General features: G+C 37.5%; 2 pseudogenes; both read right to left on the bottom strand.

Annotated features, from left to right (window-relative positions):
- Positions 1 to 33,461: 33,461 nt before the first annotated feature.
- On the bottom strand, positions 33,462 to 49,974 carry LOC117033699 (suppressor of cytokine signaling 5-like; annotated as a pseudogene).
- A 1,804-nt stretch (positions 49,975 to 51,778) lies between these two features.
- LOC117033700 (60S ribosomal protein L13-like) lies at positions 51,779 to 53,395 on the bottom strand (annotated as a pseudogene).
- Between the last annotated feature and the right edge of the window lie 18,694 nt (positions 53,396 to 72,089).

A 72,089-nucleotide genomic window follows, 5' to 3' on the forward strand; every position in this document is an offset into this window, starting at 1 on the left:
GATTCTAGCCTCCCTCCATCTCACTCAGCCACAGTCTACTTTTTCCACAGCCAGAAGTTATGGGGACTTCTTGCTCCACCTCTGGAACCATGGGCTGGGGAGCCCTGTGTGTTCCACCACTCACTCCTTGGGGAGTGGACCTCCGTTCTGAAGTAGAGATATCCATCCATATTTTTAAGTCATACACAAATGTAGACAAGCCCATTCTGCATCTCTGCACCTCCCACCAGTCTTGAGGTGGCCCCCTTTATATGTCCCCAGCTGTAGGACTGTTCAACTAAACCTCAGACAATCCTCATTGATGGCTCTTCCATAGCTTAGTTGTCATCCTGATGTGGCCATGAGAGGAGGCAAGCAAAACATCTACCCACTCCACTGTCTTGACTGGAAATGATCCAGGATTTTTAAATGCAGAATCTTAGTCTACCAGCCCCACATATACCAAAAACCTAGGGGTTTTGGGGGACAACTCTTTCCAACCTCTTCCTAATGCTGTTGAGTCAAAAGTACTAGAATGGGAAATAGCCATCTATCAAACCTAAGCACTGAGGAATAGATAAACAGATGTCAGAGATGGTGGGACATATGGTAATTAAAGGAGAATTTATTCAAGAAATCTTAAAAAGACAAAAAAATCTTGAAAAATACTGTTCAGTTAAATAAGTATACAATGAAAGGAAATGCTGTGATGACCAAGCAAAGTATTACAAAAATGAGAACAGGAAAAAAAGGGAAGAGGAATAAAGTAGAGTATAACGTGTAAAAGATGTTATGGTTCTGAAATGCATTCTGGAGGATTTTTTGGGCAACGATGATGGGTTGTACACATCTACTTTTAATTCCATTCAAAGCCCCACAGAAATAATAAAGAGAATTTTAAAAAGTTCACAAGTTAGGATATAGGATGAATGAGAGGTAAATGATGTAATAGGCACCCCCACAATCTAAATTTTAATCCAATAGGTGAAAATTTGAGAACTAATCTAATTTATAGGGCAAAATCCCCCAAAGCCTCAGAAATTTGGAGTACTTGGGCATTTTAGAGGTGGAGAGAGAAGGAAGGCCACTAAAATAAGGAGACTTGATTGCGAGTCCATATAAATGGAGTTAGATGTGCAGTATTCATTTCCTCCTTCCCTTTGTGCAGTCCGGAGACTCACCCATCACTGAGGCAGAGGACACAGGTTTATGTTTTTGGAGTTGGTAATAAAAGAGCATCTATCTACTGAAGGGCCAAAATCACATCTGAGTCTATATACACTGAAATCAAGTGAATATTTGCATTCTGGAGACCTAGCCTCCTATTGCCACTGTCTTCCCTCACTAAGCCTTATAATACTTGCATCCAAAACTTTAACATTCAGAAAAATATTAGAAACATTTTCCATGGGGCTTGGACCAGCCGGAGAAGAAAGATCCTGAAGATTCTGACAATGGAAGACAAGCTGCCTGTGCAGCTCACAGTCAAAAATCTCCACTCTTATACTGAGAACTCCAGTCAGCCCTCTAATCCCTCATTCTTAAATATCCACAGCTAACCAAGGAGGACCAGATTGAGGAGGAAGGCCTCTAAACAAAACTAGCAAATGGAGCACGCAACTTGGGAGAAAATAAAAATAAAAAGAGGAAGGCTTAAAAAATAGACGATTATTAATATTTCCAAAGAGATACAATCATGAAACAAGACATTTGGAGAACAAAATAAATCTTGGAAATAAAAACAAAATAATAGCAAAGTAAACTCTCACATGAGGGGAAGTGAGACAGGGGAAGCTGGAGTGAAATATTATGGTCTTAATCAATTGTTCTTAAACTATCTTATTTTTTTCAGATTTTACAAAAAACATTTAACCATGGGAGCACATCATCAGGACTTTTCCCAGGGTTTTGGAGCAACCTTTATAAGTAAGGAGCCTTGAAGCTTAAGCTTCAAAGCTTTTAGTAAATCCACCTCTGATAGTAACTCATGATCACAACTAACACTAATTTGTGCGATGTACTCCTCTAAGCATTTTATCTCTATGAACTTGTAACCCTCACAACTCTGTGTGGTAGCTACTGTTTTTGACCAAATTTTACATACAAATTTGTATGTAAACAGAGCACAAATTCGTGGGAATTATGGTAATATTACCTTGAAGGATGGGAGTGGGATTGTGCGTGTGCTGGGTGTAAGAGGAGAAAGGAGAACTAAATCTTAAACACAAAATGGAGTTTCCTAAAATCAATTCAAGGATATTATTTGAAAATATGGAAGTAAAAGAAAAAACAGTTAACTAGAGGTTGGAAAAGTGGTAGCATCTAAGGAAGGAAAAGAGTGGATACAAACCATTTAAAACATATGAAACACTTTCTGACTTTCTAGATTATGTATATATGTAATTTTGATATAAAGATAATTTAAAAATTTTGAACAAAATAAACTCAAATAGGTGAAACAAGATATTAATCAAGTTGATTAACAAATAAACATAACTAATTTAACGGAAATGGAGTATGATGGTAAGAAAACAAATTGAAGATCTAAAAATACCACTAAACAACTGATAAATCAATTAGAATAATCAGGAAGCAGAATCGCAATTTATTTGAAAACCAAATCAGTGACAGAGGAGGTATTTGAAACAACTCCTTTGAATGCAAAGGAAAAAGGGAGATGGAAACAATTAGCCAAATAAAATAAAAATGGAGAGCAGGCAATGCTGATGTAAAATGGGAAAAATGCTGTCCAAAAAATCAAGTAGAAGAAAACATTTCTGCAACAGAGAGGACTAATATAAACGTAAAATAAAATTATGCTGGCATCACACTTCATAGCATGATTCAAGGAAAAGCAAATGAAGGAAGTTTTAAGGAAAAATAGAACTCAAGAATTTAAATACCTAGCCAAGTTGTTGTTCACATAATACATATAACAAGTAAACATTTTTAAAGTTTCACGAAATAGGGAAATGAGTTCCTTTGAGCTGTTCATGAAGAAACTATTTAATGATAAAGGTCAGCCATTCAAGCTGGTGTGAAGGGACTAGAGGTGAGTTTCCCATCCCTTTAAAGACAGAACGAAGATGAACCCGCTGTGAAAGTGTGTTTACAGAATGAAATAAAAATGCTTTAAACTTGGGTCAACATAATATTGTTAATAAAAATGGAGAGTTTAGAGGAGAAAACATGGGAGGAAAGATAAGGGAGAGATTTCTTCATTGTTCATGATAAGGTAATAATAAATCCTGTCCAAAACTGAATCCTCAAATTAGATATTTTTGTTAGAGAGGGCTTCCAGTTTTGTGGAGAATACTGTCACTCCAGGCACACTCACACTCAAGGATAGGTCTCGCTAATAGCTAGGCAGTGTCTGATATTACCACTGAACTCTTAAAATGGTTTTCTGTGATTGAATCTCAACATGTCAGTCTCTTCCTTCCCTTAGGATGGTTTCTTTTCATGGACCACACAGTCTCTCTAATTGTAATTTTTTTGCCCTGTTTGTACTGTGGAACAGTCACATTCATCAAATAGTTCTACTATGCCTGTGCCACGTCCGATTCATCTCATAAGATTCTGAGCTCTTCCATAGATGTTTCCATGGCTCCATTGATCCCTCACTTCCTGACTGGAATGTTATCTTTATTATCCTGTGAAACTGAAAAGCTCCATCCCCACTTTCACCAGCTCTCCCCACTCACTACTGTCTTCTTTCCCTGCTTTCCAAAGCATTTATCATTCTTTAATGTGATATATATGTTTTCTCCTCCTCTTTGTTTATTTGCTCAATAAGTTTGTGTCTCCTCTGATGGTTGCTTCTGGCCCAGCCCTTAGAACATACTTGGCACATACCAGCTGTTTACTGAATCACTGTTGAATGAAAGTATAGGGAGATAGTTGTGGTGGTTCTCACACATCAGAAGAAATCAGTCCTACTCTGCCCCAGCCAGAACACTCTGTGACATCCATAATTAGAAACGCTCTGATGGAATTTTCAAATGAAAGACTTTCCCAGTGACACACTTTATGGAGTTTCTGGCCCCCTTGCCATATGTTTCAGGAAATGTTCTCTCCATACTCATCCACTCTTGCTTCATGAATCACTGCCTCTGATGTATTTTCTGGAGTGTCTATTCCCTTCAGTTGATCAGTATGTGAATTTTCCAAAGCCAATGGTTTATACTAAGCACATAGCATTGGTTTTGGGAAAACATAACATTGTCGTTACGTTTAATATGTGCTCTCTAGGCACTTTTTTAAGGGTGTTTTTTTTCCCCCTAGTTGGAGTGGGTAGAAAACATGCGGGTAAGGCATACAGTGAAGAGTACTGACAGTATAGCAAGTGCTGGTTGCCCTCAGTGTTCCTTTTGTGCACAAGAATAAAATTATTAAATGTAAAATCAGTTTTCTGACTTCCCATCCTCCACCATTTGGAGGAGGTGGGCCTTAGAGGATTATCTTTTTGTCTTGCAGAGCTGGACGGGCATAGGAATTCAACTTTTAAAAATCTGAGTAATGAAGAAATAAAAGGAAAAAGAAGGTTGAAGAGGAAACCAGGACTCTGAAAGGTTTCTGTCACAGCTCTAGGCAGCACTGGCCATGTTTTCCAAAAACAACAGAGAAGGGTACATTATTCTTAACATTTGCCAGTCCTGAGTCGATTAAATCAATTTTAATAAATGTCTGAGTTGCATGGAGAGCTGGCCTTGGGAGTGAACAAAAAGTAGAGTTTCAGAGCCCTAGAGAGGGCCTATTTCCTGCTCAGAACTTTGCTCACTCAAAGTCTATTTCACATCAGATTTGTGTCTGTCATATTAAGGCCATTAATTCCACATTAGTATTTCCTTTCTATTAAGGCCATATCTTATCTCTTCTTAAACTCTGAGAGGGCATCTCTCTTGCTAACCTACTGCCATATGCTCTACTTTTCTAGCAGAGTGAACCCCTCATTCCCAACAGCACCTTTCACTCATCCTCACCCCCACCATTACCCTCATTACCATCTGTACCACTATCACCACCCACTTCACCACCTCCACTGCCACCCACTTCACCACCTATTACCATCACAACTACCCACTCACCACCTTTACCACCATCACCACCTACCTACTTTACCTCCTCCACCACTACTACTACCCATTTCACTTCCTTCACCACCACCCACTTTACCACCTTCATCACTGCCACCACCCACTTTGCCACCATGTTACCACCATCATTACCACCACAACTATCCTTACCACTGTATACACTTCACCACCTCCACCACTACCTCCACAACCACCACACTACAACTCCATAGGCATTGGCAGCTATTCATTGCAACTATTCCTTGCTATGTACTGTGCTAAGTTCTTCACATACATGTTCCTCAATCCTAACATAAGCCCTCTGAGATATTCTTAAAAATTAGGTGTTCTTAATTCAATTGCACCCTCAACAACAACCACAGAGCTTGGCTCATATAAGATCCTCAATAAATATATGTTTGGTGAATTTTAATTTTGCAGTTGAGGCAATCAAGGCTCAGAGAGGCTAATTAATTTTGAATTCAAACATCCAGTGTTTGGTGGATCCGGAATTCAAAACAATATGTAATCTCTTGCCTTCCTACTGCTACCTAAACCCTTCAAATTCCATACATTTGCCTCTACCTTCCCTCCATTGGAGTGCTCTTCCTTCTCTTCTCTGCCAATCAAAATTCTTCCCAATCTTTTCCATTCTTCAAGCTATAATTCACATTCTACATCTTCCCCAGGGTTTTTCAAAACCATTTGGAACTAACTCTTTTCCTCCATAGTTTCATGGCTATTTTATTGCACTTCTGTTAGATCACTAGAAATGTCTGTACTTTGCTTACTAGTATCTGTGTTTGTATCACTCACTGGCATGTCAGCAATATAGACAATGGTTGTTTTACAGCTCTTTCAAACTCTCACCTCTTGTGTAGCACAGTGATTTGCATTCTAGGTGTTAAAGAAACATTTGTGAAATCAGGAGCATGAGAGAAGGCTTGGAGAGAGGGTTTTGGCCAGAAGAAGGGTCCTGACACCTGCTGGGAGAGAAAGGAAGCAGTATGGGCCAGCTGGCCATGGAGGGCACCAAAGACAAACTTTGCATAGTTGACAATAGGCTAAAGGCTGGTCCTGGGTACACACAACATCTTTTATAAATAAAACTGTTTTATTCATGGGGAATCAGAGAGAGGAAGAAACAACAGGTGCTAAAGATGAATAGATTGTTGTTAGCCCATTTATTGATTGGAAACCAATCCTAGATTTAGCTTTTTCCTGTTCTATCAAGTGGCTGCTGCCCGAGTGTAATTTTTACTTTTCAGTACCGTCTGCACCTGTGGCCTTTGGACCTAATGTTTATGACAGATGGGCCAGGCTGTGCTTGCACCATTTAGTGGGTAACTTTCCTTCTGTAAGCAGTCTATGACACTGTTGTCTGTGGCTTGGGCCCAGTGTGCATGTGTGTTGGGAAAGACCCATGTCTGCATCCATTGTTCAGCTGCTGTCCTTGGAGTCTAGCATTCCCAAGTTGGGTTCACTTATTGCCCATCATTTCTTTTTCTTGCCAAGTCATTGTCCCTCAAAATGTAGTGCTCAATGGCAAACAAATCAATGGGGATTAGGATATTTACTTCTAATGTCAGAATCAGATGTGTTTCTACTACTTTTTTCAATTTCTCTCTTTATATCTTTTATTTTAAGACATTTCCTGATTATTTTTTGTTCTTCCCTTTAATGATGGTCTAAATGTACCTGGTACACTGACATATGGGAGGGGAGCTTTCTTTCTTGTCTTGAAAGAGAGAGTGATGTACGTGTAAATAGTGCACTTTGGACTTTCTTAGGGAGACTCACCTGCTGGCTTCTTTGCTTTTCCTCCTAACAGATTGATAAGTCAGATTTTGGACCAGCACAAAGTAAATATTTGCCTAATGGACAAAGAGAGAGCAATGAATGGAGGCATCTCACCTTGAAGGTGTGTCAGCCTGGAGAAATAGATTTGATGTCTGAGTCTAAATAACACTTACCTTCTTAATCCTATTTTTTCTGCAAAGCATCATGCTTGTAGGAGGAAATGAGCTCATTTTTATAACCATCAATTGTTTTTTCCTAGAACGGCACAGTTGCCAATCAGTAGCTGTCTCTAGCCAACCATAAGAGAACATTGTAGTTGGACAAGAGAGGAAAGTGGTAAAATATGTCTATCTATATATTACCACCATAGGAGGGCAGGTGCAGAGCCAGCTTCAACAGCTCTTCTGCATGGCCTCCTCACCCTGTATGTGCATATGTACTTCAGGGGCAGAAGGTCGGGCTCTTTGAGGCCCCACTCTGTCTCTTTGTAGATGCACGACTTAAAGTAACTTCCCCTCTCCATGCCTAAGATGGAAGGAGCTAGTGTATGTAATGCATATAGTGTTACATCCTTAGTGTTTAAATCCTTTAGGGAGGACCCCGATGGCAATGGGTTTTGCAAGGATGTGTGTTAATGCCACCAAAGATGATAGGGTAGGTCATTCCTGCATCTTGATTTCTCCTTTTCTAGCGTCATACTGTTACCAAATTCAAGCGGTTCTCTGCCTGGGGTGCTCTATTCAAGAGCTTGATATGGTTGTTCTTAGGTAGTTTTATTTACTTGCTGCAAGTAAAAGAGACAGGGCATTCACATCCATAGATCTGTCTCCCTGAATGGAGGCTTAGCCATTGCTTATATACATTATTTGGTTAATTATACGTTGACTCCTTCTTTACATTCCTTCTTATCTGGTTGGGTTCCTGTGAAGCTCATCCTGTTTATAGCCGTGTCTGCAAAATATTGTGCTACATTTTATCATTTAGCAAGAATAGCATTTAGTAAGAACCACTCAGATCTTGAGACCCTTGTCCTATCTAACAGTAATATTCCATCATTCAGAAGATTTTATCTAGTCAATTTCTATCCAAAAAAAAAAAATCAACTTTCCCAGAAAAAAAATCAACTTTCTTACAAATGTGCCATGAAAGATTCTTCATTGGGCTCCCTGATCCCATTTTATTTTCCCTTCCATGTATTCTCTACGTGCCTCCAGAGTGTTCCCAACAGGAGAGTATTCTTTTCATTGTTCCTTTGTTTGGAGCCCTGGAGTGCTTCACATTCCTCCTTAGTCCATGCCAGCCCACTTTGCTGAGGTCTTTGGAGTCTGTACCACCAGGCATAGGCCTATATTTCCATCTTGACTGCTGCCCTCCTCGCTTCCTCTGTATTGTCTAGCTCTGAGGTCTTCATCCTTCTTCCAGCTTTCACACTTTCTTAGGGTTTTGGACTCTGCCCTTTCCTCTGCCTTCTCACAGACACCCAGGACACAGCACTGATGACTCCTTCGTATCCTCTAGGTTTTTGTTGAGAGTCACCTTTTGAGAAAGGCCTTCCCTGGCGTGCCTGTCTAAGTAGAGCTCCCTGTTCTTTTCTTTCTTACCTCCTGACATCTTTCCTCCAAAACAGTAATTACTATAGTTAGTTATGCCATAGTACGCTATGCAAAATCACCCATTAAACATGACAGGCCTCATGAAAGCAGGGGGTCAGGGCACAATACTCAAAAATTTTTCAGTGACACATTAAATAAAAAGAGAAACTGAATAAAAAGTGCTAACACACTTTTACATGTGTTAAATGGTTAAATTATATGAATAAATATTACAATAATGATGGCATTTTTACAAAAAAAAAGGTCTGGTGTTTGTGTGAGGAAGTGGAGTTGGAGGGCTGTGGTTTGTGTGTTACTGTCAAGTGTTGGAAGGAGAGTTGTAACGTTAAATGTGGTTGGGTGGCTCATAACACAAGTGGGCAGCTGAAGGAGCTGGTAGATATTCAAGGTGTATAAGTGTGCATTTGTGTTTTCCTAGTTTGCCTTTTTCTGTGTTCACCAGTGCGGTTTTTCTGTGTTCACCAGCGTTTCTTGCAGATAATATCACACATAAACAAAACAAAATTTGCCTTATGCTCCTTATGCTCAAGTTGCTCCCTAATAAATCAATCATGTTGGAACAAAATTATTGCCAAACAAGTGTTGTAGCAAAAACAGACTGTACCTATAATGATTTTATTTATTTGAATTGTTTCATTTCTCTCCCTCACAAGAATATTCCCTCCTTGATGGCACACCCTGTCATAGCTTTGTCACTGTTAAATACTCTAGAATAATGCCTGGCATAGGGGAGATGTCACCGACTGTATGTCAAGCAAATACGTAAATAAGTGCTCTTTCGGTATTGATTAAGCTAATTAAAAACAGTAAGTTATTTTTAGTCACTGATAATGCCACTTTTACTTAAAACTTTAGAAGGCACCTGTGTTCACAAACCTGTGTTTTTCTTTTTCTTTTTTTTTTTTAGGATTATGTAAAATATCTTAAGTTGCCAAAGTATCTACCTAAACATTTCTGGCAGACAAGTTAGTGTAATTATTTCTGTGCTTGTGTCAAAAAAAAAAAGGAACATACATTTTTTTTTTTATTCCTATTGCAACACTAGCTCTGAGAAAAATCAGCATTTTGTACAGCCTTAAAAAGTGGTAGAATCAGGAGGGTAATGAAATTTTCATTCTGTGGAGAAGCCATCTCTTCCACAAAATGGGCATGAACTGTAAAAACAGCACAGTCTTTTAGGGAAAGAAATCCAAAATAAAGCAGAGAAAAACAAACAACTAAAGTTTGACATCACATTGCCCATAGCATTAAGGATAATAGTTTCACATTAAGAATTTAGTTTAACCCCAAATCAAGGGGAATGCTCTAATAGAACAAACATGCGGGTACTATTGACAAGCTAGTATTAAGATCCTTTTACCCAAAGATTCCATTAAAAATGTCACTTGAACTCTCAAAAATGCAGGAGAAAAGAAGAAAGATGCTGAAGATAATTTGGCTGAGAAATCTAGATTATAATTTTCCATTATATCTGCCATCATTTGAGATTTCAAAATTTCTCTACTATCTCAGTTTAGAGATAGAAAGCAAAAAAAAAGGGAGGGAAGGGAGGAAGGATAGAGGAAAGAAAGAAAGAAAGAAAGAAAGAAAGAAAGAAAGAAAGAAAGAAAGAAAGAAAGAAAGAAAGAAAAACGAAAAAAGAAAAAGAGAAAGAAAATAAGTTATCTGTAAATTTAATCATGTAACTTCTTGTGGAATGATGGTGGCAGACTTTCATTGAACTCTTTTTTTTTTTTTTTAAATTGGATGTATTTTCCAAAGTGCTTCAGAAATTTTTTTTTAATTATACTAGTTGGATGACTTACATATTTATCTTTTATGGTTTTTTGTGGATTTGAGGAACAGAAAAGATATATAATGGTGAGAGTTTATATTGTCATCTGCAAGACTGTGATTGTTTTCTGGTCTTTAAATTGTTCAATATAGTTAGGCAGTTGAACATACATTAACTTAACTGTGTTTCTTGCTTTTTAATTTTTTTCAACTAACATAGTATAATAAAAATTCTACAGAAAAAAATTCTGCCATGGCATTGAGCATGCTTTGTAAAAAATATTTTCAATGACTGTATGATATTTTATTTTATTCTCTTTAACCACTCCTCTACTATTGGATGGACATTTTGCATTATCTATAGGTTCTCTATAAAGAAGGCTATTAGTGTCTGTGCATCTTTATTTATATTTTGGATTATTTCTCCATGATCAAGTCCCAGGTGTGGAATTACTGGGTCAGAGGGTGTAATGAATGAGGAGGCTTATGAGCCACTGAAGAGGTGCCGACATTTGTGTGTGCTCTTTCCTAGGACAGGGCTGAGAGAGTGACAGATTTTCTTATTTAGATGTAGAAATTACCACTATAGCACCCTGGATAGGGTCCCCTAAACCTCCACTGGAATACCTTCAGCTACTGGGATGGTTATTTTCTTCACTTTAACAAATACAAATAGTGATTACATGTTTGTTTCCTTGCATTAGCTTTGGGGAGGTGTATTTTTAATACACAAACTAGAAAACATTCTGGTTTTCTCCACTTATTTCCTATTGAGTTAGATAAGAGGGATGAGGGAGCAGGAGAAAGCATGGTAGAGCAAAAGTGGTCTAGATGGGAGGCCCAGGATTCAATCTTAGATCTTTTATTCATTCTTTGCAGTATGATTTATTGTCCCTTCTTAGGAAGCTGTGTTGGATATCACAAACAGAGAGAGTAGCTGTTAGCTATGCATTTCTGTCATGATGTGATTTTTGACGAAACTATTTTATCCCTGCTAGCTTCTATTAATACATTTATATTCTGTCCTTCCAGTTTAACTTGGCCAATCAAAATCCAAAATGTCAATTATTCTACAGTTAAACTCTCTGAGTCTCACTTTTCTATCATTTAATGGGTAAAGGGTTATTGGAGAGATTTAAAAAAATAAGTACTAGTCAATGTAGGATATTAGTACTAGTAACCTGACATTTCAAATGAACTAACTGTAAATGCAATTTCTTTCATTTTCTCTACCAATTCCCAGTGTATTTACTGCTGTATTCTACTGTGTACTCTGCCATACTTACAGTACTGAAGATATCCAAAGTGGCTAGTGATATGATTTCCATTTTAAAGGATCTCGTGATAGTAATAGACACACACATACACTAACACACAGAAAACCAAGATGCATAGTAGGAACTGAGAAGTTTCGCAAGAAGGTAATGAATGTGTAAAAGTAAAATAAAATTTAATTATAATTAATTTGGGGAAAGGCAGCTTTGAGAAGTCTCCACTGAAGAGCAATATTAAATTAGTCATTGAAGAATGCGTAGGCTTTCAGACAGGGTGTTAAAAGGACAGAGAAGATGTGGCATTTTAGATTCAAGAGGTGACTTAAATTAAGGTGGGTAGCTATGAAAGTGAATGCCTGGCCTGATAAGGGAATATCGAGTAGGCTGAGGGGTATGTGTGTATGAATATGTGCGGTTGTGGTTGTATGTGTGAGAAAGTGTGTGTGGTTGTGTATGTGTGAATGTATTTGAGTGTGTATGTGTGTGTGCATCGGGAGGATGAGTGAAGTGGGAAAAAAGTGGAGGGAATAGGTGATAGATGAAGTTGAGAAAGGAGTTTGGAACCAGATCATGGAGTTCCTTGACTGCTTTGCTGTTGAGAATTGCCTGTAAATTGTCTGTTAAAATACTAGAAATAATAGTCATAACATTCAGGAGGCACTTAGAGATTCAGCCCTGACCTGATTTATAGATGACGTATTCTAAGGATGAAATGTGTTAAGCATATTCTGAGTATGGTATACAGGCACATTTATGTTGTAAATAGTGTTTAAAAGTTGAAAATAATCATGGTAAGGACCACCGTCTATGACTTTACAGATCTTTTTATTCATTTATTACATATTTAGAAGAACACAGGGCTTAACTTTTAAAATATTTCCTTCTGTGTATTCTTCCTGGAGAAAGAGCAAGGGAAACAGTTAGGGATAATAGAATGTATTCTTTCTTCTCTGAATGACTAACAGAAGGGCATATTTAGAACTGCACCTGCCTGTTTATCTGTCTAATATAAAAAAGTTAATTTGAAGGCTGAACCCTGAAATGGAAGTCTTCTTTTGAGCTTACTCTGTCTTTAGAATTTAAAAAGTATAAAAGGTTAAGAGCCTGCTTCTGGTTCAGTGGTAGAGAAAGTGTGCAGGCTTTCCAGTGGAAGGGTTTACTGGAAAGTATGTACTTAGTGTTACCAGACAAGCATGATGGCAAATTTGCTCTTTTGCCTCTTCCTTAGAAGCTAGTTGCTCAGGTACAGGATGTCCATTTCCCCAGGGAGTGTGGCCCCTGAGAGCTACCGCTCCTGATGGGTCGGTATGTGTGTCTTAGGGTTTGAGAATTTGTAAGATTTTCTTTCACGCAACACTTCTCTGCTCTGTCTCTACCAAAAACTGAACGTGAAAAAATTTCCTGGAGAATGTTCTCTTCCTTCCTGTTCTCACTACTGAGTAATGACTGGACTCATCAGATTGCTCTTGCTTTGTGTAAAAATATCCCATTCTGTTTTTCTTTCCTTTCATCTTTGTTCTTCATCTTCTTAGTGTCTTGTGGACAAGATGTTTTGCATCTCAGTGATTCCAAGCAAACAAGCTGTTCTGCCATACAATTTTTTTTTTTAAATGCCTTGAAACAGTACAAAGTAAATCACTTGCCTTCAAGATTAGGCTAAAATGTTTCCTTGAGCTTCATGCTTCATGTCCGAATATCCCACCACTTAACTAGATGATAACTGGGTTTTTTTTTTTTTTTTTTTTTTTTTTTTTTTTTTTGCTGGTAAACCATATCTGTACTAAACCAGGGCCATCTTTCAGTGAAAATGGAGCAGGAGGCTGCCCTCTGCTATCCAAACATGCCTCTAGCCCTATTTATTTATGAGAAGCTTTGTACTGGATATAAACTGCTGTAACTGTTATCCAGCTTTGTGGACGACATCACACAGTTTGGGTAATCTGATAGAAGGCTTTAAATGGATGGGTGGCTCTGCCAGTTTTAGGTGCCAGAAGGTTTTGGGCTTTGATAGAAAGAAACAGCAAACAAATCCCAAATCAGAATCTCTAACTACTATTTAATCACAATGGCCTAGGAAACATCCAAAGTTTTACTAGAGATGCCTGTTGCAAATCCATAACATTTTTTTTTTGGTCTTTCTTTTTAAAAACAATATATAGCTCTCAAATCTCAGTTAGTATATTCATATTATTATATTCTTTTAAATTTATAGTCATGATTTTTTTTTTTCACAAAGAAGGCAGAATTAATGAGCTCTTTTGGACACAACCATTTGTGATATGCTTTGAATATAGTATTTTCAGTTTGGAAAGCAGAGGAAGATTTTTAAAAATGCTTACAGGTTGGCTTCAGATGGAAAGATGCTAGTCCTGATTAGCAAGAACACATACTAATAACACTCAGTGCTCAATATTAATTGATTACATTCCAAGATCTGGTACAATCTGCCCAGCAGAGTATGATAATTATTAATGGAATGAGTTATTATTGTGCAGTTACGAGATGAATCCAATGGCATAAGACATTATGACCAGTTTAGAATATGTATAGTATATATTAAAGTAGGTTGTAGGAGTGGCTGTTTTTATAGAAACCAATTAATTTGTAAATATTTCTTTACTAGTTGTGAAGTATTTGATAACTCCTAGGAGACAGTTGGTAAAAATTAATATTCCTCCTATTGGGAGATTCTGTTTAGTTTGGGAGGCAAAGCTACACAGAACAAAGCAGTGAGAAGAGGCTATACAGATGAGCTATATGTTCCACAGTGCTGATTGTCCATGGGGGCAAGCAGTCTAGAGTCATCTGATAAGAACTTATGAAAGAGGTGGGATGATTTCTATCATTGCATAAGAGCTATATATAGGGTTCCGAAATTATGTGATGTGTTCTGGATCCTAATTCATGGACACATATGGCAGCTTCTCTCTTTTTCTATCCTATGAGCATTCCTAGGTTTCTAGATTAAAGACAATCAGATTTCAGATAGTAGCAAAATTTGGGAGCAGTGGATTCTATGTGAGCCACCTCTGATACAGCATGTCCTCAAATAACATCATTTTGTTCAACATCATTTTTTTTTTAAATGTCGATCATATGCCATAGGAACTTAATTCCTGTTTACATCAATTATCCTATGGTAAAACTGGTTTTGTTACACGTTGTTTTGCTTAAAGTTGCAGAACCTATCACTGACAGTGAGTAATCACACTTACAACTCTTTCAACATTTGTTCTATATGTAGTTGGGGGAAAATACCAGAAGGAGTGATGGGGCAATTAAGAGTGGTTGTGACAGTGAGTGTTCACAGAACCTCACTCCTCCAGACTCGGTCACAATCTGCACTTTTTCTTCATAACACTCATTGAGCACTTAAATTGCATCAATTCATTCATTCATTCAATCACTATTGATTGGATGTTTATTCCCTACTGAACTTTAAATGCTGAGAACCACATTTATCTTATTTCCTGCTTTATGACTGGTTTCTAATATATTGCCTGGCCTGTAGGAGGAGATCAATATATGTTTTTTTAAATGAGTGAATTTAAGCTTTGGCATAGGCAATTTTGTCAGATTCTTCTGGATGATGTTGGATGATATACCATACAGAAAGATATTTGCAACTCCGAGATCTGGATCACCTCTAATGTTTTGCACAAACATAGAAGAATATGTAAGGAGAGTTAGAGAGAGGAGGCAGATGCCTTCTGTCTCTGGGTCAACACAACATCTTACTTCAGTGCTGCATATGGAACAATTAATTATTAGTATAAGTTCATATCTGTTTCAGTCTTACAAATAGATTTTACTTTTTTAAAGGACAATGGATGGATAGCATTATTTGGTGTGGCAACTTCTGACCTGAAGTGAAGTTTCTAATGAGATATAATATATGAACAATAAGAATTGTAACACAATCAAAGTGAAAAACACACAGAATTATTTCTTGCAGCAGTTCGTAATTATTCCATTGCACTTATGTAACATAGGCCTGTTTGCTTGTCATTACAATGTTTGATACTATCTCCAAAAATGTGAAGTAGGAATGTCTGGTGCATTCCATAACTGAATGACATTGTCTCATTGAAAAATTATTGGGAAAATAGCATTTTAATTTTCAAGTACTCACCCTACATTATAGTCTAAAAGTGTTCAGATTAAGTAATTACCCAGATGAGTTTTGTCACAAAAGGAGGTTCACCCTTCACAATATTTGAAGCAATTATAGTCAATGGCAATTATATATATATATATATATATATATATATATATATATATATATACACACACACACACACACACACACACACACCACACACACACATACACACACACACCGGGGGTGCCAAAAAAATGTACACTTGGTCAACATTGCTCAAGCAGTAGTTTGCTGTAAACAGAAGTGTCTGGACGCTGATGGTAACCACTTTGAGCATCTCTTGTAATTGCAGAAGTCAAATGTGACTTGTATTCATCTTTTGTGATCGGTATATATTGAATATTACAATTTTAATACATTTTTTTCTTTCTTAAAATGTGTATACTTTTTTGGCACCATATATGTATGTATATGTATGTGTATATATATATATATATATATATATACACACACACACACACACACACACACACACACGGCATATGATATATATGATATGTATTATAAAGCCTCCTAGAAACATATCTATTTATATGTAATACATACATAAATATGTGATATATATATATATATATATATATATATATATATATATTACTATTATTATTTTTTTTAAAGGCCTCCTGGAAGTGCTTCATAGATCCTTTCATGGGAAATACACTTTGAATAGTGATATCTTCAAATTGACTATTGTCAGCTCTATTATTAGTTCTAATAACAAAGCTCAGGGCCTCCCACTACACTTATTATTATATTCAGGTTGTTGAAAGTAGCAAGATACTTGAAATAAGATTTAAATTTAATACATACCTGAAGATATACTTCTCTTTTTTTGAATGTCTGCCTTCCTGGATAAACCAGGGAAATGACAGAACACTGAGAACATTTAAAAAAAATGTTACTTTCAGCACACATGCACCTCTCTTTTGGGTTTAGCATAGACATTCTTTGTAGGATCTGAGGCCCATTGTAGTGACAAATAGTTCATTACTTTTTATAAGGTTGAATTTCCCTAATCTGTCACAACATGAAATTTTGTGCTTTTACTATTTTTTCTAACTTCCCTTCCTCACCATTTGGCTTATTTCAACTCATAGAACAGTGACTAATTAAATATCCTGACATATCAATCACCACATATGTTTGAGTCACAGGTTTTGTTGCAATAAATGATTACAAGTAGAGGCATAAACACTAGAAAATACTATTGCTCAAAGGTAGGTGTCCTGTGGGTTCTTCATTGTTTTCAATTTGAATGAGTATGGCCAGCATTTGACTTAGACAATTAATTTTTTCTAAGATAAAATATTTTAACTGTGTTGTGTGCTGCAATACTTTGTGGATTTCATCACCTATTTTTTTCTGTGTATTAAAGGAGATTCAAAATGTGTTTTTAGCCATGATGATGGTGCTCCCTTGGTCCACCTTCAAGTGTAAATGGCATTTTTATTAGACCAATCTATTGTCATAAGAGGTTGCCAATGCTACCCCCAGAGGGACTATCAGTTAAGATATGTGATTCCACATTTAATTGACAACAGAGCTTAGCTGCATTTCAAGTACTTAATAAGGTATGAAAATCCTAAACCCATTTAAACTCAAATTGCCTGTGATTATATTTATGGAGATATTATGGAAGGATAGGCAATATACCCATTACCTTAGAATTAGATCATGTAACCTTAGATTCAGCCAGTTCAGTGATGGAGCTGCCACCTAGACTCCATCATACTGACTTTCCTAGAGAACAAGTGTTGCTTGAATGTTCACTGTGAAACAGGCTCTATTCTAGGTGCCTGCGATACATGATGAGCATAGCAGACAAAGACAATTCCCTCAAGTAGCTTGACATCTAGTGCAGGGAGACAGACCATAATCAACAAAAATAATAAATAACTAAATCGTATAGTATGTGAGAAGATGATAAGTATGGATAAAATGAAAGAGTAGAGCATGTAAGGGAAATCAAGATTTTTGGGGGTAAGCGAAAAACTGCTTGCAGCATTAAGTAGGGGAGCCGATGTGGGCTTTGTAGGAAAGGTGAGATTTAAATAAAAACTTGAAGGACGTGAAAGGATTAGCCATGTAGCTTTTTTTGGAGAAGGATGTCTTAGGTAAGGAAAAGAGCTAGAGCACAAACCTTGTGGAGTGTTGAGCCTAGTATGTACAAGAAAGGAGTCTATTGTGTTGAACTGTATATAGGGGTGGAGTGATAGGTAGAAGGGAAAGCCAGAAAGATAACCAGTGACAGAGCATTATGCCTTAGAGGTCATTGTAAGAGCGTTGTCTTATACTCAGTAAAATGGGGAAACATTGCGTTGTTGAGACCACTGCATTGTTGGTTGTAGGTGGTGGGGCAAGGGCAGATGCAAGACCTGTAATGGGCAGTTGCCTCTCCAAGGGAGAGATGGTGGTGTTGAAAACCTGTATGGTAATGACAGAGGTAATGTAGGCAGCCAGAATCATAATGTACCTTCTGTGAAGGTAGACACAGAAGAATGAAGTATTAAAGCGGGATGTGAGAGATGCAAAACTCACTTCTAACTTTTAATTTGAGCAACTGGAAGGAGGGAATTATTGTCCTTTAATGTGGGAAAGACTGGATAGAGCTGGTTTGGGACAAGGAGAAGACCAGCAGCTCAGTTTGGACATGTTAATTTAATGTATATGTTAGACATCCTAGGGAAGATATCAAATAGGCAGTTGCCACGAGTCTGGAGTGCAGGAGAAAGGTCTTGGCTGGAAAGGTACATTTAGAAGTTATTGGTATAGAGAATATTTAAATCTGGGCAATCAGTATGGGGTTGAGAATAGAAAGGAAAGAGGATTAAAGGGCATTTTTCTGGGAGCATTCCAAAGTTAAGGATTTGGGAGCAGGAGGAACTACTAAAGGGAACTGAAAAGAAACCACTGGTGACAAAGAAGGAAAATAAGACAATGTGTGGTCCTAAAAGCAAAATGAAGAGAGTATTGTTAAAGAAGAGAGAGTAACAGCTGTGTCAGATGCTTATTGACCCAATAAGATGAGGACTGAGAATAAATCATTGGATTAAGCACATTGGAGTCATTGGTGACTTTGGCAAGCACAGTTTCATGAATGGCAAAAACCTAATGTGAATGAATCAGAGAGAATGGAAGAGAGGTAGGTGAAACAGAGGGGAATAGAAAGCAGTTTGGAGGAGTTCCACTGCAAACAGAAGCAAATAAAAGTGATGGGGGCTTGCAGGGAAAGTAGGGTCAAATGAAGATTTTATTTTGTTTTATTATTTTGTTTTTAAGATTAGACAAATAACAGCATGTTTATATGCCACTGGGAATTATCCAAAAGAAATTAAAAAATGTGGATGAAGAGAAAAGGAGAGATATAAGTGATGTTCCTGAGTAAGTGAGAGGAGCTAAGATCAAGTTGACAAGAAGAGGGATTGGCTTTATGTAGGAGTCTGGAGGGTTTATTTGTGTTAAAATGTGGGAAGGAAAGGTCTATGAAGAAAAATGAGTGGATGAATGGAGTTTATGTGTGTTTCCTGGGGCCACCATAACAAAATACCACAAACTGCAGCTGAAAATAATGGAATTTTATTATCTCAGAGTTCCAGAAACCAGAGGTCTGAAATCAAGGTGTCAGCAAGGTGGACTTCTTCTGAAGGGTTGAAGGAGAGTCTCTCTCCTAGCTTCTGCTGGTTGCTGGGAATTCTTGGTGTTCATTGGCATATAGATGCATCACTCCATTTTCCATGGTCACATGGCGTTCTCTGTGTGTATCTCCTCTGTGTCTCTTGTCCTCTTAATAAGAACACTAATTATATTGGATTTAAGGACCACCTTTATGTGATATGACCTCATCTTAACTTACATCTGCAAAGATCCAAATATTTCCAATAAAGTCATATTCATAGGTTCTGGATAGACACAAAATCCTGGTAGATAATTTCTGAAGATTCTCTGTAGATTGCTTGAATTTTCTCAGTGAAGTCGATAGCAAAGTCATCAACTGAGAGTGAGGCAAGCAAGGAGGTATTTGAAGACTGAGGCGTAAGATGAAGGCTAATGGTATTCTAGAGTATGAAGAGTACATGATCCAGGAGACTGTTAGTAAACCGGTAGCTGGAGGCCCCACTTGAGATTGGTGTTCTTGAATTCAATGGGAGCTGAGTCAGCAAGGCTGTGTGTGTTTCTCCAGACATGCTCTGCTACATGGATGCATGGATCAAGTAGACACTGTGTTGGATTTACTGGGGTGGTTTTACCAAACAAATATAATGAAATGAGTCAAGAGAGTTGGGGCATATCTATGAGATATATTAAAATAACTGACCCTGGAATGTAAATTAGGAAAAGAGGAGCATGAAGACATCAACATCATGAGAGATAGTGAAAAAGGCCAACACTTCCCAAGACATAGGATGGTGGATGGGGTGGGAGTACTGGAGGTGATAGCAGATAGTACTCAAAGGGCATTACTCATGAATTGGCTTATGGGAAGTCTTTTGACTTTAACTCTGGGAGGGAGCAACTGAGGTAAGGTGAATAACAGAATAATTGGAGTAGAGAACTTGAGAAACTGAGAGGTCAGGAGGTGGGAAGCATCATTTATACATGGGTTAAAGTTACCAAAAATTAAGGCAGATTGGTGATGGTGAAAATGACAGTGAACTAAGAGCTAAAATCTCCTGAAAATGAAGGGAAATGATTTGGACTTGATAGATAAAAGTGAAATGGAAGGTAGTATGTGATACAGTTTGATACCATGAGATTCAAAAGTGTGGGAGAGCTCATGATCTGAAAGTGCCAAAAAGGAAGAGCAAGGAGGCTGAATCAGTTGTGCAATGCCTTCCCCTTCTTCCTATGTAAATGAACTCTTACATGGTTTTCCATTAGACATAAGAGGCAAAAGCGGAACAATTCTGATTGCAAGCGAACAAAGAACCAAGAACTCTGTCCTGCTCCCTCTAGCTCCCATTCCTGAGGCTCCCCTGCAGAGCCCATGACCCAAAAATATGGCACTCTACTGAAGGGAACTTGAAGAGTCAGCTCTGCAACTTTTTATGGTGCTCTTTTTAAAAAATTTTTTAAACATTTTATTTTGAAAAAAAATCAAATATGCACTATATGATAAACATTCATGTACTCATCACCCAGCTTTACAACTGTAATCATTTTATATGTTTATTTCACCTATGCCTTTCTTTTGGCTTAATGCTGAAGAATTTTAAAGCATATCATGTCATACTCAGTATACTTTAGTATGCATCTTAAGAAAAAAACATTTTCTTAGATAATTACAGTGCTATTATCACACCCCAAATCAACAATGATTCCTTGACAGTATCTACTGTCTTGGTGTCTTTTCAACCATACCCCATTTCATGATTTGACACAGTTTGACAGCATCATTGTCATACATAGAAGCCTATATGGTGTCAGTAACTATTCAATGATAACTTGATAATAAACAAATGGATTGGTTTGCATAAACTAGTATTTTTTTTAGGTGATATTTATCGACCAGTTTCTGTATGCCAACAGCTGTTCTCAAATCTTTTAGGGTTAGCTTTAAATTCTCTTGATAACATTATTGGGTAGATGTTGTTATTATTCTCATTTTACCCAGCAAGTGAAGCGTTCAGAGCCACACAACTCATAGGAGAAAGAGTTGGGAGGCAATATAGCACTGTGGTGGAAAACATGGCTCCTAATAGATAGGCTCAAGTCCTGTCTGAACAATGGGATGACAATAGAATTTACCACATAAGATATATATATATATATATGCTTATGTCCATATATACAGAGAGTGCCAAAAAATGTAAGCATGTTTTAAGAAAGGGAAAAGCTGTATTAAAATTAAGCCCATGGTAACCGCTTTGAGCACCTCTTTTAACTGCAGAAGTCAAACGTGACTTGTATTCATCTTTTGTTATCGGTATATAGTATTACAATTTTAATACAGTTTTTTCCTTTCTTAAAATGTGTATACTTTTTTTTGGAACCCTCTGGATATGTGAACACAAGCATTGGATCTTATATGAATTAGGATTGGTGTATAATGTTGTATGATCATATGTTATATTCTGTCTGTAAATTAAGACATAAAAATATGAGGTCTGACAATCAAGTTCACAAACTCATCCTAGAAAAAGTGCTATATACCTCACTGCTGAATATCACTACGGTCACCTTCGAAGTACTTTCCTTGGGAAGCTATGCACTAATGCGAGTGCCTAGTCCACCCTTCAAAGCAATTTTAGAACTCTTTTTCTGGAATGGCGATCAGAGCTGTCATCGTATTACGCTTGATGTCCTGAATGTCATGAAAATGTCGTCCTTTCAATATTTTCTTTATCTTTGGGTAAAGAAAGAAATCATTGGGTGTGGGGGGGGTCATATCAGGTGAGTAGGGAGGATGTTCCAATACAATTATTTGTTTAATAGCTAAAAACTCCCTCACAGACAGTGCCGTGTGAGCTGGTGCATCGTTGTGATGCAAGAGCCATGAATTGTTGGTGAAAATTTCATACCGTTTTCGTCTAACATTTTCACGCAGCCTTTTCATCACTTCTAAATAGTAAACTTGGTTAACTGTTTGTCCAGTTGGTACAAATTCGTAATGAATAATCCCTCTGATATGAAAAAAGATTAGCAACATATTGTTTTGACTCTTGATTTGGACTGACGGAATTTTATGGTTGTGGAGAACTGGCTAACTTCCGTTGTGCACTTTGACGCTTTGTTTCAGGGTCATATTGGTACACCCATGTTTCATCACCAGTGATTACATGGCTCAAAACATTGTCTTGCCTCTCCAAAAGGTCTTGGGAAACTTTGATTCTCCTTTGCTTTTGTTCGTCAGTGAGTTCCTTTGGGACAAGTTTTGCACACACTTTTTCATGCCAAGATTTTCAGCTAAGATTTTCCTAACTTTTTCTATCGATGTTTACTTGGTCGGCTATGCTTCTCACAGTCAGACAATGATTTTGATGCACAATTTGATGAATTTTTGTAATGTTTTTGTCAGTTCTACTTGTTACTGGCTGCCCTGACCTCTCTTCATCAGTGACACATTCTCTCCCCTCAGAAAAACATTTAATCCATTTGTACACTGCCATTTTCTTCATGGCATTATCTCCATAAACTTGGACTAATATGTCCCTGATTTCACTTCCACTCTTGCCAAGCTTAACAAGAAATTTCATGTTTGTTCACTGCTCTAATTCAAGCTCAGACATTCTTGTGACAGCACACAAAAACATGGAATGACAATAATCAATGCCACTCAGCAAGACACTGGCACATGTCTACACGAACACAGCTGTGAGACACTGATATACAAAGGTTATGAAATCTTACTGAGCTGTTTGTACAATGCTGCCAATGTAAGTGCACCGTGGCAAGTTCGAGAACTTAAGTGTCAGACCTCGTGTATTCCTCCTTTTAGATGTGACTGGATCAATTTGCTTAGTTTATAATAAAGAAAAAATAATCAGTGGGTGATTTATATAGGCAGGAAACTAGAGTGTACTGTCACCAACAACCTCTCAGTCCTCCAGAGGGAAAGGGCATGTGTTAATGAGTAAGAGTCCCTAAGGATAAGGAGGCTGTTGATGAAGAGACCATCATTTCTATGGACTCAGACAACTGGAGAGTCAGAGACTGGAGATGAGTCCCCACACATGAGCCATCACATGGAGGCCTGCTTGCTGATAGGAAATGATTGTTTCAATAATATTAATTTTAACTTCACAACCTGTAACCATCTAGTAATATTTTGTTTAGGAAAGCGTCAGAAAAGCTTAAACATGCATGGATGTGTGGCTCTTTTAAGATGATGAGAGGTCTGACCACTGGGTAATCAGGGGCCTGGAATGGTGGTTATATTGTAGCTTCTCCTTTAAGCAGTTTCAGCCCTTTGATGTACACACACATGCACACACACACACACACACACACACACGCCTGATAAACATACTCATCAAAAGTTGGAGGGAATTTTCTGTTTAGGCCTTTGCTTCCCACCCTTTTTGTCCCCTATATCTGAGCATAGCCTACTTTGACCCTTCATTTTACATTCTCTTGGCCATCAGTGGAAATTCCTTTATCTGTTGCTAGTACACCACACGCAACCCTGAATAACAACAGTGCTTGTCATCTCTTACAACAATCCCAAATTCAGAATTGAAGTTGTGCCCTTAACTTGATTGGGAGTTTTACTTTTGATGTTGTTCACATTGAGCATTAGGTCTAACAGGTAACCTAGATTGTGCATGCTCACGTGTGTCTGTGAAGAGTGGATAATTACACATGGTAAATGGTATCTGAAGTCTGATTTGGTTTGATGAGGTAAATATCCTTCTTTTGGCAAATACTACCACATTATATTCTAGAGGAATACAGAGAAACCCTTCAGAACATTTCCAGGCAATTGTCTAAATAACCTGAGGAGCATTTTTTATAAACATCGTAAGGATGAATTTAGCTTTTGAGCAGAGATGGTGATTAGTTTTTATTATTATTTCACCTTCAATAGCCACACATTTAATGAAAAAGGCCATTAATATCTAGTTCAATTTATGTCATATAGCTGGAATCAATACATTTATATTTTCTATTTTTGGCTGAGTTCTTTTCTTTCATTCCTTTTTATGACATTTTAAATGTTAAACTTGGGTTGAACAGAATTCCATATTGTTTGCCATATGTATTAGTTATCGGTTTTGCATCTGTAATGGAGATTTATGAAAAAAGAGTGGCTTAAACAAGATAAAAGTGTATTTCTCTCTCATTTAACTATCTGGGCATAAGTAGGGTGGTACATCATCAAAAGACAGGCCCCCTTGAATCTTTTTGCTCCATGATACCAAGAGTTTTACTCTCATTTACATAGTCTCAGATGGTTTATCAGGTAATTTGGCTTATCACATTCCAGTTAGCAGGAAGGTAAATGAATATGAAAGAGAGAGTATCCCTCTTCCCTTTAAGGGTATGACTCAGAAATAGTACACTCTACTTCCATGCTCCTCCCTTTGGCCAGAACTTAGCGATAGGATCACAGTTAAATATAAGGGAGGTTAGAAAATGGATCTTTATTGTAGGTGACCATGTACTTGGGTAAAATTCAAGGGCCCTAATATAATAGAAGAAAGGGAGAATGACTTGGCAGATAATTAGCAATCTCTACCACATCATAGATATATAACTCCTTTCATTGAGATTCTGATGGATGTTTATATTAAATAGTGTATATCTTTTACAGAGATGGCTTTTGGTCGCTAGAATCTGTTTTCCTCTTTCTTGGTAAATAGTGGTCACTGGGATGTGGTTGGCCAGCAAAGCACTGCATTTATCAGCAATTTTTGTAACCAGATGTGGTCAAGTGGATATTTTTCAACAGTAGAATGACATGTGAGAGTAAGAGAAATGTGCCCTGCCCAGAATAAGGTTGCTGAAGTGGGTGTGAGAAGTCCAGGTTCTCTTTCTCCTTTGGTCATCTGCATGTAGACAAGGAGGCTCCTGACTCACAATATGGAAGAAACCTGGATCTTTGAATCACCATGTGGCAGTGAGTTGCCCATTGACCAAAAACTCCTTCTTGGATTGTTACATAAGTAAAAAAATCTTCATGTCCATTATTTTCCAGCATGATATATTTTGGAATCCTTTAGCTAATATCACTTCAGCTTACTCTAACTAATACACTAACTCTTTTTATGCTCCCATTTGCTATTGATTCTTGTAATCACTGTGCTATAGAACTAAATGATCCACAAGAAACACTAGAATTTTGATCTCTAAGCAGCTGGTGAACATTTTTGGGTTGTAACATTTCTCCAAATTCTGTTGTTATTCACAAATTTTCCATTTGTTTGTGAATTTTGTTCCCTGTCAAAACATTTAAGACTATTTTCCATCTTTTAGAAATTGAACAGCAGTTTTTCTGACACTGGTTTTTCTGATGATAGTTTTTTTTTTTCCTTCTATTTTTGCATGTTGGGATGCTTAATTAAAAAGAATTATTTTATTCCTGGCAGGAATTCCATATAACACTTGCTATAATATTTTTCATAAAAGATTGGCATTGGAACTTATTTTTAGAGAACAAATATCATGCATCTAGGAGACCATATTTAAATTCAGGGTGGAATATATGTTCTGAGGCCTTACAAAGTTAAAAGAAAGAAACAAAGAAAGGAAGAAAGAAAAGAAAGAAAGAAAGAAAGAAATTAGCCAACTCCTTTAACATTAAACTCTCAAGTGAAAATGATGCCATAATTCTGTAGAAACACTAGCTTAGATATCTTGTCAATAAGCTTTACTAGTTTAATTTATACAAACTCAGTCAAAATATTTCTAAAGTCAAAAAAACATTTCTGTCATTTGTTTCCCTCCTCTAGACTTGAGTTCTAAGCAGAGGTTAGGATCATAGATTGGGAAAATGGAAGGAATCAGTGAGTAACGACTCAAGCACCATATTTTAATGGTTATTCACCTACTCCAAGGCTACTGGTTTAGTAAGATTTTTAAACTTGCTAATTAATTTCACCCATTAGTCACATTGAAAACAAATTCCAGAGAGGAGGCTAGACACTAATTTGTCTATGAGTTGTACACGTTTAGCTATCATTCTTCATTTGGGATGCTCTCCTTTGTCAGGTTCTTTAATGTTTTTGACAATTCAAATGTGATATAATGTTCATCACACAAATTTCTTGGAAATAAAATTGCAACATATATCAATAACCTTTATATGTTATGCCCTTTAATCTGGCAGTGATTACTCTTTCTTAATATCTATCCTAAGGATATTTAACTCTTTAATTAAGCATTTCATTCAATTCATATTTATTGAGTCTCAGTATTTTCAAGGCACTCTTCTAGTTCTTGGATATATAGCATAATGAATGATACAAAGTCTCTGTTCTCATGTGTTTTACTTTTTAACAGTAAAATGATAAATCAACAACTGACAATAAAATAATATCAGGTAATATTGAATTCAATGATGAAAACAAGAGCAGGGTAAGGAAATAGCCGGTGATGGAACAAGGTGGGGATACACTTTACATAGTTTACTAGTGGGTAGCAAAGCCATCCTGGAGGAGGTGACATGAGCAGTGACCCAAATGAAATTAGGGGATAAGTTCTATTGAATATCATTGGACAGATATTTCAGGCAGAGGCAATAGTAAGCGGCAAAGGCCCTAAGAGAAAATGAACAAGACTTATTTAGGAAGTAGCAGGAAGTCTAGCATGATTAGAGCAGGGAATGAGGTTGGAAAGAGGGACAGGAGCCAGGTCTTGTTGGATCTTCTGGATCAAGGAGAGGAATGTAGGTGTGAGTGTGATGAGAAGCCACTGAAGATTCTGAGAAGGGAGAAACATGATAGGATTTATGTTCCAAAAAGACTGCACTGCTTGCTATAGAGAGGAGTGTTTATGTTCCAGGCAACATTAAAATAGGGAGCCAATGAAGAGAGTCTGAATCATTCAGGCAAGAGAAGTGGGTGGCTCAGACAGGTGCAAGCAGTGGAGGTGATGAGGAACCTGTGGGGGCTATGGGCACAGGCGGGCTATGCTAGCATCCTGTGGGCACAAACCCATTGTGACTGAGGTCCTGGAAGTAGAGTCTGTGCGTTCAAGTCACACCTTGACCTCCTAGTAACAATGATTCTAGACAATTTGTGTTCCCTCTCTGAGTTTCATTTACTTCATCTGGAAAGTGGGAGCAATGTGTCATGTGGGGTGTCAGGTGGGGTCTCTGGTCCCACTCCCCACATAAGAACACAGGACATGGTGAGGCCAAAAAGGAACACCCACGGAGCCATAGGTAGGGGAGTCATACCACTATACTCTCACTGGCGGCTGGGTTGGAGACACAGGAACCAGGAGCAACACAATTCCCAACCCTCACTGTGCTGCTTGCAGACTCAGCCACCATCTTCTTGTTAACTCCCCCTTTTTTGCTAGCCTAGCCACAGCAGTTATATTAGTGCCCAATGGCTCACTGGTTACAGCTGACGGCCAACTAGCCACAGCTGATGGCCATTTGATCACAGTCGACGGCCATTTACTACCTGAGCCAGCACCTTTCTATGTGAGGCTGAGAGCCTAGAAACTGCTTTTTGGGGCTCTGTCCCCACACTCCACCCCTACAGGGTCTCGCCTCACAATCTACGCAACAAGCGTCTTCCGCGAGGGGCCCTGTGCGAGGAGCCTGGTGGTGAATGCTATTTCCTGGACACAGCCAAGCTCTCTGGTCACAGCCAGGGTTTCTCAGGGCACCACCAGTACTTCTGGGCACAGCCAGACTTCCTGGACTTCTTAGGGTACCACTAGTCTCCCCGGGCACAGCCAGGGTTTCTCAGGGCACCACCAGTACTTCTGGGCACAGCCAGACTTCCTGGACTTCTTAGGGTACCACTAGTCTCCCCAGGCACAGCCAGGGTTTCTCAGGGCACCACCAGTACTTCTGGGCACAGCCAGACTTCCTGGACTTCTTAGGGTACCACTAGTCTCCCCAGGCACAGCCAGGGTTTCTCAGGGCACCACCAGTACTTCTGGGCACAGCCAGACTTCCTGGACTTCTTAGGGTACCACTAGTCTCCCCGGGCACACGAGGGCCTCTCAGGGCACTGCCACTCTCTCTGGACACAGCCAGACTTCCTGGGCTCAGCCAGGGCTCTCAGGGCACTGCCACTCTCTCTGGGCTCAGCCAGACTTCCTGGGTTCAGCCAGGGCTCTCAGGGCACTGCCACTCTCTCTGGGCTCAGCCAGACTTCCTGGGCTCAGCCAGGGCTCTCAGGGCACTGCCACTCTCTCTGGGCTCAGCCAGACTTCCTGGACTCAGCCAGGGCTCTCAGGGCACTGCCACTCTCTCTGGGCTCAGCCAGACTTCCTGGACTCAGCCAGGGCTCTCAGGGCACTGCCACTCTCTCTGGGCTCAGCCAGACTTCCTGGGCTCAGCCAGGGCTCTCAGGGCACTGCCACTCTCTCTGGGCCTCTCATGGCACTGTGCTGGAACAACAGTGGCTCACAGTCAAGGTGCTTACATATTCTCGATGGCGGCCGGTCAAGACACAAAAGCAAATATCTGCCAGTTCCATTACATGATGGTATGTTCCCAAACAGTCAAGTGGTCCATTAAATTAGGGATGGAAGGCAATTCTCCATAGTCTATAGTCATTTGCCAGGGCTGTCCTGAGGGTGAGGGATGACCTTGACCTCACCCTCAGCTCCCACGGAGGACTCAGCAAGCGTTTCCTCCTGGGACTACAAGTCCTGCATCCGGGCTGCCTCAGCAAGCACTTCCCAGCCCACAGGGCCGCAAGGACCTTCGCTTTCTCAGGCCTCTGCTGGTTGGGGAACTGTCCACGTCTTCCCACCCCTCCACGGGGTTCCAGCTCTCAGGCAGCTGCTCCTCCTGGTCTTCCTGCAACTGAGTGGTCATAGGCATAAACTGCTCCACCGCCCTTCGGAGAGCTTTGGCCGGCACCGAACCCTGCTCGCTGCGCCACGTGTAGTGCAGGGGATCCTGCCGACTTCCCCATGTGTCATGCGGGGCGGCCTGCGGGGTGTCAGGCGGGGCATCCTGCTGACTACGCCAAGTGTCATGTGGGGTGTCAGGTGGGGTCTCTGGTCCCACTCCCCACATAAGAACGCAGGACATGGTGAGGCCAAAAAGGAACACCCACGGAGCCATAGGTAGGGGAGTCATACCACTATACTCTCACTGGCGGCTGGGTTGGAGACACAGGAACCAGGAGCAACACAATTCCCAACACTCACTGTGCCGCTTGCAGACTCAGCCACCATCTTCTTGCTAGCTCCCCCTTTTTTGCTAGCCTAGCCACAGCAGTTATATTAGTGCCCAATGGCTCACTGGTTACAGCTGACGGCCAACTAGCCACAGCTGATGGCCATTTGATCACAGTCGACGGCCATTTACTACCTGAGCAAGCACCTTTCTATGTGAGGCTGAGAGCCTTGAAACTGCTTTTTGGGGCTCTGTCCCCACAAATGATAACTCCTTCAAAGACTATTATGATGTCTAATGAGATAGTTCATGAAATACATTTAAGACTGTACTTGGCACTTAATAAGTATTAAATATTTGCAAAGTATTATTTATATTGATCTGTTACAGTATATTTTTAAAATAAATAATCTAGTGGTTTTAAAAAATAAGTTTCTGATTATAAGAATCATTTGCTATAAGGAAAGTTACTATTATAAACTATGTTTAGAACACTTTTTAGTTATATAAATTTTTGGAAATATTTTTGTCAGTAACACATCCATTTACTTTACTTCTGTTTAGAGTAGATTCCTAATTACAACTCAATTCCTGGTTTTTATTCTAAGGTGATATATCTTCCAGTTTGCGGCTGGTTTGCAATGATTGAGTGGAAGGATTAGGTTGTGGAATCCTGGTTCCTGCTCCAGCCTAATTAAGTCATTTAGCTTTGCTGAAATTTAGATTTTATACCTGCAAAATATATTATATTGTTCAATTAGAAGTTGATAGACCTGCATGTCATACAAAGCATTTTATAAATGGAATGTGACAAGAAAGACACATTTGTCCTTATGCTTGGCTCCAACTCACTGAGGACACAGAGGCTTTTCTTTCCAGAGCTGGTCTTGTTAAATCTTCTTTGATTTCCTCATTTCAGTGTCTTTTCTCAATACAGGCAAATCTACTAGATTCTAAAAGAGAATGAAAAGAAGGTTAGCAATTAAATTAAATTAGAAATGGATGTATGGAGAAACCCATGCAATGATAAGGGGTCATAGTCTATTTATCAGTGAGACGTTGCTTCAGCCCTTGTTTTACAACTTAGTGAAGAGTCTACATTATATAAAAAAGTAACAACTTAAAGACAGTTTCATGTGTCTGTAATGTCTAGATAGTGCCCACATTGCTGTAAGAGCAAGAGGAATGAGGGCTCTACAAAAAAATTTCAGGCTCTCTTATGTTCTGACTGAGCCACATAACTTTTGCCAGTGATTTCTATACTTCCTTATTTCAAACAGAAATCTTTCCAGAGACATGCTTAAAGCACCTAAAATTAGTCCTATCCTTATTTTTATAAAACTGGACTATGGTTTTCCTAAAAGTTCCGAAATTATAAAAAACTATGCACACAAAAATAATATTCACCATAATAATATTCAGAATGAATAATGATATAATCCTAGGAAAATGACACTTGAATTCTTCTACATGACTGCGTTATAACCAAACTGAAGACCCAGAGTATTCCTTTTTTGTGTTTCTCACCTAGCTGAGGTCTAGCATATGGAATATACTTAATAAATGTCGAATGCATGAATGAAAAGGCTAGTTGAAATGTTACAAGTCAATTCTGATAAAATTACCATAAAGCACAATACTTTGCCAATTTGACCATCCAGAAGTATAATGGCATACTTAAAAATACGCAGCATAGAGCTCTCTATGGTGCATACAATTTAAACAGAACCCATGATAGTACCCAATCTTATATAATTGTTTTGCTATTAATTAATGGGCTGAGCAAGAGACAAAGATATAAAAGACTAAAAGAAAACAGGTTGGAAGATATCTCTAAATAATTCAAAGATGGTCTAATTCACCAGAAAGATGTAAAAATGGTAAATGCTATGACATAAAATAGCCTCAAAATATCTGAAGTGAAAGATGGCAGAATGTAAAGGTGAAATAGGCAAATCTACAGTCATTGTGGGAGATTAAACACACTTCTCTACTAACTGATAGAGTTTGTGCTAGATGCAGGGGTGTCCAAACTGCGGCCCGCGGGCCAACTGTGGCCTATTATCCATTGTTAATTGGCCCGCAGCAAATTCCAAAAATATATTTAGTTTACTTAAATAAACTAGATGAGGCAATACGTACTTCACCTCAAGTGAGTGGCCCGGCTGTTTGTGTATTTTACCACATGTGGCCCTTGGTGAAAACCGTTGAAAAAAGTTTGGACACCCCGGTGCTGGAGGAAGGGTTTCATAAGAAAAGGAAGCCTGATGCTGAGGTAGAGGATGTGAATCTTGAGGACAAAAGATGCTGAGTAGAAAAATGAATCTGCAAGATAGTATGTGTGCTGGCTTGACATACTGGAAGGAACAGCCTGTGAAATCTACCAAATACTTTAAGTCTGAATAACTAAAATTTAAATAGCCACTCATCAAAGATTGTTTGGGTTCACAGCAAAGCATGAGGAAGGTCACTGAACAATTATATTTGCAGAATTCCATGGGGAAAATTTGCTACATAATATCTAACAAGAATTGAACTCTTGCTCTGTTTACCAGGCATTGTTCTAAGTATTTTATTTTACTTTACAAGGAGAACATCAAACATATTTTATTAGCACAAAAAGCAGCCATAACAAGGCACAGCAAGCAGAAATATACATTAGCAGTCAAAGGATTAGTGTTGCATACAAATATAGCTTTTCTTTTTTGTTGCCCTGGCAATAGCCATCAGGATGTAAAATAACTTTCTGTAGCAGCAGGTAAGGAAACTAAGGCACACTCACCAGTGGTACAGAGCACATTAACAAAGAGACACAAGAATGGATTCAATTACTTTAGTGCAAAATATCTAGAACCAAACTGTTAATTCAGTTCAATAGTAAGAAGCAAACACTAGAACTTGATATTACTTCCAAAATAGCTCACTCAAATAGTATTACACACTATCCTAAGTGACAAAAATATGCTAAGTAAAGTTATTTACAGATACAGTGGTTGTACAGTAGCTTTTAAATCTGCAATTTAGGTTTCAGATTTTCCATTAAAAATGAATTGCACTGAAATTCTACAAGTTGTACTTAAGCAATTCAACTATGAGAGTTTACAACAAAGAAATGAATATTGCCATCCAAATTATTACAATAATCTCAACAAGTTTAACAATAATCTCAACATCAGCAACCATTGTAGTTATTATTATTTGACTTGTTTAGGCATTTTCTAGTGTCATTTTTTTTTTTATGATTCACAAACTCATCATGAGCATAGGAAAAGATCCAACATTGAATCAACGATTAAACTGTGCGTCAACTTTAAAAATCACACACAGTACTACGTTGCAGCAGTTATTTCCAATGTGTTTTAAGTTAAAGTGCTTATAAAAAAAATTTAATACCCAAGGCCTTTAAATAAAATTCTTCTACCAACTTTATAAGTCTGGAATTTTAAGTACTTCTATGTCAAAAACCTGGTTTCCTTAACAGTATCTTTTGCAGAAGAGAAAAGGAGACTGACTATAAATGATATAAACACTTCAGTGAAATACACTATGCCGTTGTGGCCAGAAAATTGCATTCTTTTTTTTCTAAAATGAAGGCAGTCTTTATTTTGGATATTCAAAGCTTGATTTATAGTAACTACAAACATCACTACTTTTTTGAAGTTTATAGAAAAATTCTTACAAAAAATAATTTCAAACATTAGTCACACTGTTGAAATATTCATCAGATATTAATATTTGTTCTTCAGTAAGATATAGAATTCTTCATAGCAAATGCCCCAGAGTTGCCTCACTCAATTACCACAGCCATTGAAAACCAAGTGGTTAGCTAAATTGACAAAATATTTCTGTAGCCTTACTGAACACCTGTAGTTCTATCCTCTGTTGTCTCAATAGGCACCACATTTTTCTGAGTAACAGCACACATCGCGTTTGACAGCTACTAACACTAAGCTTTCATACTGTACTAAAAAGAAACTTAACAGTGATATATTTGCTTGCTATAGGTATACTGTCTGATGCACATAAAAACATATCTAGTTAATGACCTTTGGAGACAGGAGAGTTTACTTTGCCTTGAATGGTTTTCCTTCTAATTTTATATTTATAATAATACTCTTGAAAAATCCTGTAACACTGATGGTAAAGGGAGCCCATCAATTCCATTGTATGTAGTACATCTGCATATTACTACATGGCCGATATATTGCAGGCTGAAAGGCTCAAGTCCTATTTAGTGATATAGGAAGCAATAGTTCAAACAACATGGAAGACTTGGTATCTTTATAATATTCCAAAAGGCCTATTACTGTGTAGGAGTGAAATACACATGGGTTGTGAGTATCAAAACTAAAGTTATGGTCCACTATTTAATTTGGGCATGCAGAGATCTATTTTAGCAACAGAAGCTCACAGAAAAGAGATAATCCTCTTGTGCAGAGTCTCTGAGCGAAAATGTGCCTTCAGGTTTCCCTTCAAGAAGGGCTTCTGCTTCATAACAGTCCATCACACCACAGGAACAGGGATTACCTGTATTCTGAAGCAAATAAGGCGCAAGGCAGTGTATGTAATCAATTTGTGTATGGACTTTCCAGGCTCCTTGTCTATTAACATGGGCATGGCTGTTCCTAGATACCTGACATTGCTTCTACCTACATGACTGCAAACACAGTGTGGTTGTATACTCTTCTGAGCCACAACCAGCTTGTAGAATTGCAGAATTTTCCTCATTTCATTCATTCCAGGAGCTATCTTTGGTTCCAGTTTATATTACAGATTAACCTGTGCAGTGACTTCAAATGTACTAGGAAGGACAATTAAGTACACAAACTCATCCTAGAAAAAGTGCTACATACCTCATTGCTGAATATTGCTATAGTCACCTTCGAAGTACTCCCCTTCAGAAGCTATGGTGGACCAGTAACTAGTCCACCCTTCAAAGCAATTTTGGAACTTTTTCTGGAATGGTCATCAGAGTTGTCGGCATATGACTCTTGATGTCCTGAATGTCATCAAAATGTCTTCTTTTCAATATTTCCTCTATCTTCAGGTAAAGAAAGAAGCCACTGGGGGCCAGATGAGGTGAGTAGGGAGGGTGTTCCAATGCAGTTATCTGTTTACTGGCTAAAAACTCCCTCACAGACAGTGCCATGTGAGCTGGTGCATTGTTGTGATGCATTGGCGAAAAGCTCAGGTTGTCTAACTTTTTCATACGGCCTTTTCAGCACTTCCAAGTAGCAAACTTGGTTAACTGTCCAGTTTGTGAAATTCACAATAAATTATTCATATGATATCAAAAAAGTTTAGCAACATCATTGCAACAAGTTCACAGACATAATTGTCAGACCTCATATGTATTTGTCCATTGATAGGGGTTCAACCCTTTCTTCAATACTAAGCTACCTTCTCTCTCTAAGCTTATCTCCTTCATCTTCTGTAGAAACCAAGGATGGATCAAATGTGTCAAAAAATGTTGAATGTGGGCTTACAGGGGCTGTATGCTGTCAAATCAAATGCTATTTGGGGCCTAAATCTGAGACAGCAGGAAAAGGGCATTTCTCGAACACTAATTTGGAAAACTATATTTTTATTTTATTATAAAAGAGAGGCTTTGACTGCTTGTTGTAAGTTCTTATGGGAAAATACAAGTCCACAGTATCCTGCAACCTCTGTCTCAGAGAGCTACTTCTTATAGTTCTGCTGGAAATGCTGCCCTTATTATGTACAGAGCTTACCTCATATTGCCTCTATCTCTTTTGAAGTCCACTTCTAGTTCTACCAAACTTTTTATCAATACCCAATAAAATTTGTGTCTTTGTAGAACAGGAACGTTTCTACTTCCCATCCCACAGATCATGTCCAGAGTAAGAATCTCTTCTCACAGATTTCTGATCAAGTTGGTGGAGCAGGTAAACACTGTGCTCACCTCCTCTCAGGACCACATCAATTACAACTAAACTGCAGAACAACCATAATGGTTCAGTTTAGCTGAACCAAAGCCCTACAACTACTGACATACAAAAGAAGCCACTTCGAGACAGGTAGAAGGGGAAGAGACATGGAAGGACAGGTCCTACACCTGCATGTGATCATTAAAAATTGGGAGAGATATCTTGGCTGTGGAGGTCCCCACTGGAGGAGCAGGGGATTCCAGTCCCACACCTGGCTACCCAGCTCAAGTTTCCAGTGCCTGGGACAGAAGTCCCTATAACTTCTGGGTATGAAAACCAGTGGAGATTGTGGCTAAATGAGATGGAGGGTGACTGGAGTCCTAGGCACTCCTCCTCAAGGGCCCACGCATGGACTTACTTGCTGACAGACTCATTGGCTTTGAGCTCCAGAACTGGGGCAGGGGCTCAAAAGGTGCCAGGGACACATACAGTGGGGAACTGAGTTGTCTGGCCTCAGGGTGAGGGCTGGAGTGTCAGGTTTCTCCCAGAGAAAAGAGCTGGCAGAAACCATTGTTTCTTTAATGAGCCTTCCCTTCCTGCATGCAGATGCAGGCAGATACCATTTATGTGTCTCATTAAACTGGCTATTACCTTTCATCTTCCCTGCCCTAGTGATTCCGGGAGACTCTGCCCCACCCAACTTTTAGGCACACCCAAGCCACTTCCAGTGGCTTTTCCATACAGACAACTTGTTTTAGCTCATGCTGCTGACTTTCATAAAATCTCTCAAAGGTTTACAAAACCCAAACAAGCAGCATCTGGTTTCAGCATGTCCTGTACCTCTGGTTGAGCAGCCCTAAGTCCATACTAGTGACAGCCAACCTCTGTTTGAAGATTGGTCTCTGAAGCCACCTCTAAGCCCAATTCAGGTGGTGACCATCTGTGGATTGCTTTGTTGCTCCTATCACGTGGCCTCAGACAGGCTACAGCTAAACTTGGCCTGCAGTGGGTCCCCTTCCAGGAGGTCCCAGGGCTGTTACACCTGGTGGCCAGCTTCAGACCAAGGTGGAATATCACCTGGCCACCTCTAAAGATGATACATCGAAAGGGCAGACTGGGAAGGCACCAGAGACTTGCTGCGACAGATCTTGCTCTGTAGGGTCAGCCCTTGCACCACAGCTCTTCCACTGTGGTTACAGTCAGTCCTCACAACCAAGCAGCATGAGGGCCAGTCCCTCCCATTGATGTGCAAACAGTAACCAAGTTTCAACTACAATAGGAGGGTGCACAAAACCCATACAAGGGACACACCTGGAGCACCTGGCTCTAGTGACCAGGGAGACTGCACTCGTTGGTCCCACAGGACAGCTACTACATAAGACCACGCTACTAAGATCAGGAGACATAGCAGCCCTACCTAATACACAGAAACAAATACAGAGAGGCAAAAAAATGGGGAGACAAAGAAACATGTCCCAAATGAAAGAACAGAACAAAGCTTTAGAAAAAGAACTAAATAAAATGGAGACAAGCAATGTACCAGACACAGAGTTCTAAACACTTATTATTAGGATGCTAAATGATCTCAGGGAGAACTTTAACAAAGAGACAAGAAACATACAAATGGAGATAGAAAACATAAAAAAGAACCAGTCAGATATAAAGAATACAATAATTGAAATGAAAAATACATTAGAGGGAATCAACAGTAGATTAGATGAAGCAGAGGATTGAATCAGTGATTTAGAAAATTTGGTAGCATAAACCACCCAAACAGAACAGCAAAAAGAAAAAAGAATCCAAAAAAATGAGGATAGTTTAAGGGTGCTCTGTACCAACATCAACTGTACCAACATTTGCATCATAGGGGTATTAGAAGGAGAAGAGAGAGAGCAAGGAATTGAAAACCTACTTGAGAAGTAATGATGAAAAAATTCCTTAACCTGGTGAAGTAAATAAATATACAAGACCAGGAAGTGCAGAGAGTCCCAAGAAAGATGAACCCAAAGAAACTCACACCAAGACACATCATAATTAAAATGCCAAAGATTAAAGACAAAGAGAATCTTAAAAACAGCAAGAAAAAAGCAGTTAGTTACCTGGAAGGGAGCTCCTATAAGACTATCAGCTGATTTCTCAACAGAAACTCTGTAGGCCAGAGGGATTGGCATGCAATATTCAAAGTGATGAGAAAGAGGGACTTACGACCAAGATTAATCTACCCAGCAACGCTATTATTTAGAACAGAAGGACAGATAAAGAGCTTCCCAGACAAGCAAAGTTAAAGGAGTTCATCACCACCAAGTCAGTATTAAATGAAATGTTAGAGGAGCTTCTTTAAAAAGAAGTAGGAGAAAACAAAGAAGATCAAAAATATGAATAATAAAAGGCAATAACTACATATTTACCAACAATTACTTTAAATGTAAATGGATTAAATGCCCCAATCAAAAGATAGGGTGGCTGAATAGATAAGAAAATAAGACCATACATATGCTGCCTGTAAGAGCCTCACTTCAGATCGAAAGGCCCACACTGACTGAAAGTAAAAGGATATTTTGTGAAAATGGAAACTAACTAACTAACTAACTAACTAACTAACTAACTAACTAACCTGGTGTGGCAGTACTTATCCAGACAAAATACTTTAAAACACAGGCTATCACAGGAGACAAGGAAGGACCCAGCAATTCCACTTCTGTGTATTTATCAGAAGACACCCAAAACACTACTTTGAGGGGACGTGTGCTTCCATATGTTCATTACAGCATTGTTTACAGTGGTCAAGATATGGAGGCAGCCTGGGTGTCCTTCAATGGATGAATGGATAAAGAGGAGGTGTACAATGTACATATGTACAATGGAATATTGCTCAGCAATGGGTGGGAATGGGTTCTTGCCATCTGCAGTGGCATGGGTGGACCTGGAGGGTATTGTGCTGAGTGGAGTATGTAGACAGAGAAAGACAGATACACTGTGATTTGATTATTTGTGGAATCTAAAGAACAAAATAAACAAATAAAACAGAAACAAACTCATAGCTATAGAGAACATTTTGATGGTTGCCAGATGGGAGTGGGACTGGGGATAAGAAAGGGGAAGGGATTAAGAAGTACAAATTGGTTGTTACATAGTAGTCATGGGGATGTAGGATGTAGTCAATAATTTTGTAATAAGTATATATGGTGTCAGATGGGTGCTAGATCTATTGGGGTGATAGGTGGGAGGGAAGTTGAAGGGCAGGGTAAAAAGGTGAAGGGATTAAGAAGTACAAATTGGTTGTTACAAAATAGTCATGGAGATTTAAAGCATAGTGAATATAGTCAATTATATGGGAATAACTATACATAGTGCCATGTGGGTACTAGACTAGTCAGGGAAATCATTTCATTATATAAATATGTAACAAGTACGCTGTACGCCTGCTATTAATATAAAATAATGTTGTGTGTCAAAACAAACAAACAAATAAGTAGTGTAAAAAAAAAATCTCTCCTCTCAAGTCTTGTTTCTAGGTGACACAGGAATCATTACCTGCTTGTTTCAATAATCTGAGGAATTTCAGTGGCATAGTTTTGGTTTCTCCTAGAAGAATTTTTTGAAGGGCTTAATCCCAGTTGTACTGCAACATTTTCTCTTAAGGGACTGCTTTGTTTCTGAGGAACTAACTCTTATACTGACTTACAAATATATTTGACAGACAAATATCTTTTGGAATTCATGTCCACATTTTCACTAAGACTTCCTCCCTCATGACTGAAGAGATTCTGACATCTGCATTTGAAATTATTCTACATTCCCCCCCCCCCACTTTATCCATTGATTATAAATCAGTTGGGGGGAGTGCTGACTTCAACAAAGGGCACTTGTGGCCATGCAGGACTGTTTAGGAGGGCGTAGTCATGGAGAGGGTGAGTAGGCTCGCTTGCTGATCCCATCTGTCCTGTCCCCTACGACTGCCCAAGGAGCACAGTCTCACTTCAGGGGACCCCTGCTGTGCCAGATACCCCCGCCAGGCCCCCAACCCTTTCTGCAGCAGCCTTCCCCTCTTAACCCTTTTCTCCTCCCTTCTCCCTCCATGCCCCATTGGAATCTAAGTATTAACTCATTTAATTCTCACAACAATCTTAGTTTGTAGGTTTAGGTTTCACTACAATTGTCTAATTTTATAGATGAGGAAACCTAGGCAAACAGAAGATAAATCTGCCTATATCACAAATTTATGTAAATAGCATTTGAAGTGAGGTAGCTGAAAACAGTGGCTGCTCACCTGGCTATGCTGCCTAGGACTGGTAGGTGCCAACTAGGTATTTCTTAGTTTGGTTTGATTTCTGGCAAACTTGTTCAATGACCCTGATTTTTATCCACTTTCAAAAATATGGTAGCTTATATTAAATAATATTTATGCAATATACCTTCCATACCAATATGGGGATATAATTCTTAAATGTCTGAGAAATGACATCACATTCTTTGCTAAAGTGACCATTAAAAATCTGTTGGCTGACTTGAACTGACTGGGACAATATTCCAAGTTTGTACTTATGACTCAGTCAAATAGCACAAATTAAAAGCTGATTTTATAACCTTCCTCTTTTGATAAATTAAAAGCTAGGTAATGTTTTCAAAATTCTGAACCAGAATATTGATTCCCAATACTAAGAGTATAGATATATCAATAATTCACCTAAGACTGAAGCAAAACCTATAGAAAAATCATCTTCAGCATATTGGGTTTCATCCTGAAAGGAAAAAAAAAAAATAAGTGAAGTGTGAAAGCAACAAACGCTTGGAACTGCAGAGATGAAATAGACAACTGATTCTTAATCAGTTAAAATGATCACTAATAAATGAAATCTAGAAATAAAATCCCACCTCTCAGCATGATCCAAAATACCAGCTTTTTTTCATAATTAAAGAATTTATTTGTGAAGATGTTAACTCTTTCGTCCTTTTTGAGCCTCCTCAATATTTCTTAGCTGCAATATAGGTTAGCTGCAATGCAAAAGACAGATTTGAAATTAGGTGAAAAAAAGTTTTTTAAAAGGAATAGAAATATACAAAATAATTCATGCTGTTTTATGAATTATAGAGAAGTCTAAAAAGCAAGAACAAAGGGAATTATTTCAATATCATCCCATTTAAATGGTAAACTCTTCATGACATGTTTTTCAATTTATTGGCAGTGAGTGAACTGATCTACATGGCACCTTGTTTTGCATGTCCTTTCTCTCCCTTCTCCCACTCTCAGTCGCCTTCCATGCTTTCCATATGTCTGGATCAATCTGTTGATTTTGCTAATACTTTCCCATCCCCCTTCAAGACTCTTGTGAATTATCTTAAACTCTTTGTTGTGATTAGAAATTAGGAATTTCATTGATTATATATTATTTTTATATAGTATTTACCTTATCCACTTGTTTCTTCTTTGATTATTGAAGGTAGATTAATTTCAAGAGCAAAATGGTCAGGAATAATCAATTCTATACCTAAATGAAGGAAACTGCGTAGGATTAGAAATGCTGCAAGGTAGAATTTTTGGGAAAATATACTAAAGTAAAATATACTGAGACCAGGACGTGATAAAATATATATCAATTTTATATTCAATATGTGATTTTCAATTCAGGAAATATCCAACGGTAAGAAAAAACTCACAATGAAAGCTTTTACAATTTTTTCTTTGAAATCTTCATGCACTTTAAGAAGACTGGAGAAAACACATTTCAGCAGGCTTGGCAGTCACTCAAATTTGTGTGCTTTAAGTTTAGAACCAAACTCAATCTGCCCCCTGTTCAAGCTCTGTTCTGTGCTGGCAAAACACCACTTGCTTGTTCAGAGGGAGAAGAAAGGCTTTCTAAAACTCAAAAAATGTTCTGGACATTAAATAACTCCTCAACAATTATATTATTCTCAGATGAAGTAAAATCAAATTAAACACATATGGGTGACATTTTCCTTATAACACATGGGTACAAAATAAATAGAAAATACTTAACAACACTTACTTAGAGTTTAGCAAAATTCAATAATGACTAAAAATTGCCAAAGTTCATTTGATCTTTCCAAGATGCTTTTGGTTTTCCCAGCTCTTATGCCTATTTCCCCATCACCATCTTACATTTTGAGGAAATGTTTGCTTAGGTATAATTTTTTTTGCAGCATTTGATATCCAAATATTGCAATAGTGTGTTAAGATGCTAAAGCTGAAATGTGGAAAGATGTACCATAATCTATTTATATTTAATTATGTAGACTGAATTAACCGTACATATAAATAATTTAAACATATGTACACACATATGTATATGTGCTTATAAAAAGTTCAACTTAAGTATTCATATAAATTTTCATTTTAAATTATTTTGCATAACAACTCTGAAATCTGGTAAGTAGATCTATGTAACTATGGGTAAAATATGCTGAAAAGACTGATAGTTTAAGATTTATGGGATTGAGGTATAAGCTGTGGCACATATTTGCATGTTAGTTAGCTCTTCTGAAACCTTTTCTTAACTAAAGAAAGATGGAGTTAAACTTGATAATATTTAAATTTATTTCTTAAACTAGTTTAATGTGAATCAGTGATTCTAACAAGAAGTTTGAAAATTACTTGATATTATGGTTAATAATGTTAATTTTATCTGGGTTTAGTTCCTTATTTGTTGCTGTATAAGGTGTGATCAAAAAATATGGTGAATGTTTAAATTTAAAAGATTATTGCAGTAAAAGACACATTGCCATTAATGCCCCTCAGAATACTCCCCCTCACTTTCAACACACTTATCCCATCGTTCTTGCCATTTTCTGAAGCAGTTCTGGAAGTCCTCTTTCGTGAGTGTCTTTAGTTGCACTGTCATGGCTGCCTTAATGTCCTGAATCAATTCAAAACGTTTACCTTTCATAGTCATTTTGACTTTGGGGAAAAGCCAGAAGTCACACAGTGCCAGATCCAGTGAATAAAGCAGATGAAGACACACCGTAATGTTTTTATTTGACAGAAATTGCCATACTGGAAACGATGTGTGACAGAGCTTTTCCTTTGTGATCAAGATATACAGTGAATACGGCTGCCGAGTGCCATCAGATAGAAAGGCAGGGATCTTCAATATGGGAATCAGTGCACCTAACAGTATGTGACAAGTTCCAACTTGTTTGGTGTAGTCAGTTGGGTGTGAGATAAGGTTGAGAGAAGGTGTGTTTTAAAGTGTGCCGTACATCATCCTCCATCATGACAATGTTCCATGTCACATATCTCTTCTGATATGCGGCAATTTCTGTCAAATGAAAATATCACAGTGTGTCCTCATTAACCCTATTCACGGGATCTGGCACTGTGTAACTTCTGGCTCTTCCCCAAAGTCAGAATGATTCAAGATATTGAGGCAGCCATGAAAGCACAACTAAAGACACACACGAAAGAGGATTTCTAGAAGTACTTCAGAAAAGTGCCAAGAACAATGGGATAAGTGTGTTTGAAGCACTCATTTTGAGGGGGATTAATGGCAGTATGTCTTTTACTGTAATACGTATTTTTATTTAAACATTCACTGTATTTTTTGATCACACCTCGTATATATTCTTATCTCAAGTAAATGCAACCAAACCCAACATTCCATGTTCTCTAAAAAACTTTCAGAGAATTTACTGTGTACTTTTATCAGACTTAATGTGTATCAGCCAAATTTAATTATAGCAGTTAAGATGTATGTTAATTAATAGGGTACTTAGGAATTCCAGCAGTGCCATCACCATACTCTACTCTATTTCCACTCCACTCCCCACCTATGGCATTATATAGTATAATAGTTATAAATGGAATCTCTGAAATTAGACTTTTGTCTTGAAATCCTGACTCTGCCATTTTACAACTACTTGACTTTGGGCAAGTGGTTTTCTCTCTCTATACCTCAAATTTTTTGTTTGTTTGTTTGTTTTGTTTTGTTTTTTGTTTTTTTTTTTTTCTGTGAAAAGAAGATAACATGTTTCATTGGAGAGTTCTGAGCTGTTCATGATTTTGTACCCAAAGTGTTTAGAATAGGGTCTGGTACATAATAAATTTTCAACTTGCTTCTTATGTGTCTTGCGCATTAGAATTGAAGCCTTAAAAGAGCGGGAGACTCATCAGTCTTGCTCATCATGGTCATGGCTACTTTACCTTCTCTTCCTTCTCTGTCTTTATTTTAATTGAAGTAAATTTCACATAACACATAATTAACCATTTTAAAGTGACATTTAATTCTTTCACAATGTTGTACAATTATCATCTCTATCTAGTTGCTTAAATATCTTTTACCATGTGGAGGAAGTTGTCTTCTATTCTTAGTTTGTTGATTATTTTTGTCATGAAAAGATGTTGAAAACTTTTTCAAATGCTTTTTCTGCATCAATTGAGATGATCACGTTTTTCTTTATTCTGTTAATGTGGAGTATTACACTGATTGATTTATACTTGATCATGGAGTATAATCCTCTTAATATGCTACTATGTGTGGTTTGCTAGCATTCTGTTGAGGAATTTTACACATATATTCACAAAGCATATGGATTTAGTTTTCTCTTGTTGTGATGTCTTCATCTGGCTTTGGTATAAAGTTAATGCTGGCCTCAAAGAATAAGTTAGGAAGTGTACCCTCTTTTTCCATTTTTTTTTTTTTTGGAAGAGATTGAAAAGGATTGGTATTAATTATTCTTTAAACATTTGGTGGAATTTTGCAAGTGAAGTCATCTGCTCCTGGACTTATCTGCTCCTGGACTTTTCTTTGTTGGGAGGTTAGTTCTTTTTTTTTTTTTTAATTAAAGTTTATTGGGGTGACAATTTTAGTGAAGTTACATAGATTTCAGGTGTACAATTCTGTATTACATCATCTATAAATCCCATTGTGTGTTCACCACCCAGAGTCAGTTCTCCTTCTATCACCATATATTTGATCCCCTTTACCCTCATTTCCCACCCCCCATCCCCCCTTACCCTCTAATAACCAATAAACTATTGTCTGTGTCTATGAGTTTTTGCTTCTCCTTTGTTTGTCTTATTCTTTTATTGTTTTTGATGTATATACCACATATCAGTGAAATCATATGGTTCTCTGTTTTTTCTGTCTGACTTGTTTCGCTTAGCATTATAATCTCAAGATACATCCATGTTGTCACAAATGGTCCTATTTCATCTGTTCTTACCGCCGAATAGTATTCCATTGTGTATATATACCACAACTTCTTTATCCATTCATCTATTGAAGGACATTTTGGTTGTTTCCATGTCTTGGCCACAGTAAATAACGCTGCAGTGAACATTAGAGCACACGTGTTGTTATGGATGAATGTTTTCAGATTTTTGGGGTAGATACCCAGGAGAGGGATTGCTGGATCATATGGTAATTCTATTCGTAATTTTTTGAGGAATCTCCACATTGCCTTCCATAGTGGCTGCACCAGTCTGCATTCCCAGCAACAGTGTATGAGGGTTCCTTTTTATCCACAGCCTCGCCAACACTTGTTACTTTTTGTCTTATTGATGATAGCCATTCTAACTGGCTTAAGGTGATATCTCATTGTGGTTTTTATTTGCATTTCTCTGATAACTAGTGATGTTGAGCATTTTTTCATATGTCTATTTGCCATTTGTATGTCCTCTTTGGAGAAATGTCTCTTCAGTTCCTCTGCCCATTTTTCAATTGGGTTGTTTGTTTTTTTGTTTTTGAGTTGCATGAGTTCCTTGTATATTTTGGATATTAGCCCCTTATCAGAGGCACTGTTTGCAAAAATTTTCTCCCTTTCAGTTGGTTGCCTCTTTATTTTGTTAATGGTTTCTTTTTCTGTGCAGAAGGTTTTAAGTTTGATATAGTCCCATTCATTTATTTAAGCTTTTACTTCCCTTGCCTTTGGAGTCAAAAATGCTCCTTTAACCCAAGGTCTGTAAGTTTAGTACCTATGTTTTCTTCTATGCAGTTTATTGTGTCAGGTCTTATGCTGAAATCTTTGATCCATTTTGAATTAATTTTGATACATGGTGACAGATAGCAGTCCAGTTTCATTCTTTTGCATGTGGCTATCCAATTCTCCCAGCACCATTTATTGAAGACGCTGTCTTTCCTCCATTGTATGTTTTCAGCTTCTTTGTAAAAAATTATCTGTCCATATTTATGTGGTTTTATTTCTGGGTTCTCAATTCTATTCCATTGGTCTATGTTTTTGTTTTTCTACCCATACCATGCTGTTTTGATTATTGTAGCCCTGTAGCACAAGCTAAAGTCAGGGAGTGTGATACCTCCAGTATTGTTCTTTTTTCTTAAGATTGCTTTGGCTATTCTGGGTCTTTTGTGGTTCCAAACAAATCTGATGATTTTTTGCTCTATTTCTTTAAAAAATGTCATTGGGATTTTGATAGAGATGACATTAAATGTGTATATTGCTTTGGGTATTATGGCCATTTAAACTATGTTGATTCTTCCAATCCATGAGCATGGAATATCTTTCCATTTCTTGGTGTCTTCTTCAATTTCTTTTAAAAATGTCTTATAGTTTTCATCATGTAGGTCTTTCACATCCTTGGTTAAGGTTATTCCTAGGTATTTTATTCTTTTTGCTGCAATTGCAAAAGGAATTTCTTTTTTTTTTAAATTTCGTTTTCTGAGATTTCATTGTTAGTATATAGGAATGCATTGGACTTTTGGACGTTGATTTTGTAGCCGGCAACTTTACTGTGTTCGTTGTACGTTTCTAATAGCTTTTTGGTGCAGTCTTTGGGGTTTTCTATGTATAGCATCATGTCATCTGCAAAGAGTGACAATTTAACTTCTTTATTCCCAATTTGGATGCCTTTTATTTCTTACTCTTGCCTGATTGCTCTGGCGAGGATTCCAACAGTGTTAAAAAGCAGAGGTGATAGGGGACAGCCCTGTCGTATTCCTGAACACAGAGCAAAGTGTTTCAGTTTTTCACTGTTAATTATGAAATTAGCTGAGGGGTTGTCATATATGGCCTTTATTATGTTAAAGTATTTTTCTTCTATACCTATTTTATTAAGTGTTTTAATCATAAATGGATGTTGTATATTGTCAAATGCTTTTTCTGTATCGATTGATAAAATCATATGATTTTTGTCCTTTATTTTGTTTATGTGATGTATCACACTGATGGATTTGCGTATGTTGAACCATCCTTCTGCCCCTGGGATGAACCCCACTTGATCGTGATGAATAATCTTTTTAATGCACTGTTGCATTCAATTTGCTAGAATTTTGTTCAGGATTTTTGCATCTGTATTCATTAGAGATATTGGTCTGCAGTTTTCTCTTTTCTTGTGTTGTCCTTACCAGGTTTTAGTATCAGCGTAATGTTAGCCTCCTAAAATGAGTTAGAGAGTATTATCTCTTCTTGAATTTTTTGGAAGAGTTTGAGCACGATTGGTATTATATCCTCTCTGAAGGTTTGGTAGAATTCACTAGTGAAACCATCTGGTCCAGGACTTTTGCTTTTGGGAAGGTTTTGGACACTAATTCAATTTCATGACTGGTGATCGGTCTGTTTAGATTTTCTAGTTCTTCATGGTTCAGGCTAGGAAGGCTAAATGTTTCTAAGAACTTGTCCATTTCTTCTAGGTTATTAAATTTTGTGGCATATAGTCCTTCATAGTATTCTTGGATGATCATTTATATTTCTGTGGCATCCATTATAACTTCCCCTTTTTCATTTCTGGTTTTGTTCTAGTGTCTTTTCTCTTTTTATCTTAGTGAGTCTAGCCAAGGCTTTGTCAATTTTGTTAATCCTTCAAAGAACCAGCTCTTCATCACATTAATTTTTTCTATTATCTTTTTGTTCTCTATTTCATTTAGTTCTGCTCTGATTTTTATTATTTCCTTTCTTCTGCTGACCTTGGGTTTCATTTGTTCTTCTTCTTCTATTCTTTATGTGTAATATGAGGTTTTTATTTGGGATTTTTCTTGTTTCTTGAGATAGGTCTGTAATAATATATATTTACCTCTTAAAACTGCTTTCACTGCATCGCAAAAATTTTGGTAGGATGCATTTTCATTCTCATTCGTTTCTGTGTATCTTTTGATCTCTCCTCTAATTTCTTCTTTGACCCAGTCATTCTTTAAAAGTATGTTGTTTAATCTCCATGTATTTGTGATTTTTCCTGCTTTCTGGTTTTTCCTGATTTTCTCTGGATACCATTTGCTTGGAGTGTCAATTTCCACCCTTTCACTTTGAGTCTATGCTTGTCCTTGTAGCTTAGATGTGTCTCTTGGAGACAGCATGTGGTTGGGTTTAGTTTTTGATCTAATCTGCTACTCTGTTCCTTTCTATTGGTGAGTTCAGTCCATTTACATTTAGGGTGATTTTTGATATGTGAGTATTTCCTATCATTCTATCTTTAGTTTTCTGGTAAGACTGTGTCTCTGTTGTTTCTTTGCACTTTTGTTGTGTACTATTTCTGTGTGGTGGTATTCTATGATGTTTCCCTCTGTTTTTTCTTTTGTTACAGTATATATTTCAGTTGTGGATTTTTTTTTTTTGAGTGGTTACCATTAAATTTATGTAAAAGAAAGTTTGACATTTAGAGTATTCCATTTTCTTCAGCATGCTTACTTTCTCCATTCACATATTGCAGTTCAGGCCTTTACTCTCCCCCTTTTCATGTTTTGGTTGCCACAAATTATTCCTGTTGATGATAGTCGAATAGCCTCCTTTAGTATTTCTTGTAGTTCTGGTCATTTATTAGAAAATTCCCTCAGTTTCTGTATGTCTGCAAAGGTCTTTATTCCTCCTTCATATCGAAAGGATTTCTTTGCTGGGTATATTATTCGTGGCTCATAATTTCTCTCTTTCAGTGGTTTGAATATTTGTTTCCACTCCCTCCCGGCTTGTAGAGTTCCTGCTGAAAAATCTGATGATCATCTAACGGGCTTTCTACTGTCTTCTTTTTCCTGGATGCCTTGAGGATTCTTTTTTTGTCGGTGATTTTTGACAGCTTCAATATAATGTGCCTTGGAGAAGGCATGTTGGGGTTGAGATAATTAGATGTTCTATTTACTTCTTGGATTCGAGGATCCAGTTATTTCCACAAGTTTGGCTATTTGTTTGAATATAGTCTCTATTCCCTTCTCTCTTTCTTCTCCATCTGGTATGCCCATTATTCTTATATTGCTCTTTCTGATGCAGTCAGGAAGTTCTTGTAGAGTTCTTTTATTTAACTTCAAGTCTCTTTCTTCTTCCATCTGTGTCATTTCCAGGTTTCTATCTTCGATGTCACTGATTCTTTCCTCCATCTGGTCAACTCTACTACCTAAGCTGGCTATTTCATTCTTCATTTCTTCTATTGAGTTCTTAATCTCCAGAAATTCTATTTGGTTCTTTTTTAATATTTCAATCTCTTTGTTAAAATGTTCATGTTGTTCTTTGATTGTGTTTCTGAGTTCATTAAACTGCCTTTCTGTGTTTTCATTCATCTCATTGCATTTTTTCAGAACTGCAGTCTTGAATTCTCTGTCATTTAAGTCACATATTTCCATAACTTTAAGTTCATTTTCTGTAGACTTTTCACTGTGTTTCTGAGCTGTCTTGTTGCCTTGGTTATTCATGGAAATTAATGATTTATTATTTCAATTGCTAAGCATCTACAGGCATGGGTTCTGCAAAAGGTTGACAGGAAGAGGTCTTTCTTTTGTTTTCCAGTATGTGTTGGTAGAATGTTTTATTTTCTCTCCGACTGCAGGCTGTTTTTCTCTTTCACACTGTCGTGTTATGTTTTCTCTGCACTATTCCAGCTTCTCATAGAAAGGGGGTATTTCCTGGAAGGCGAACTTCTTCTCTGTTAACAGTTCCCCTGGGTCACAGGGCACCGCGTCCGTGTGGGGATGCGGAGAGCTTTTGAAGTTCCAAAGCTCTTCCTTCACTAGCTTGAGAACCCGTGTGTTTCAGCTGTTCTGTTTACACCTGCAGGGATCCACCCAGATAGGTGGGGATGGGGATTGAGGGGGTGGGTTGTGAGAGGTAGCCCAGAGCAATGGCGACTACCACTACAGCCAGTCCTGCTTCCACAGCTCCCTTCCCTTTGTGGAACTAGTTAGGCTGCGAATCTGTGTCTGCTGACCACAGTTCTCAGAACTGCAAATTGTCTGTTCTTTTGATCTGACACTGCTACTGTTCCACTTCTTGCACTGGGCAGGTGTGGGTGGGGCAGGCTCTGGGAGGGTAGGGACTGGGCGGGTATTCTCAGTGCCTAAGGCTTCCATTCTCTGCTGAGCAGTGAGGGCGTAAACCATTCTTTTCAGGCTTCTTCCCTCAGTCTTTGCTTTGAGGTCTCTGCTGTGAGCGGTCTGTTCAGCCATGTTATATGCTGTCCCCTCAGCCCTGTGGGCCTATACAGAGCCCTAGCTATTGGAGTTCTTCCCTTTCCCGCAGCTACGGTAGTTCCGGGATGCTGAGAGTTCAGAGCACTGAGCTAGGTCTGTGTCCTCTGCCCATGTGTCCCCGTCTCCCCACTTCTCCCTTCCCTCCTCCCCCACTCGCTCAATTTGCCCACCTTTAGGTGAATTCAGTAGTGATCCTCTTTGTGTTGTCTGTCTGCTGTGCAGGGAGTCTTTTGTGGAGTTATAGTTGTTCAATTTGTTGTAAATTCCAGGATTGATTTCCAGAGGCTCACCTCTCACCGCCATTTTGATGATGTCAGTGGGTAGTTCTTTTTTAACTACTGATTCAATCTCTTTACTTATTAAAGGTCTATTCAGATTTTCTATTTATTGTCAATTTGGGTAGTTCATGTCTGTTTCTGGGAATTTGTCCTTTTCATCTAGGTTATATAATTTGTTGGCATACAATCATTCAAAGCCTTCTCTTATAATTCTTTTTATTTTTGTAAAGTTAGTCCCTACTTTTATTTGTGATTTTGGTAATTTGAGCCTTCTCTCATTTTTTTCCTTTTCCAGTCTAGACAAAGACTTGCTAATTTTGTTGATATTTTCAAAGAACCCATTTTTTGGTTTTGTTGATTCTCTCTATTGTTTTTCTTTGTATTAAATTTATTGGGGTGACATTGGTTAATAAAATTTATAAGTTTCAAGTGTACAATTCTATAACACATCGTCTGTATATTGCATTGTGTGTTCACCACCCAAAGTCAAATTTCCTTCTGTCACCATATATTTAACCCTCTCTACCCTCTTCTATCATTATTGTTTTTCTATTCTTTATTTAATTTACTCTGCTCTAATTTTTATCATTTCTTTCCTTTGTCTAGCATTGGGTTTACCTTGTTCTTGTTCTAGTTCCTTAAGATACATAGTTAGGTTATTGATTTGGGGTCTTTTTTCTTTTTTAATGTGAGCCTTTAGAGCTATAAATTTTCCTCTGAAAAGTGCTTTCACTGAATCCTGTAAGTTATGAAATGTTACATTTTCAGTTTCAGTCATCTCAAAGTATTTTCTAATTTCACTTGCAGTTTCTTCTTGAATCATTGGTTATTTAAGAGTGTGCTGTTTAGTTTCCACATATTCGTGAACTTTACAATTATTAACATCAACTCTCATTCCATTGTGGTTGGAGAAGATATTTTGTATGATTTCAGTCTCTAATATTTATTGAGATTTGTTTTGTGCTCCAACCTATGGTCTATGCTGGAGAATGTTACATGTGCACTTCGGAAAAATGTGTATTCTGTTGCTGTGCAACAGAATATGGTGCAGTGCTCTCTCTCCATATATGTGTATTAGGTCTAGTTGACTTGTAGTGTTGTGCAAGTCCTCTATTTCCTTATTAATCTTCTGTCTACTTTTATTCATTATTGCAAATGGAGTATTAAAGTTTCCAACTATTATTGTAAAATCAGCTATTTCTTCCTTTGAGTCTGTCACTTTTTATTTTGTATATTTTGTGGATCTGTTCTTATGAATATGTTATATATGAATATGTTATATATATAATTGTAATATCTTCTTGATGGCTTGATCTTCTCACTTATATTTAATGTATTTTTCGTCATTTTTGTCTCTTGTAACGATTTTTATCGTAAAGTCTATTTAGTCTCATATTCGTATAGTCACCCCAACAATCTTCTGGTTACTGTTTGCTTGGAAAATCTTTTTTCACCCTGTTACTTTCTGTATATTTGTGTCTTTGAATCTAAAATGAATCTCTTATAAGTAATATATAGTTGGATTTTTTTTTAAAACTCATTTTGCTGATCTCTGTTTTTAATTGGGGAATTTAATCCATTTACATTTAAAGGAATTACTGATAGGAAAGAATTGCCATTTTGTTCTTTTCTGTATATCGTAAAACTTTTTTGTTCCTCAATTCTTCCATTATTAACATTTTTTGTGATTAATTTTCTTGAGTGTACCATTTGATTCCATTCTCATGTTTTCGGTATTTTTTTTTTCTTAGTGGATACACTGGGGATTACAACTACAATTAACATTTTAACTCTATATCAATCAAGTTTGAATTAATAGCAACTTGGTTTCAATAGTATACAAAAACTGCTCCTTTACAACTACGCAAGAAAAGAAAATTACAGGCTAATATCTTTGATAAACATAGATGCAAAAATCCTCAACAAACTACTACCATACCAAATTCAAAAGCACATCAAAGGATTACACACTATCACCAAGTGGGATTTATTTTCAGTGCTGCAAGAATGATTCAACATACACAAACTAACTAATGTAATACACCACATTAACATATCAAAGGATAAACGTCGTATGCTCACCTCAATAGATTCAGAAAAAGCATTTGACAAAATCCCCTACCTTTTCCTTATAAAAATTCTCAGCACACTAGGAATAGAAGAAATTTACCCAACACAATAAAAGCTATATATAAGATTACAGCTAACATCATACTCAACAGTAGAAAACAGAAAGATTTTCCTCTAAGATTAGGAACAAAGATAAGGATGCCTACTCTCACCATTTCTACTCAAAATAGTGCTGGAAGTCCTAGCCAACAAACAACTAGGGAAGAAAAATAAATAAAAGGCATCCAAATTGGAAAGGAAGAAGTAAAATTATTTCTGTTTGTAGATAACATAATCTTATACGTAGAAAATTCTAAAGACATTATCAAAAGTCTGTCAGGATACAAAATAAGTTGTGTTTCTATACACAAACAACAAACTGTCTGAAAAAGACGTTTAAAAATATCCCATATACAATAGTATAAAAAATAATAAATACTGGGGGGTAGAGGGATGGGCAGAAAAGATGAAGGGGATTAAGAAGTACAGACTGCCAGTTATAAAATAAGTCATGGGAATGTAATGTACAGCTAGAGAATATTATCAATAATATCATAATAATGATGTAACATAGTTATCAGACTTATTGTGGTAATAACTGTGTAAGGTCTATAGAAGTCTAATCACTCTGTTGTATACCTGAAACTAATATAATATTATATGTCAACTATAATTTTTTTTTAAATCATCAATAGAACTTTATTTTTTTCTTTTCAACATCCTGCTCTGCAGCTTCCTTGGCCCTTTTTGCCCGGATGCCAATGAGCTGGGCATTGGCATGGGCTATGCAAAGGCTGGCAAATGCCTTGAAATTCTTATCCTCTTCTGTGATAACCCTGGCTTTCTCCTTCTTGTAGACATTCCGTATGGGCACCACTGGTCCTGACAGCTGGGTAGCCAATTTGAGTTCTTCAGCAGAGCTGTCTCCCTTCTTGGGGGCTGATAGCTTCCTGGGGAAGAGGATCAGCTTGGAGCGGTACTCTTTCAGGCGCTGCATGTTGGTCTTCAGGCGCTAGTTACACTTGTTTCGCCATCCTGGATCCACCGAGATTCCAGTGGTCCGGGCTACCTTCTTATGGATACCAGCCACCCTTAACTCCTCCAAGCTGAAGCCCCTGCTGGCTCGCACTTTGGTGTGGTACCTCACAGTAGGGCATCTCACTATGGGCCGGATGGATCCGGACGCAGGTTGCAGGGCAATGCAGCGCGCTTTGGCTTTCTAGGGCCTTGCGTTTGTGGATCTTCCACTCTGGCTGGTTAAACCACGTGGCCACGTGCCTTTACCAGTCTTTGTGGAAGTGGGGCTTCAGGATCATTACATTTTGGCTGGGAGCCATGGCTGCTGCCTACCGGCCTTCTCCCAGGGAGGATAGCCACCGGAAAGGCTATGTCAGCTATAATTTAAAAATCAAATTTAAAAAAGAATAAAATACTTTAGTAAAATAAAAAACTACAAATCATTGATGAAATAAATTAAAGGAGACATAAATGAGTGGAAAGACATCTTGTGTCCTTGGATTGGAGGACTTAGTATTGTTGATGTGTCCATCCACCCAAAGCAATCTACAGATTCATGTAATGCCTATCAAAATCCCAATGACATTTGTTTTTTTACACAAATAGAAGAAAAGCAATGCTAATATTCATACAGTACCACAAAGACCCTGAAGTGTCAAAGCAATCTGGAAAAAGAACAAAAAAGCTGGAAGTATCACACTTCCTGATACCAAAATATATAACAAGCTGTAGTAATTAAAACAGTATGGTACTAAAAAACAAAACAGACAAACAAAAAACAAAACACAGTGTGGTACTAGCATAAAACAGACATATAGACCAATGGAACAGAATAGACAGCCCAGCAATAAACCCGTGCATATATAGTTAACTGATCTTTGACCAGGGTGCCAAGAATCCACAAGTGGGGAAAACACAATCTCTTCAACAAATGGTGCTGGGAAACTAGATATCCATATGCAAAAGAATAAGACTGGACCACTGTCTTACATCATACACAAAAACATCTAAAATGGATGAAAGATTTAAATATAAGACCCAGAACTGTAAAACTAATAAAGGAAAACATAGAGAAAACCTTCATGACATTAGGCTCAGCAATGATTTCTTGGAAATTTTACCAAAAACAAAGCAACAAAAACAACAAAAAAATTAGATAAGTGGGACTTCATTAAACTAAAAAAGTTTTTGCACAACAAAAGAAATAAGCACAAAATGAAAGGAAACCTATGGAATGGGAGAAAATATTTTCAAACCATATATCTGACAAGTGATTAATATCCAAAATATACATGGAATTCCAACTAAATAGCAAAAATAAAATAAAAAATAACCCAATTAAAAAATTGTCAAAGGACCTGAATAGACATTTCTCAAAAGAAATACACAAATAGCCAACAGATATGTGAAAAAGTGCTCAACATCACTAATCATCAGGGAAATGTACATAAAAGCCGCAATGAGATATCTCACAGGTGTTAGAATGGCTTTTATAAACAAAACAAAACAAATCAAAACAAAAACCCCAAAGAGAACAAGTGTTGGTGAGAGTATGGAGGATTTAGAAAACTTGTACAGTGTTGGTGGAAATGTAAAATGGTGCAGCTGCTATGGTAAACAGTATTGTGTGTCCTCAAAATATTAAAATAGAGCTACCCTATGTATAGCAATCCTATTTTTGGGCATATATATACAAAACACTTGAAATCAGGATCCTGAAGAGATCTCTGTACTCCCCTGTTGCTTCCAATATTATTCACAGTAGATAAGATATAAAAGCAACCTAAATGTTCATTGACAGATGAATAGATAAAGGAAATCTGGTATATTCATACAATGGGATATTATTTGGCTTTAAAAAAGAAGGAAATCCTGCTGTATGAGACACCTTAGATGAACCTGGAAGATAGTATGCTAAGTGAAATAAACCAGACATAGAAGGATAAATGCTGCATGATTACACTCATATGAGCTATCTAAGAGAGTGAAACTCATAGACACAGAAAGTAGATCACAAGTTACCAGGAGCTAGAATGAGAGAGAAACAGGAAGCTGCATTAATCAAGATGAATAAATTCTAGAGATCTACTATACAACATTGTGCCTATAGTTAAGAATAATGTATTGTGTACTTGAAAAATTGTTAAGAGTGGGTATAGATCTTATGTTAAGTGTTATTATGTCAAATTAAAAAAACAAAAATGTCTTTGTCTAGTAGTTTAATGCTTGGGCTTCCTCAGTGACAGTTTCTACAAATTTCTATCTCTGCCCCTGTGTATTGGCCATCCTTTCTTGTTTCTTTGCATGCCTTTTAAATTTTTGTTGAAAACTGTACAGTTTGAATATTATAATGTGTCAACTTTGTAAATCAGATTTTCTCCACTCCTGGAGGTTTAATTGTTGCTCTTCGTTTTGAGTTGCTGTTCACTTGTTTAGTGACTTTTCTAAACTTTTTTAAAGTCTGTGTTTGTGTGTGCATGTGGCCACTGAAGTCTGTGTCCTGTTAACTTAGTCAGCTAATGTTTTGATGGTTTCCTTAAACACCTGAAGCCAAAAAAAGGACACACACACACACACACGCACACACACACACACACACAAAAAAAGGAGAAAGAACAAGAAATAAATACTCTCCCACTCTTTTCAGATTGGCTCTGTGTTGGGACATTCCTTTAATACTTAGCAGGCTGTTTTAGTGATTACTACCATAGTTTTCACTTCTTTCCTGTATAAAGGTCTTTCAGAGGTGAGAGCTTAGGATCTTCTCAGGCTTTTCCTGAATGTGCATTCAGCCCAGAGCATGTGAATGGCCTCATTGATTCCCTGGTGTACACAGGACTTTTCAAAGCCCTTATTCCCCCATACCTTCTTTTCCAACCTTTCTTTCCATGCTTTTCAGTCTGTTATCCCTTGCCCCCAGCTGCTGTGGCCAATACTTGTGCTTTTAAATGCTTTCAACAAAACCTGCCTGGGGAACTTCCCCAACCCCTGGAATGCTCCAAGTCAGGTGAAACAAAGGCAAGTCCTTGTGCCAGTCCTTCAGGAAACCACCTGACAGATCAAAATGGACAATCTTAATTCCTTGAGAATAATGTCCGCCCCGCCTCTCTGAAACTAGCAACCTGCACCAACATCATGGGCCACGGTTCTCACAGCCACCACTGAGCTAGGGATTGGAGGATTGTAGAGAATTTAAATGTCACAGTGCTCTCTTACTGCAAAGCAGCAGCTTCTTATATCACTATGCCTTTCTCTGATTGTTGTAAGTTTGGCTGGATTCTAGAGTTCTGTAAAAGTTGATTCTGACCGTTTTTTTTTTTTTTTTCCCCATCTCATTAGTTGTTTTTATGGAGGGATGAAGCCATTTTCAGTGTCACTTTACATCTCCTTTTTTTTCTTAAAGTGATATTTACTGTCATCATCTGCAAATGTAGATATCTTAGTACATGTGTCTTCATTCTGTTTGCCTTCCGACAAACAACTGCTTTTTGGCTACCTGCAGGGAGGAGGCCCACACAGGCACTGGAAGCAGGTAAAGGGCTGTTAGGTAGGCAATTCCACAGACCTAGTTCAGAGCATGGTCCAGAGGAAAGGGTGCTACCTTCGGGTGGGAATGTCATTTTGGACCTGTGGACTTCTGGCTGAGGAGGAGGAAAGAGGGTGGCCACAGGCACAAAAGGGCCTAGGTCTTTCCTAAATCTAAGAGTAGGCTGGGATGTCCACACTTGCGCATGCAAGACCCCTCACAGTGTGGCAAAGGGCTCTGGTGAGAGGGGAAGGTGGTGGACCCACTAGCTCTGAATTGTTGAGTTCCCTGTAGAGCCCTGAGGAATCTGGAAATTCATAATTTGAACATAGCCCTCTAGGTACTTATGAAGGTATAGTTCTTAATGCAGGAGAATGAAACATATTTTAATTAACAGTCTTTGAACTTGGTTTATAACTTTCAAATATTTGGATACATGGGGAGACTGTGTTTATGCTCTTGCCCCGAACATTGCCAATGGTAGAAGTGGGCAATGTAGGAATGTCTATTTTGCCCCTCTGAGGTTTGATACTATTGATCCCTCTCCTTCCTTACTATACTTTTTCATGGGGTATCAGGGATACCACATTCTTGAGTTTCCACCTACCTCACTGGTAACTTTTCTTACTTTCCTTTGTTTATTCTTCCTCCTCTTCTTCCTCACTAAGTAACATTGGAGAGTTCCAGGGTTCAACCCTTGGTCCTTTCCTCTTCTCTGTCTTCATTTATAGTGTTAGACCCCCAGCTCAGACTTCTCTTGTGAAGTCAAACACAGTATATCCACTGCCTACTTAAGATTTTCACTTGGGTTTCTGACATGACAACTTTTTTTAATAGACAAGTCATCTGCTCCTTCTCAGTTAAGGTCAATCTACCCTTTCAGTTATTCAGGCTTAAAATATTATCCCTGATTCTTCTCCTTCTCTAGTATACTGCATCTAGTCATTCAGGAAAATATCTTGGCCCTGTCCTCAAAATATTTTATGCTGGATCTGACCACTTCTCACAACCACCACTGCTATTCCCCTTGTTCAGGTTACCATTACAGCTCAGATTTCTACCAGAGCCTCCTGACTGGACTTCCAGTTCCCACAACTACTCACTACAGGTTGAGTGATCCTTAAAAAAGTCAGATCATGCTACTCCTCTTCTCAAAAGCCCTTAATGGCTCCCCACTTCATTTAGAGTAAATGCTAAAGCTTTTTCAGTGGTTAATGGCTGAGCATATAACCCAATTCCGGTTAGTGAGAACCAAGTATTGTACAATTATTCAAACTTTTGAAAAGATAAGTTCTCTCTTTGGTGCTGGACTTGGGGATGGGAGAGTGAAAGCCTGAATTTGGAGGAAGGCATTTAGCAGGTGGAGTGGGATTTCCTGAGAGGGAAACCAAGGAAAAGTGTTGAAAAATGGAAAGGTGTCTTCTGGACTCTGCAGCTACATCACAGGCCAATAAAACTCCAGTCCAGTTTAAAGTAGATAGAGTTGTATTTTCTATCTCCTGAGGTGAAGAGTCTTCACTAAAGCAGGGGTGAAGGAAGAGGCAGAAACTGACATTCACTCAGCATTCCCTTTTGATTGAGCACTATGCTATGTGAGTTATCTTAATTATCTTACTATATTCAATCCTTCTTTCTCTTATTGTTTACAGTTTTAATCCATTTCCCTTACCTATAATTATCTTTCCATTCTTCTCTGGCAGATGTTTTAAAACGCTTGATCAAAACTCTTATTTCCATTAAAATACATTCAATTTTCCTCCCATTAATACTTATGTAAAGAGTTCCTACATGTTATTTCCTAGTTGTTCATACTTTTCTTGTGTGTCCGTGAGAGTGTGTCTCTATTTAGAGACTTTCTGGTAGTAAAAGTAATATCTTCTATTTCTTCTTTAACTCCATTCAGAATCTAGTGCCATATTTTATTTTTCCCAATGGACATTTCGTGGTTTAAAAACATTATTTGAGATAGGGTACTACATTTTTTTATGATGACTTTAAAATAATTTATTTATAATAAGGCATCTAAGAAATATTATTCTTGTTTTGTACCTTTGGAACTTAAGACAAAAACATGTAAATTGCTTAGAACAGTGTGAGGTATATCATTAAATACTCAATAAATGTTATTATTATTAGCTAAGTCCTCTCCCACATTAGCACATCCTACTTGTCTTTTAGTTCATAATAGTATCTTATGATGTGGTCATTTATGTGTACCTCTTACTTCCTTAATAGGTGACAAACTCCGTGAAGCCAGTCCCTAGTCTTGTGTATGTTTGTGGGAGCATAGTGTGGAATAGTGGAAAGAACATGAGTTTAGAATCATACTGGACTGGATGTCCTAAATCCACCATAATGGTTGTGAGGTCATAGCTTGGTTATTTCATTCCATACTGAGCTCAGTTTGCCATATTTAAAATGTTATAAAATTTACCTAACTCTCAGGATACTTCTGAGTGGGAAGTGAGATATTTCGAATTAGTATAGTGCTTGTGACATAGCTGGTTACTCAGCTATAAGTACTTCTTCTTTCGCAGCTCTCACTGATGTCTTCCCCCATCTAGTGTCTTCAAATTATTAGGTTCCCACTAAATACAGACTGAAAACACACCAGGTTTACTTATTCATCCCACTGGGGCATGTCTTATTTACAACTCCTGGCAGACAGTAGATGCTCCCTGAATTTTTGCTGATCCAAACTTCTTACTTATCTTAAGTCTATTTTCACCTAGAAAATAGTTCTAGACTTGTCTGAAGGGTTCATTCAATTGTTGCTATTACTTTTACTTAAAACAAAGTCATAAATATATAGAAAGGGGATGCACACATAAATTCTGGGAAGAATGATCACTGTTCTTGAAAAAGGATCTTTAAAATCCTGAACACTCTCTGTGTTTCATGACTATATTTATGCTTATTTCATCAAAGAAATAAAACCTACACCGACTTGAAGATGTTGATTTGTCCTTGTTGTCACTCTATTGCTTGGGTACTGAAGAAATCCTACATCAAGTGATATGCAAGTGAATCTAGTGCCTGGATAAAGCATAATCTCCTGGCCTTGCCTGAGCCAAGTACAATTCAGGTTGACTTTGTTTCCATTGTCTCTCCATCACATCTCTCTCCTCAAGAATCACTCTTAGCAGATGTTCATTTGGCAAACTGTGCCAAAGTATATGGTTATAAAAAAAGGTGGGGCAAGTGCTCTGTTTGGCATCTGAATGTGCCAAATCAACTACACTTTGCATTTCTGTCTCTTTCATCCATCCAGTTTCCAACTCTAGTTTCTCTGCTGGTTTGGGTTTTCATTGAAACCACAGGTACATTGTTTTTCTGAATTTCCATTGCAGATACTTACATACATATTTTTGGTTCCCTATAGAATCAATACCAGTGTTGAACATCTATTTAGACCAGTGATTTAATTACTCTTCTCAGACTCTGTGACTGTAAACATGAAAATTGTTTTTCTATAGAACCTTTAGATTCTAGATTTCTAATAGATTATTCTTTGTTTTGAACCACTCAAAAAGCCATGCCATTTTTCCTTGAAATAAATCCAATGCAGATCAATGAAGTTCTAATTTTAAGATAAAAGAAGTCAGCCTAAAATAGTCACTCACTCCCATACACATAAATAACATGATAAATATTTTTTAAAGGCTTTTTCTCCTCTCTCACTTGAGGTGGCATAAATAGCATTAGCTCCACTTGACAGGGCAATTCACACATGTATTTTTTCCCCAAATTACTTAGAAGATATGTAAAAAAGATGTCAAAGATGGCAGTTAGAAAAGATGTCCTTATGTTATGAGAGTTCTAGTATATCTCAATCTCAGTGATTCAATAAGTATTTATTGTGTCCCAACAAGGTGCAAAACACCTGTAACTACTTTTTTGTCTTCCAGGAATCTGTTAATAATAATGTGATAGTGAGAAATAAGTAGTGTATAGGGAAAATTACTAACATATCTGAAAGGCAAGTAAACATACTCTAGAGATTCAGCAGAGATAGCACTTTTGATTGTGGAAGGCTTCCTGGAGGAAGCATCACTTGAAATGAGAATTATTGTTTTCTCATCTCATCAGGTGTTGGCATCCTTGAGAGTGATACTGAGTTGTTCTGAAATTATTTATTTTCTGCCAGTATACCCTTATATAAAATAATATCTCAGAAAATGAACATATTTTGACATTCATTTATTTAACAATCATTTATTTAGCATCTACTACAAAATAGAAAGACAGACATATTTCCTGTTATTGTTATTAAGACACTAGCATTTCTTGAGGTAACAAAGATAAGAAAATGTCAGGTAATGATAGGGGTAAGTTTTATGATGAAAATTAAATAGAGGGATATGTTGGAAGGCCCTGTATGATTGTCTCCTCCCGATCCTACTCTGGGATAGTCTTGGTTGTGGTTTAATCTCAAAATTTGAAATAAATTTTCAAGACTTAGAAAATGACTATGTTTGGTTTGTAATTATTATGGTTTTCAAATGAAGGATGATTGTGCCTCATTTCACATTGAAATAGTGATAGTAACAAGTGCCCTCTGATGTTTCCATGATACCCAATTCTCTAGCTGTGTGAGTCTCCACTCTCTGAATTTGACCCTGCATATTGTATCTATGACATCGCCACACTAATTTGTCTCAAGATCAAACACATCCCAGAAGTTCATTTCCCCTGAGTTTTCAGAAAACACTCTCTGGTACAATGATCCACTATGTTCCTTTGTCCCTAATGGACTATAATGATTAGACATTGAATAAGGGCTATAAAAATAAATTATTTTTATAAGTTTACTAATTCATTAAATTAGAACCTCAATAGATATTTTGACATACAATCTTTGGGTTTTCTTTCTTCAGAGAATTGGATGGATATTGTTGCATCAAATCTGTTCTCCACACTGCTTTACCCTGCCCATCCTACTCTTTCCTTGGATTTCAGGTTGGGCAGCAGACTGACTCCTGCTGTCCAGGAGACTGGCTGCCCTGCAGGAGACTGGGCAGCAGGAAGGGCATGGAGTTCATTTATTCGAGGCCTGAGTTGCCTCCAGGAAGAGTTGTCATTGGGAGAAGTGTGTCTCTCTCAAAAGCTACAGGTCCTGTCAGAGACCTCCCCAGATAGTGGCCCTCTTCTCCCACCCTCTTCATGCTCTGCCTTATTCATTCCTTGTTGATTCTCCTGCCCTGCTCACACCTTTGCAGTCTCTTGTTTAACACTCCTCAAATTACCCAATTTGAGTGTGCAGTCTTTTCCCACCAGGGCCTTGACTGATACCCAGAAAAACTAGATTAGTGAGTTGAACTACTTATTTGTACTAGAAATCAGAAATTTATTTGATGTCTACAATTCAATTTCTACTTGTTATTCTTCCTTTATATTTGTCCCAGAAAACAGTTAAATGACAATCTAATTTCAACTAAAAAAGCATTATAACACATGTTTCTGACCAATTTTTAGGCACCTTGTAGGGATGGGCTCAAACTCAATGAAACATACCTTTAAGTAAGTTACATTTTAAAAGTCAGAGTAATACACTCACATATTTTACTGATTAGCAATAGATTTAGCTGGGAAAAGCAAAAACCTAAAATAACAGTGATAAATCAAGATAGAAATGTGTTTCTCACTCACGTAAAACTTAGAATACTGATAGTGCAGGACAAATATGCAGCTTTACTTTACAAAGTTCTCAGGGACACAAACTCTCTACTATATCTCCAGCTGGTAGGAAGGAAAAGAGGTGACGAAGAAGGCAGAGCATGATGCATGTCAGCTGTTTTTAAAAAAGATGACCAGAAGCTGCCCATGACACTTCTGCTTTAGTGTCGTCCAAATTAGAAGTCTCCTGGTCTTAGTTGCAAGTTAGGCTGAGAAATATAGTCTTTATTTGGAGCATACACTTACCCAGTCCTTACTATAAAAACTGGTTTAGTGAAGTGTTTCTATAAGGGGCCAGATAGAAAACATTTTAGGTTTTGTAGATCACATGCAGAATCTATTTATCCCATCCCTCCTTTTCTTCCCCTTTCCTCCATTCTTCCCTCCTCCTTCTCTACCTCTTCCTTTCTCTTATTCTTCCAACTCTTTAAAAATGTAAAACCATTCTTAGCTCATGGGCCACCCCAAACCAGCTTTGGACTGCATTTGTCTCATGGGCTGCAGTTTTGCCATCCTCTGCTATAGACGAAGGGGAGACTGGAGAATAACTAGCCATCTCGGCATTTGTGGACTATTAGTTAGGTCCGCTCACTGCTGTAACAGATGGCTTCAAAATATCATTGGTTTAATACAGTCAGAATTTATTTCTGAGTCACATCACAGTCAATTTTGTACTGGTGGAGAATGTGTTTGTGGAGGGACTTCTCGGTCGTGCATAGTCGTTGAGGACTGTGGCTCCTTCCATCTGAATCTCCTCCCTCCTGTGGGTTGTGGGCATCCTCTCCATTCAGCTGGCACAAGAGGAGAGGGACAGAGAGGAGAGAAGGCACACCTACTCTTAACTGCTGTCACACATCATATTTCATTGGCAAGAACTGCCTCATGCAACCCTTCCTCCACCTCCATATGTAAAGGTTCTGGATTCTCAGGAAAGAGTTAGGTCAGATGTACTGGAAGAAGAGGATAACACTGTTATTAACACACAAAAACAGCCCAAATCGTAGAGAAGAGCTACTAATGAAAAGCAACCATCTCCGGATCCACCCGTGCCTTACTTCTCAGCAGCAGCTTTTAAAAATTCTTTTTTCTTTACATGACCACTTTCATAGTTTTAGGTAATATGATTGACCTCAGGCATGTTACTTATTGATTCTGCTCCTTAGTTTTCTTGTCTATAAAATGAGGAACGTATTACTCCCATTTATATATATGTCTATATTTTAAAAATGCAAATCAATTCACATAAAGAACTTAGACTAGTGCCTGACACACGGACAGCACGTAGTGTGTGCTATTTTAAGAAGGCGGTCTACACAGTGATCAAGTGCACAGCCTCTGTAGCCAGACTAGGTGGATTTGAAGCCAGGCCCCTCCATTTCTCCAGATAGTTTTATCTGGGCAGGTTCCTTAACATTTCTGTCTCAACTTCTTCCTTTTTCTTTTATAGTTGTTGTGGGAATTAAATGTATAAATACATAAAAGTGCTGAGAATAGTGCCTGGAATATAGTGAGTAGTCATTAAGGGTTAACTATTAGTATAGCAATGTATGTTTTTATTAAATTAATTTTAGAAAGCATTTATTGACTTCCCAACAAGACGAGCAATGATCACCTTTATTCTGTCCTTCTCTTTTCCCCTCTTTTTTTTTTTATCACAGTGTTTGATATATCAAGATTTTTTGTTCTGTTGGTTACGTTTGACATTTCAAATAATGCATATGAGCTGCTATTTCTGTTCTATCACCTTTTCCCATTTTCTATCGACTCCCTACTTTATAAGATGAGTGTATGCACTCTGGCCTTTCCATTTTTCCATGACCCATTTCCCATTAGTTTATACTTCTAGAATGGCTGAGGTTATACATGTTTGCATGCCATCCTGAAATCAGTAAGTCTTTCTTCCTTTGTTAAACACTGACTGTAAATGGTGAAAAGTAATAAACATGATTTTTGTCATAGCCTTAGAAATAATGTTTTATTTTAGACCAAGAGGCATTCTGATGGACTACATGTCTACCTTCATGTGTCCAATGTCCTAATCCTGGATCATTCTAAGATTGTTTCCAGCATCAAGATCAAATGAACCATTTTGTTACACACCCCTTTTTACTTTTCTTACAATGAAACTATAGTTTGCTTTGCTTTTTACTTGGACCATAGCTTTTTGGCTTTTCCAGAATTCCTGTTTGCCTTTTCCCCACTCCAGTCATTCCATTTATTCTATCTACTCCATTTTCTCCTCAAGAGACTGCTTTCTTCCACTGCTTTTTCTTAAAACCATACCTCAGTTCTATTTAGTCATTCTCCATCTCTCCCACCTTGAATTCTTACTGATCTGAAAATGTAGCTCTCATTCTTGAGTGAAGTTTCATCATAGCTAAAGTTCTAGGTTAAAATTATTTTTCCTCAAAGCTTTTAAAATATTCTGTTAACTTCTAGCAACAGTGTGGCTAATGAGAAGTCAGATGCAGTTGTGTTTATCATTCCTTTATTTTTTTTCCTATTGGAGCTCTTGGTGTTCTGAAATTTAATGACAATGAGTCTGGATCTCAGCATTTTTCAATTATTGAGGAGACCACCTTGGGCCTTTGTAATCTGGAAATTCAACTGCCATATCACTCTGGGAAATTCTTTTCTGTTATTTTTTTCCCTTCCACTTTCTTTGTTTTACTAGGGACCTTTTTAGTTGAATATTGGCTCTATTGGACTGGTCACATCATTTCTCTCATATTCTCGGTCTTTCTGTCTTTTTCTTTTACATAACAGGACATTTCCTTTTTTCTTGACTTTGTTAGACTTTCTCTTCAAAATATTTGTTTGGAAATTCCATTTATAATTTTTAAGACTTTCATTTTCTTATTTAAAAAAATTTACATGTACCTTTTTTTCTGCTGTGTGGAGGTAATATGTCACTTAGTATCTTTAACTTTATTATATATTCACTTTTTAATTTCTATTTTTTTCCCTGATTTTACTCTATTAGCTCTGGGGTCAGTTTTTTTTGTTTGTTTGTTTTTTTTAATTTATATAATTAGTCTCTCTCTTTCATGATGATCATTTTTCTCATATATCTAATGATTTGTTTATATTTTATTGGATGGTAAATACATCTATTCTTTGCTACTGTGTATTTAGGATTTTTAGAAATTTCTATCTCTCCTTTGAGTAGAAATTCTGACTGGAGATTCTGTGTGGAGTAGAAACAGGAAGTGTTTAATCACCAGGAATCTTTGCATTTCAGTGAGAGGATAAGAAGTGGTCAAGTCAAGTGTCCTATTATATGCCAAAACAAGAAGGACTTTTATTCTGGAGGTAGGAATACACACTTTAGGCTTCTTGGACCTTCTGGCTCTTTATTCAGATTTCGTAGAGACAGCTGTTTTGCTTTGACCTGAGTAGAAATTTCAGTGCAAGTACTCTGCAGGCACAGTTGGAAGAGTTGGAGTGGTGATGGGGGCAGCTAGTGCAGTTTGCCTATATTAAACACGTGTGTTTAGCCTCATGTCTTACTCCTGCTTACATTATACCTGTTACTCGAAGACTCTGGAGTTTGTCAGAGAAACTAGCCCACATCTTTTCTTCAGCCCCTTATTAGTAGATTCCAGGACATAGCTTTCTCCATGCATTCCTTGTGTCAATCCCCTCCCCTCTACTTTTCATCTATAAGTATGTTGAGATCATCACTCATTGACAAACACTTCTCCAATTATCTTTGCTGTTTAGGTTCATTTCCTTTTATTTGTTTTAACTTTCATTTCAGTGAAGGATCAGGAAGGGTAAGAGGCAAACATGGATGGCTAATTTGTTATCTAGAGCCAAAAGTCTAAGTTATTGTTTTAATTGAAAACCAGGTGATATTACTCAAGTTTTGTTTTGTCTGAGAATTAAAGATTATGTTATAATTATATGAGGTATGACAATTAAGTTTGTGAACTTGTTGCAACGCTGTTGCTAATCTTTTTTGATATCAGAGGGATTGTTCATTTTGAATTTGTACCAACTGGGCAAACAGTTAACCTAGTTTACTATTTGGAAGTGCTGAAATGGCTGTGTGAAAAAGTTAGACAACCTGAACTTTTTGCCAACAGTTCATGGCTCTTGCATCACGACAATGCACCAGCTTACACGGCACTATCTGTGAGGGAGTTTTTAGCCAGTAAACAAATAACTGTATTGGAACACTCTCCCTACTTCCCAATATGACCCTGAATGACTTCTTTCTTTACCCAAAGATAAAGGAAATATTGAATGGAAGACATTTTGATGACATTCAAGACATCAAGGGTAATATGACAATATCTCTGATGGCCATTCCAGAAAAAGAGTCCCAAAATTGCTTTGAAGGGTGGGCTAGGCACTGGCATCAATGCATAGCTTCCCAAGGAAAGTACTTTGAAGGTGACTGTAGTGATATTCAGCAGAGAGCTATGTAGCACTTTTTCTAAGATGATTTCATGAAATTAATTGTTCCACCCTCAATATACGGAAATTAATTATTTGTATATTAAAGCAGCATACTATATTAGCTAAGTACATAAACTTTAGAGTCAGAGCAACTTAAATTAAATTGTGTAACTATCACATTTTAGCATTTCAGGCTTCTCATTTATAAATGGGAATAATAATAATAGTAGTAGTAACAATAGATACATACCTGAGAATCAAGTCATAGAATAAGTGTGAAGTGTTAAACATGTTCTTGGCACATGGAAAACCTTCCATAAAAATTAGCTTTATTATTATTTGTTTAATTATTTTTACTTTTAAAATGGAATATATTAACTATAAAATATTAATATTTCAAGTGATGTTCTGATATGTCATTGATTAAAATCCTCTTTAGAAGTGACGGTTATTATGGGATTTTAATAATAGTTAATATGTTTTACCAGGGATGTAAGACAATATCCAAGAATCTTGTTTAAAATTAAATTATTTTAACATTTCTCTACATCTTTAAAAAGGTTCAGAGTCTAATACTTTGTTATACAAACTCTGTGTTAGCCTTCAGGGAAAAGTAAGGTTTCTTTTATGATATCTGGCTCTTCAGCAATTGGCTCAACTATGTAGGATGCTTTGGGGATAATTTAAATTATACATAAAAGAAGTCTTAATAACTTTTTGATAATAACAAAACTTCTGACTAAATTTGAATTGACTTTGTGCCTTAGTATTAATAGCTGTACTGCTATTATATGGCTATTAATGATGATATAGCTATTATAATTACAGCTATTATAATATACGAGGAAATTATTTTACAGGTTAAACATTACATTATCATCTGCATAAAATGGTGATTTTTTTGGGGGGCTCCTTGAAAATATTAACATATCCATACTGTGTGTTTATGCTAGCTAAAAAGAGAATACCTTCCCAATAGACTGTATTTCTTTTAATATAGCAGGAAATACTAATACTTTTAAGTGAAAAGATAATTAACTACTTAAAATATTCTTAAAAGTAGTTTAGGGATGTGGAGTCAGGATTTTAAAAGAAATGTTTTGCAATCTGTAATTAAATAAGGTAATCTCATTATTCTACTTCTTAGCTTGTGGAGCAGTATCCATCTATCAGAAATTGTTGATTCATAGTCATAATTTTAATCCTTTTACTATTATACTTTTAATTCACTTACAAATGTCTTTCTGTGTGAATGGTTATAACTCTCTGCCTTTATGGTCAGTGATGGTTCCACTGTGTGTGAGGGATTTGGGTTTCGGCCATGGAGACTTTGCTCCTAGGACTAATGGAACTTTTATAAAGCCAGCATGGTCCCTACCATTTGTTCTTAGGGGAGATTTTATAATCAAGCTTTAATGATAGAAATGTCTATGGTTGGTACATTCAAGGACATCTTTCCCAGCTCTGTGAGAAAAAGAAATGATAACCTCACATAAAATAGGAAGAGGACATGAGGAACATGAACCTGAACTGTGCACCTGGGAGCAGTTCAGGGCACAGTGCTTTGTAAAATATGGTAGTAAAACCCAACTCTCCTGAAGCTTTATTTTCTGGAGGGTTAGTAATGGCCCAGTTTATTTGTGTATGCAGGACATTTACTTCCATTCTGTGCTCCTACCTCTGCCCCGGCTAAAGAGGTTTCTCACACTGAAAACTGACTTTGAATCCTCATCACTTATCTGTGATAGGTGTGTTTCCATACCCTGCTGACAAATAAAACACCTGATTGCTTAGTCTAGTCAATGTAAGAGCTTCAAAGTTGTTGACATTTTGAGCCATTCTATTTTGATGAATATAGGTCAAGTATTTCCTATATTCATTGTTACCTCACTCATATGTCTCCCCCCACACACAACAATGAAAATATACTTGTCCTTTAGTTTTACCAGTCACTTTTTTTATGAACTTGCCAAGGTCAGCATCAGAAAATATTATTGACTTGTGTAATATAGTTGCGTGGTTGCAACAGGGAAAAATATCTCTTCTCAAAAATTTTATAAACTGTTTCCAGGAGAACAATAGTGAAATGAGGTAGATAAAACAGGATATGAGTCCTGGGTTCTAGCTTTTTACTGTTAAAAGTGTTGTTCTAGGAACAGCAGCTTCTACATCTTCTAAGAGCCTGTTAAAAATGCCGGGCCTCAGTCACATCAGAACCTGCCTCGTGGCAAGGGCCCAGGACGTTTGTGTGTACACTAAAGTTTTAGATGCACTGCCCTAGCTGACTAACTCATTGAAGGTGGTTCTGAAAATGTCACTTCCCATGAGAGATTTTACAACATAATATAATACAACTCATGTTCTCATTCTCATAGAGCTCTGGAACATCATAAGCACTCCATAAATATTTCTTGAATAATTAAAAGAAAGACCTAAGTTGCTCTTTAACAACAGCTGTTGCTCTCCTAGACCATTTTGTTCTCTTTTGGGTGTGAGAGTTGTATGAAATCCCATACAAGATCTTAGATTCTTTCTCTCTCTTGGCTTTATTTTTGTTATGGAGTCCTCCCATGAATATCATTTTTGTTTGTTTCTTGATCATATTTTCAAGGTTCACGTTCTTTGGAAAGTTGTATCTTCAAATAAACGGAGGATGGATATTCTTTTGTATCACATTTTGCAGTCCCCTATATGGTCCCAGGCTGTGGCAGAGCTGGAGTCCTTAGGGCAGAAGCTGCCCCAAGTCCAGCAATACAGCTCCGAGGCTGAGCTGGGACCAAAGAGGGATACCACGAACCCTGAATCTTACATATGGAGCTGCAGCAATGGTGGGAGGAGCCAGGAGAATCCATCAGAGTGAATCATAGTCAGTGTGCACCAAGTCTATGTTCTTAGTTATAGCAAAATTCTGACCACAGACTTTTCGGGAATAACCAAAAAAATCTGAACAAATGTCTAAATATAAAAATTCTAAGGTTGATCCTGTAAATTGATGGGAGATTGTATGGGTCTAGACTGCATTTTGTTCTTGGAATTTACCTGAGGTAGAAAACCATTTCTTTAGGGGTAAAGAATTCTGGAGAATAGAACCATGAAATAAGAATCATTGCTTCTTGTCTGGAATCTGCCCGTGCAAATGCACTGGAACTTTTAATAAGTGGTGTCACTAGTCTCCAGGGCCCCTGGAAGAGTCAATTTAGGGAATACTATAAATTAAAAGTATGCAGATTTCCCCTCTTATGGAACATAATTCAGAGTTAAGATGTCTATATTTTTTGCAATCATTCATGCAACCAGTAGTTTATGTTAATTTAATAGTTAATATTATGTCATTCAATTTACAATGAAAAGATAAACTCTCAATGCTAATTAACATGTCAATTCAGATACTATTACTTCACATGAATTTGTTAGTAATGATGTGTTAGATGCTGTATTAATTTTCTATTGCTGCCATAATAAATTACTGTTAATTTAGTGGCTTAAAAAACACAAATTTATTTTTTACAGTTCTACAAGTCAGCAATCAAACACAGGTCCCACCAGGCTAAAATCTAGGTGTTAGCAGGGCTGTGTTCCTTTTTGTAGGCTCTGGATAGTCTTTGGTTCCTTGCCTTTTCAGCTTCTAGAGGCTGCCCACGTTCCTTGGCTCATCGTCCTTTTATTCATCTTCAAAGCCAGCAAGAGTAGGTAGAGTCTTTTTATATAACATCACTGTGACCTTCTGTGGCCCCTTCTTCCACTTTTAGGGGACCTTTGTGATTACATTGGGCCCTATCAGTTAATCCAGAATAATCTCCTCATCTCAAAGTTAGCTGACCAGTTGATGAGCAACCTTAATTCCATCTGTAACCTAATTACCTTTTGCCATGTAATCTAACATATTCCCAGGTTCCAGGGATTAGAACATGGACATCTTCAGGAAGCTATTATTCTGCCTACCACAGATAGATGAGAAGAAATGATTTCAGTCTTAGAAAATTTTTGATATTTTTAGGTTATTTCCTTTGGTTTCATAAAAAGTCGATTATCTTTTACATCCTTTTCAACTCATAGTCAAGACCTGGTGATTTGCCAGATGAAGGAAAGGGCTTTGTCTCATCTCTTTCCGTGCATTTGATTTTTGAGTCTTCAAAGTAAAAAACAAAGCACACACATTTTTTGGGAGAAATGAATGGCAATTCATTTTGTGTATGAGTCTTATATCTCTATGTAAACTATATGTTTGCTATACATACTGTAGGGTAAAATTAGGTGGGGAAGGGAGGTAGAAGAAAGTAGACTTTCATTTTATTCACTACGATTTAGGGCAACTGCCAGTCTAAAGGACTCTTATACTTTTATACTTTAGGTCACAGGACCCAGGGAATCTTACATTTTCAGTTGTGCCTATTTTAAATTCAGGAAAAAAATTATGTAAATATTTTGTCTTTAAGTTTGTTCATGAGGTGTTTCTCAGAACTTTCTTCTTCTAATTGTTTTCAAGGGGAGACTTCACTCTAGGACACATCACTCTTTCCTTTCTCACTTTCCAGTTAAGATGAGTTCAGCGACAAAGAGGGAGACACATTTTAAGTTGTGCTATGGAACAAAGTGGAGAACAAACAGCATCTTTCTTCCTGGTAGAGAGAGCACCAGAGTGTGTCTTAAGAAAAGTGGGCCACATTTTGCAGAAATTCTGTGGGGTGGGTGGGAAGAGGACAGATGACAAGGGAAGAAGGGCTACGTGCTGAAGCAGTTGGTGTTATTTGAGAATCAGCATGAACAATTAATTTCTTCTGCTCATAGGTAGAAATTAAATCCTGTCCGGGTGATTTCAAAGTCACAGACGTGTGACAAAAGAGGTACAAGTAGATTTTCTGGAACATAAAAAATATGGCTCTTGTCCATTCTTTTAATGTGGTCATAGAGCTACAGCTCATCTCTGCTTTTGCAGCTTGGGAATCATATCCTCCATGGGTAGGATCATGAGAAAGTGTAAGGATTTCTCTGTTTATTCATGTGAGTTAGAAACAAGTCCAAGCTTCAGAACACCTCAAAAGCACACCAGTGAAATGTGCCAGGATGTGAAGAATTGTCATTCTAGTATTGATCATGAATGTTCTATGTTTTAGCTTTATGGAGAGTTTAAAAGAATTTCAGTGTTGGAAAAATGTTCTAACTCCTTCTTAGAGTTAGAGTGCTCAGACTCTAGCTAAATGGGCATACCCTCGCTGTATGCCAAAAGATAAAATCATTTTTAAAATTAGTTTCTGAGTTTCAGAGCAAATTTACAATCTTAAATTGCCTCTACTTTGAGGTAGTAGCCATAAGAAGAAATAAGACTTCGAATCTAAAGAGTTGTCCAATCTTGTCTGTGAAACAACCTCATTTCATGCAACTGAACACTTTACAGCAAAATTAATACA

Source organism: Rhinolophus ferrumequinum, chromosome 14 (genome assembly GCF_004115265.2).
Source record: "Rhinolophus ferrumequinum isolate MPI-CBG mRhiFer1 chromosome 14, mRhiFer1_v1.p, whole genome shotgun sequence".
In the NCBI taxonomy this organism is placed as follows: Eukaryota; Metazoa; Chordata; class Mammalia; order Chiroptera; family Rhinolophidae; genus Rhinolophus; species Rhinolophus ferrumequinum.